This window comes from Pongo abelii, chromosome 9, assembly GCF_028885655.2.
Source record: "Pongo abelii isolate AG06213 chromosome 9, NHGRI_mPonAbe1-v2.0_pri, whole genome shotgun sequence".
In the NCBI taxonomy this organism is placed as follows: Eukaryota; Metazoa; Chordata; class Mammalia; order Primates; family Hominidae; genus Pongo; species Pongo abelii.
Window position 1 is genome coordinate 64108361 of NC_071994.2, and position 72089 is coordinate 64180449.

Here is a 72089-nt window from a genome sequence, read left to right on the forward strand (position 1 = left end):
TGCAGGAACAGAAAACCAAATACTGCATTTTCTCACTTATAAGTGGGAGCTAAATGATGAGAACACATGGACACATAGAGGTGAACACCACACACTGGAGCCTATTGGAGGTTGGAGATTGGAAGGAGGGAGAGGATCAGGAAAAATAACTAATAGGTACTAGGCTTAATACCTGGGTGATGAAATAATCTGTACTACAAATCTCCATGACACAAGTTTATATATATAACAAACCTGCACGTGTACCCCTGAACTTAAAATGAAAGTGAAAAAAAAGAAAGATTAAGTAACTTTCCCAAGTTCATATATAGTTACTGACAGGGACACGACTAGAACCTGGATCTCCTGACTCCCAAGTCAAAGTGTTTTGTACCACCCAATAGCCCCAAATCTATTATTCCATTATTATATGTAGGTTGTTTTCCTTGAAAATGCATTAGCTGTGTTATTATGGCCCTATCACACAAAACTAGAGAATCACCATGTAAATTGTACCCATTGAATTGCAGCACATAGGCTAAAAATTGACCTTAGTTTCATTTAATGACTTAGAGATTCAACATTCATGCTGCTTTCTAAGTCTTGTAGGACATATCTAAGAAACATCAGTTCCAGCCGGGATCCGCACAGGACTCTGACAATTATGCCAATTACTCACAGGATGTAACCTCACCCTGTTCAAGTGTAAGTCTCCTAAAAGCCCCGTGACTTAGGCTCACCATTTGTAAAATAGGAAGGAAAATAACCTCTTCCTTGCTCCCCTCATAGGGTTATTGTAAGAATTCAATGAAGCAATATAGGCAAATTTCTTTGCAAACCTCTAAGTGCCTTGCTCATAGAATATGCTATTGCTATTGCTGCATTTTTTCAATCCAGTGTCTGCTTATTTCTATTCTTGTGTTTTTATCTCCTATTTTTACAAACAGGATGTTGGACTTTATCGAAAGCCATTTAGGCATTCATTGAGATGATTATCTAACTCTTCTTATATAACAGGTATTTTTCAGGTAGAATCAGCTCTAGGGTAAGAATTTTAAAAAATTAAAAAGAGGGGAAAAGCAATTTCTTACACTATGCAAAGCTCTCACCTAAGTGTTTAGCTTACACACTTTTCATAACAAGTCTGTAAGGGTAAAATTTATATCTCCGTGTTAGATGTAGGAGATAAGAAAAACAAACCTGAGGTCATTCCTTTACAATAGGATTTGACTTTAAGCTTCCTCAGTATAGTAAAATTACTCAGCACAGTACATGGCTCAGAAAATGTTCAATGAATGAAGACTTTCAAATACTGCCCTGATGCATCTATTGGTGATTATCAGGACCACCCTACGACCGTATTGGATGGGCCTTTGGAATCAGATATTTGGAAAGCAGCCATAGGAGGGAGGCTTACAAATCCTTACTTCTCAGCATGGAGCATAGTGGAAAGATGTTCTCTCATAGAGAGTCAGATTTCTATTAAGTCTGTTGTTGCTGACTTTTTCCTGTATTATGGATGATATTGGGAGCAGAATTTCCTGATGACCATTTGACATTTTATTAGAACGTCCAGAAAATGCAATGGTCACTAGGAGGCAGCATGGGTTAACTAAGAACCAAATTGCTTGGGGGCAGGATTATCAGATGTGTAGATTAAGAAAATGTCAAAACGGCATTATAAATAATGTATTTTTTAAAATTAATGACGTTTTAAAGAACATACTTTAATTTTAATTAATTTATTTATTTTTGATGCCCCAACAGCTTTACTGAGTGCTTTTTTTCTTTTTGAGAAGAGTCTCACTCTGTCACTCAGGCTGAAGTGCAGTGGCACGATTTCAGCTAACTGCAACCTCTGCCTCCTAGGTTCAAGCAATTCTCAAGCCTCAGCCTCACAAGTAGCTGGGATTACAGGCATGTACCACCATGCCCAGCTAATTTTTTTTCCTTTTTTTTTTTTTAAGTAGAGATGGGGTTTCACCATGTTGACGAGGCTGGTCTCAAACTCTTGACCTCAAGTGAGTCACCTGCTTCGGCCTTCCAAAGTGCTAGGATTAGAGGCATGAGCCCCTGCACCCGGCCTATTAAGTCCTTCTTTCTGTGGATGACAGGACCTCATAGCTGAAGAGCTGGAAGAGAAGCCAAGAAGCTGTGCTCTCAGTACAGCTAAAGGGGTACAGAGGTGCCCTGAATTTCTTAGGACCCTCATTCCATCCATCCTAAGCATGGGCATGATATATTGCCAATTTTTGTTCATGGTATCTAGCTGCTTTATCTCGTCTGGGCTAAAGGTGAAGTCATAAAATATTTTGAGCCAGATGGAGAAAATGGGTCTCGACATAGTTAGGAAATTTTGAACAACTGGTTGAAAATTATACCCTCCCAAATATTGATCAAGTGGCATGATCCTTGACCCTGTCCTACGTGGTGGTTTTATTCATGCTTTTGTCAAAAGTTAATGATGTGCTTATCAAATTTAGAGATGTTGTAAAGCTAGAAGGAATAGAGACCATGGTTTGTGATAGGATAAACCAGCACTTTTTGTATTTCTCAGCACATAATAGATGCTCAATAAATGGCTGATGAGTTTTGATAATTGACTAATTGCTTAGAACCAAATTGTTGAAGTTACAGAGACATGTATTTGAGCCCCAATAAGGGCTAATATTAGCCTTGCTAAACACTCATAAAACAATAAGTTCTCCTTTTTGCAAAGGTGTGAAAGCAGGATATATTTAATATGTGATCCTCCAGCAGGAAATCTTGGAGTAGAGGGCATTGCCAAGGCTCTGCCCAGATCTCCCTGCATCCTCTTTACCATCTCAAATGTTGCTTCCAGCTTCTGTGTTCTTGTGCCAATGATGCAGTTGGGGGGACCCCAGTTCCCTTACCTTGAGTTTGGATAAACTCTAAGATGTAATTTATCTCCCCTGAGGCTCCCCTGTGGCATCAAACTGACTGTGACTTGGTCTCAAGTCTCTCCCTGATCGAGCCTCTTTTCCTTCCCTTTTCTGCTTCTCTGGTTCTCTTACCAGTTTCTCCTGGGAGTGCTTCTTTAATACATCCCTTGCACACAAAAGCTTGGCTCAGGGTCTGTTTCTAAAGCAGCTGACCTGCTGGGCATGGTGGCTCACACCTATCCCAGCACTTTGGGAGGCTGAGGTGGGAGAATCACTTGAGCCCAGGTGTTCAAGACCAGCCTGGGCAATATAGGAAGACCCCATCTCTACAAAAAAATGTAAAAATTAGCCCGGTATGGTGGCATGTGCCTATAGTCTCAGCTACTCAGGAGGCTGAGCTGGGAGGATCACTTGATCCTGGGAGGTTGAGGCTGCAGTGAGCTGTGATCACGCCATTGCAGTCCAGCCTTGGGCACAGAGTGAGATCCTGTCTCATTGAAAAAGAGAGAGAGAGAAAAAAAGAAGCTGATCCAAGGCAATTGATAAGGAAGGATCTGATTTGATCAATATTGACAGATGATCTTTTCAGTCCAAATAGTATAAAAATACACTGATTTAGCAATCCCACAATAACTGTCTTTCAAAAACCTAGATGATGCGCTATCATATCGGTCTAAACTCAAGAGTTCACTGTTAAAACTTGGAGGAATCGAGTCACTAGGCATTGCTGGGGCTTCGGAGGCTGGTCAGTCTGTGGACAAGAAAAAGAAGCTGGAACAAAATAGACTAAGAAAACGGTAATGTAGGAACTGACTTCCAAGTGGAGAAAATCAACAGTCTACATAATGGGATCCCAAACAGGAGACAAACACAGGCTCCTACATTTATCTCAAAGAGAAATAGTCAAAGTCCATTGGAAATCACAACAAGGTTCACTGAGTTTAGATCAGGATCCATCTAGTGGCTGGTTGACATGATCCAAGGCAAAAACCTATCCATGCTGGCTAGGTATAAACGTGTGGCATAGGGAATTTTGTGACTCAAGGGACATGGGAGTCCATAGTTCTCAACAAAGGTACTCCATACTGGACTTGTTAGTAAAACAAGCTTCAAATTTTTCATGTTAATGGAGCACAGATTTCTAATGGACTCTATTCTCTGGTTAGGGTTGGGTACAGGAGAAGAGAACAGACAGAGAAATGCTTGTTAGGACTCCTATGTGCCAGGCACACTACCCGGTACTTTTCATACATTATCTTTAGTCTTCACAACAACTCTGTGAAGTATTATTAAACTCAGTTTTTAAACTTGGAGAATGAGGCTGAGAGGTTAAATTAAGTGCCTTAGGTCACTGGTTAGGGTGGAATTCACACACACCAAACAATAGCTAATTGAACGATGCCATCTGTGGTCTGTGCCAGGGGAGTGGTGCACATGGTAATTGCTTCAGGGGTGTAAACAGACAAGGTAGAGGTTCCAAACCACCTTTGTAATAAATGAAAAAAATATCAGTCATCTTCATGTGTTGTCCCTAATGTCAGTTTACTGGGAAACAGAGCATTACTTCTCTCAAAGTACTTTTCTGGACATATACATCCAGAAGCTTTCCTTGATTGCTCGTATAAACTTCCTGACTGGGCCGGGCGTGGTGGCTCATGCCTGTAATCCCAGCAGTTTGGGAGGCCGAGATGGGTGGATCACCTGAGGTCAGGAGTTCAAGACCAGCCTGGCCAACACAGTGAAACCCTGTCTCTACTAAAAATACAAAAATTAGCTGGGCATCGTGACAGACACCTGAATCCCAGCTACTCAGGAGGTTGAGGTAGGAGAATCATTTGGACTCAGGAGGTGGAGGTTGCAGTGAGCCGAGATCACACCATTGCACTACAGCCTGGGCAACAAGAGTGAAATTCCGTCTTTAAATAAATAAACTCCCTGACTGGCATGGGGCAGAATAAAAGAAAGCACACTTTTTAATCCTTTTATTGATGTTACCCTATTTAACCTTCTCAGTACCCATGAGGAAAGTATTAATTTCTATCTAAGAGATGGGAATACTGAGGGTCAGAGAATTTGAACTTTTCCAAATTCTAACAACCTATAAATAGTTCTGGCTGGTGGCTGATGCCTATAATCCCAGCATTTAGGGAGAGTGAGGCAAAAGATTGCTTGAGCTGAGGAGTGCGACAGCAGTCTGGACAACACAGCAAAAATAAAAAATAAAATAAGCCAATCGTGGTCGTGTGTCTGTAGTCCCATCTGCTCAGGAGGCTGAGACATGAGGATCACTTGAGCCTGACAGAAGGAGACTGCAGTGAGCTATGATCATGCTACTGTACTCCAGCCTGGACAAAAGAATGAGACCCTGTCTCAAAATAAATAAATTAAATAAGTCTGTTTTCTCTGATGCTAAGTATGTCCATCATTCTCTACCCATGCCTCCCTCTCTGCGATGTTTTTGAAATTATTATGAAATTTATGTATTTTTCATTGGCTGAATTTATTTATTTGGCCTCTTTAAATGCTTGTCTGCTTGTTGGGGGATTTATTCCTTATTCTGGACTTTGTGAATGACTGATCCTTGCTGTAAGTTTGCTAGGCAGGCTAGAGCACAGTGGATCTTTGGTAATCATCTGAGTCCTTGGTCAGTGTAGACAATCAAACAAGGAAACTTAAACTGAAGAGTTTGCTTTAGAAATGAGGATATCCAGATAAGTGGTTTATACTTAGGAAATGCAGATCTTTTCAAAGCCCCCTGTTGTAAATGTATTTTCCAGTTCATCCAGCCTCCCTTTCTTTTCCAGGAATAGCCCCTTTGTTACCAAACACGGTTTCGGCTGCTTGCCACTTGGCAAAATCAAATAACAAGCATGAGGTGGTATAAAGAAAGTGACTTTATTCCATAGCTTAGCAATAGGAAAGAGCCATATTCATATCTAAGCCACTTTAGCTTTCTAGGCAGAAAGCAGGGTTTTAAGAAGAGAAATTTTGGTGTGTGGCGTATGTAGAAGGGCATGGATGTGTAGGGTCTACATGACTTGCTCCACAACTTATCTCTAGTAATGGGTCATCCGGTGGTCTGGCCAGCGCCATTATGGGCAGATTATGGATTAACTGCCACCTTGAGACAATCTCCTGGTGGGAGAGAATTCCAGAAGGTGCCTGGTTTGGTTCGAAGAATTCGTCCCTTGAACTTCTAAGCAAACATGCTAGCAGGTGGTCTGGCCAGCAGAGAGAAAGAAGGGTAAAGGTTACATTTGCATTCATAAGAAGCTAAGTAAGAGGTGAACACACAGGGAAAAAGAGAAAAGGTAAAGATAATTTTTAGGAAAATGGGGTAATGGTTACCGCTTTGACCCCCTCACTCCAGTGTAGTTTTAGGGTGCATTGATATCCTCCCCCTTGGCCATAGTGGCTGGTCCAGGGACTGGGCACATGACCCAAAGCAGACCAATCAGAATAATTGCTGGGATTTTTTGAACTGGAGCTGAGAAGAGTTTTTCTCAGATGGTGATGCAAGGAAGATATGAGCTTTCAACTTTTGGGAACATTGGCCCATCCTTGGAAAGAAGGTTAGTAATATAGTTTGGATATCCCCTCCAAATCTCATGTTAAAATATAATCCTCAGTGATGAAGGTGGGTCCTATTGGGCGGTAACTGGATCACGGGGTGGTGGATTTCTCATGAACGATTTAGCACCATCCCTTGGTGCTGTCCTTGTGAAATATGATTATTTAAAATATGTGGCACCTTCCTCCTTCTCTCTCTTGCTCCTGCTCTGGCCATATGATGTGCCTGCTCCTGCTTCACCTTCTGCCATGAGTAAAAGCTCCTTGAGGCCTCCCCAGAAGCTGAGCAGATGGTGGCACCATGCTGGTACAGCCTAAAAAACTGTGAGGCAATTAAACCTCTTTTCTTTATAAATTATCCAATCTCAGGTATTCCTTGATAGTAATGCAAGAATGGCCTAATACAGTCTGTTTGAGAGGATAAGGTTCACATGTTGATAGATGCAGAGACAAGAAACAGAGAACATTTTGTAGGTTGCCTGTTCACTCTGATGGTAGTTTCTTTTGCTGTGCAGAAGCTCTTGAGTTTAATTAGATCCCATTTGTCAATTTTGGCTTTTGTTGCCATTGCTTTTGGTGTTTTAGACATGAAGTCCTTGCCCATGCCTATGTCCTGAATGGTAATGCCTAGGTTTTCTTCTAGGGTTTTTATGGTTTTAGGTCTAACATTTAAGTCTTTAATCCATTTTCGCAACCTACTCATCTGACAAAGGGCTAATATCCAGAATCTACAATGAACTCCAACAAATTTCCAAGAAAAAAACAAACAACCCCATCAAAAAGTGGGCGAAGGACATGAACAGACACTTCTCAAAAGAAGACATTTATGCAGCCAAAAAACACATGAAAAAATGCTCACCGTCACTGGCCATCAGAGAAATGCAAATCAAAACCACAATGAGATACCATCTCACACCAGTTAGAATGGCAATCATTAAAAAGTCAGGAAACAACAGGTGCTGGAGAGGATGTGGAGAAATAGGAACACTTTTACACTGTTGGTGGGACTGTAAACTAGTTCAACCCTTGTGGAAGTCAGTGTGGCAATTCCTCAGGGATCTAGAAGTAGAAATTCCATTCGACCCAGCCATTCCATTACTGGGTATATACCCAAAGGACTATAAATCATGCTGCTATAAAGACACATGCACACGTATGTTTATTGCCGCATTATTCACAATAGCAAAGACTTGGAACCAACCCAAATGTCCAACAATGATAGACTGGATTAAGAAAATGTGGCACATATACACCATGGAATACTATGCAGCCATAAAAAATGATGAGTTCACGTCCTTTGTAGGGACATGGATGAAATTGGAAATCATCATTCTCAGTAAACTATCGCAAGAACAAAAAACCAAACACCGCATATTCTCACTCATAGGTGGGAATTGAACAATGAGAACACATGGACACAGGAAGGGGAACATCACACTCTGGGGACTGTTGTGGGGTGGGGGGAGGGGGGAGGGATAGCATTGGGAGATATACCTAATGCTAGATGACGGGTTGGTGGGTGCAGCGCACCAGCATGGCACATGTATACATATGTAACTTACCTGCACATTGCGCACATGTACCATAAAACCTAAAGTATAATAATAATAATAATAATAATAATAATAAAAGAAAAAAAAAAAGAAAAAAAAAAAAAAAAGAAACAGAGAACAGCATATGAGTGATAGAGCACTGATGAAGTTCATGTGCTCTGTTCTCTAATTCCAGAGCCCAGGTCACCCCATGGTTATGTGATCCAAAAAGGTCCCCTTGTTGCTCAAGCTAGTCTGGGTTGGGTCTCTGTCACTTGTAACCAAGTCTAGTGTAGTACATGTCATTTTCTTTCTATTGATTATTTTCAGCCTAAGGCCAAGATAGTACATGACCCTGAAATAAGCAATTTTAAGTTAGGCCTATGGGGCCGGCCGTGGTGGCTCATGCCTATAATCCTAGCACTTTGGGAGGCCAAGGTGGGCGGTTTGCCTGAGCTTAGGAGGAGTTTGAGACCAGTCTGGGCAACATGGTGAAGCCCTGCCTATACTAAAATACAAAAAAATTAGCTGGGTGTGGTGGCATGGGCCTGTAATTTCAGCTACTCGGGAGGCTGAGGCACAAGAATTGCTTGAACCCAAGAGGCAGAGGTCACAGTGAGCCGAGATCATGCCACTTCACTCCAGTCTGGGTGACAAAGCATGACTCTTTCTCAAAAAAATAAAAAAAAGACCTATGGGATTACTGCAAAACTGACAGACTTGATAGCTGCATTCTTTAAGGCTAGAGTGACTCCATATCCTGGTTTTTTCAGGACAGCTCTGGTTTACACCTGTCACTCTAGTGTAATTATTGGCAGTCCCCGGATCGGTCTCAGAAGGACTGACTTGAATGATAAACCAGATAGTTACCTTAGTTAAGGCTCATCTCAACCATTCCCTTTTCAATGGCTTTTCTGATCCCCCAACATCCTTCTGTAAGTGACAGACCCTGAGAGACAGAGATGAGACACGGCTTGCCCATCTGTGTAGCCCAGCGGACTTTTATGCAGCACCTTGCACACTGTAAGAATTCAGCCAGTGTTGGCTGAATTGAGAATTGAATATTTGTGCTTCAAAATAACTATTATAGCTGGGGGCCGTGGCTCACACCTGTAATCCCAGCACTTTGGGAGGTCAAGGCAGGCAAATCGCTTGAGCCCAGCTGGGCAACATGGCAAAACCCCATCTCTACAAAAAATACAAAAATTAGCTGGGCATGGTGGCTTGTGCCTATAGTCCCAGCTACTCAAGAGGCTGAGGTGGGAGGATCACCTGAGCCCAGGAGGTTGAGGCTGCTATGAGTTGTAATCGTGCCACTGCACTTTTGTAATCGTGCCACTGCACTTTTGTAATCGTGCCACTGCACTTTAGCCTGGGCAACAGAGTGAGGCTCTGTCTCAAAACAAAACAAAAACAAAAACAAATATTAAACAAACTTCCCTAAAAGAAATCAATTTGACTGATTCACATTAGTCATGACCTGGATTTCTAGTTCAAGTTTAAAAGGAAACTGACATTTATGGGACTCAGTAGTAGTAGTAGTAGTAGTATGAAAACTTTGAATATGTACTTCATTTAATTCTACAAGGTAAGTTTTATCTCCATTTTAAGGAGTAAGGAATTGATGCTCAAAGAGGTAAAGCATGTGCTTCTGAACCTGTGCTCTCCTGCTACACCACGAGTGCCTGCTGCACTGTGTCATAGTTGTAAATTGTCTCTCTCCTGAGTGCCGTTCTGCACTGCATAGGTTGATCACTAAACACTACACTTCCCAGACTCCTTCTAGCTTGAGTTCTGGGTTTGATTTAGGTACCCTCAATCTGACGCTCATGATACTGGTTGGGAACTGAATCCCTCTGGGAGACAGGCGGCGTTTCATTTGTTTCACAAAGCATTTTATTTTGCTGATGCAGGCCACAGCAGAAGCGTGATAGTTCTGGAGCCAGCAGGTGCAGACGCAGAAATGGCCTCCTGATTGTGACAGGAGCAGCAGGCCCCTTGAGATCTTGATCTGCAGTGTGGCTTTGGGTGTCATTCCTGGAAGCTCAACCAGGAGTCTGTTTCTTCAGTCCTGCCATTGTTTCTGTAAATTTGATACCCTTGCACCCAGATAGATGGAGAGCTCCTCTTTCTGCAATTGAACACTGACAGTTGTATTATGTCTTCACATACAAAGGGGCAGCATAGTTAAGATTCAGGGGAGCAAGGTGGGTTGAGTTTACTTCTCTACCTATGCCTGTGCTTTAATTTTCTTGTTCTATTTGGTAGTGGAGACAGTCTGAGGACCCTCATCTAGACTTCTGGCCGCATATTTAATAATATGGAATTCAATACCTGCTTACTTCCTACTGCTGTTTGCCTGGGAAGATCATAGTCACCCATATCTAATCAGACAGAGTCACTTAAATGAAGAGCCAGCAGCATCATGACCCCACTGCTTTAGTAATGTAACCACAACAAACTCATCTGGAGCTTTCCTTACCTTGATATAGATGTTAGGATAGCACTTTTTTTCTCCTTTAGGTGGGGATGAAAAGAGCGCATCTGCCTTTTATTTATTTCCTTGAAATGATTCTTACATGATAATTTTCTTTAGCATAATCACACCCTTGTTCAACATTCTCACAACTGAGCATTTTTCTTTTCTTTTTTGGGGAGTCAACTTGGAATCACAGAGAAATGTTAATCATTTGCTATGGCTTTCTTGATTAAAGGAATTGTAAATGACTGAAAAACTAAAAAAAGGCTTATTCTTGGATTAATGTCAGATAAAACTTGTGCCTATAAAGCATCTTAGTGCAATATACCATTCTTTCAAAGTTCAAACACAGACAGCAAAATAAGGAAAATGAGAATAATCATGTCATTAAGCCTCAATTGGCAAAATGTTTCAGGAGATGAGGCTGTCCAACCATTAGGGTAAGAAAGACTTTTGTTACTAATCTCCATATAGTGTAATTTTGCTGGCCCAAAAATTTCCCCAAAATTCCATTCCCCTGGATTACAAATTAATTGAATATCTTTAGGGGGGTGTAATGGTTAATTTTATGTGCCAGTTTGACTAGGCCACAGGATTCCCAGATATTTGATCAAACATTATTTTGTAAGGGTGTTTTGGATAACATTAACATTTAGATTAGTAGACTGAGGAAAGCAGCTTGCCCTCCCTAATGTGAGTGGGTCTCATTCAGTAAGTTAAAGGCTTGAACAGAACAAGCAGGCTGACCCTCTTCCCAGTGAGGCGGAATTTCTCCTGCCTGATGGCCTTCCAACTGGGACATTGTTGTTTGTTTGTTTGTTTGTTTCCCCTGCCTTTGAATTGTAGCATCAGTTCTTTCCAGATTTTGAGTCTGCCAGCCTTTAGACTGAAACTACACCATTGGCTCCCTTAGGTCTCCAGTTTGATGACTTACCCTGCAGATCTTGAGACCTGTCAGCCTCCATAATTCTATAAGCCAATTCCTTATAATAAATCTCTCTTTCTCTCTCTCTCTCTCTACACACACACACACACACACACACACACACACACACACACCCCTCCTTTCTATTGGTTCTGTTTCTTTGGAGAACCCTGACTAATACACAGGGGACAAAAAACACTCATTTATGCCAGAGGCAAGGCACAACTTTTGCATATCTGCACATTAAGGAGTGAATGACTGATCTCCCTGCCTCTCAACCACACATTTCTGAGAAAAGGATGGAGGAAGAATCAACTGCATGACCCAAAAAGTTGAAGAAAATACCTGTGAAGGAGGTACTTAGCATAACAAGAAGTTTCATTTGGTCATAAACTATATTTAGGGTTTTTCAGCAGAAACTTAGCCTCTAGTAGAGCAGTAAAGAGAATACTTCCATTCAGGGGATGTGGATTAGGAAGACTGGTTAAGAGATGGTCACAGCTCCCCAGTGCCAGCTCAGCTTGAAGGGTTTCACCCCGTTACTAATGGAGTAAGATTTTCAACAGCATCCATGACCTCCTGGACAAGAAGGAAGTGTACGTTTTGTGAGTTGGAAGTGCAGATAAGCAGGCTTGGCTGCAAAGCAGGTTTCTCTGGCTTGCCTGGTCCCTGTCCCTTGGCAGGATTGCAGCCCACTCTGGGTGGGAGAAATGTGGCTAATCCACTTCCTCTCTACTCCAATGTCTGCATCTTCATTTCAGATTTCAGTTTTAGCCTCCAGCCTGCCAGGGCAAGAAGGGACCAACACTGTAAACCCAGCATCACAAGAATCACAAGAATGGCAAGTAAACTGTGAAGCAAGGAGACAAGTCCAGGTTGTCTGAGGCAAAGAGGAGTGAGCGGGCACCACAGTCAGGGGTGCCTTGGCAATCAGAGCTGGTTCCTTCAGAGTCTTCTGGTCCCGTACTCCCATTTTCCAGGTGGGGACTCCGACGTCCAGGAATGAGAATGCCCTTGCCCATGTCACAGAAGAAGTTCCAAGAACAGGACCCTGGACTCTGCCACCAAGACCCCTTCATCATTCTGCTTCATCACAACACTTCTTAAAAGGAAACTTAACCCTGGCCTTCTACCCAATAGACCCAGCAGACCTGCAACGGTGGCCCTGAGAGTCAGGGCCCAGGCCACAATGGGGAAAAGCAGCTCTAGGGAAAGGGGTTGTGAACACAAGGCCTAGCTTGGGGGCTGTGTGGACTCTGCCCCTCCTACACCTCTCACTCCCATCCACACATTGGAGCTGGAAGGGCCTGCCCAGAACAGTGGAAGGGAAAGGGCACCAGGCCACTAAACACCATGTTCTAGATCTGTCCCTGTTGCCCCTCATAAACCACTTTCCCACATTGTGCCTCAGTTTCCCTATCTGGAAAACGCATTGGTCTCACTTTACACTCTATAGTTTCACTGATATTTGGATATTCTATAGGTTACAAAATTAAGTGGCCCTGTTCAAGGGAGAGATAGAAATATTAGATTTATGTTCCAGAGGCAGAACCATTCAGTGGCGCAGTCACCGAGGTGTAAAAGTATAGATTTCTGTTAACTTGAAAGGGGAGTTGAAAGAAGGCAAGAGAAATGTCCCCTCAGGCTAATTTGTCTTCACTTAGAAAATGTTTTCAAAGGAAATTCTGAGGAGGTTTGTCTCCTCCCCCAGCCAGGAGCCTCTTCTGTCTTCCCAGAACCGGAATTTGGGTGGTGTGGCCAACAAAAGAGCCATTCTTCCTCTAAAGGGGTCACTTCCCTCGGATCCCAGGGCAGCGGGCTGCGGCAGGTGCTCATGGGTGATCGCGCGGAGGCAGACATGCTGCGGGACTTGCAGCATCAAGGTCATCTGTAAAGGAGCTGGCCATGACCCGCCACTGCCCACCAAGGTCTGGAGCAGACGTTATTCTCAACAACACTTCAAAGGGAACTAGTTCAAAGGGAACTAGGTAGTATCGTATGTTTTTGTTTTGTTTTGTAAGAAAAAAAATGTTAGATATCCTGAGGTTGTTATCTTGCTATTCACAAATGCAAAAGCAGCCGCCCAAGGTGGGGGAGGAGGCCATTTGAACGAGGGACCACAGTGCTCTGCTGAGCAGGCATTTGCTCCTGCGCTGCCCTTCCTCTTCTACCGTCTTCCCAACCCAACCCTTCAGTGCTCTCAATCTATCCTGGGTAACTCCCGCCTGGCTCCAGGGCGCGGTGTGACCGCCTCAGGAAGTCTATCTTCACCAGGAAGCTTGCATTGGCTGCTGCTGTCAGGGATTCGGACGCTCCATCCAAATCCCCTCACATCCCTTTACTGTTAGTCTCTATGCCTCTTTGGCTCCCCGGCTTCCTTCCATTTCCCCCGCCCTGTGGGACTGCTTTTGCTTCCTGCAGCTGGGAATTTTCTTCAGAGGAACTGCCCAATGCTAGCGCTCATCACAATGAGCTGTAATTCCTTGTTTGCTAGTCGGCCCTCTCCACTGGCCTGGGACCTTGGAAGGCTAGGGATTGTACTTTGCTCGCCATTGTATCTCAGGACCTGCCAATGGACTCAATGGGAACTTGTGAATGATGAATGAGCCACTAACTGCTGCTTTCAGAATCAATCCCAATAGAAGGGTGAACTCGGGAGAATATCTGGGCGCCTCTAAGGAAGCACAGGTCCTAAATGGAAATTGAACGCTATGCTTTCCTGAAAATGAAGTGAGAGTGTTAGGGAACCCCGGTAGCTGTGCCTAGGACCTGAATCACCACTTCTTTCTTGTGCCCTTCTTGTTAGCCTCCATTCACCAGCACAATCTTAGCCTTTGGCTGTCAATCTCATTTCCCAGCTGGCCTCACTCTGAAAAATGTGCATCTATGTTCCATCAGTCGTCCTCTGCAGAATCGGCATGTTAGACTCTACCACAGGGTCTACATTCATCTCTTAGCTTCTAGCTCATTCCTGAAAACTGAAATGTCCTGAAATTCCACCCTCAGTCCTGCATTCCCCATCTCAGACCTACTAACTGTTGTCCCCAGGTGTCCCTAGTTTCCAAGTAATCCCCAGGGGCTGCCCTTTCCAGATGGCACGATCTGGGGCATTGGACTCTAATCACAACAACCCCAGCTCACTCCTCTGTCCCCACCCAGTGCCAGTGTAGTGTAGAATGTGGATGGGACAGAGAAGTCCTGTCTGTTACCACAGCACAGTCCCCAGCACGACCAGGCAGGCCCAGGCAGGTCGCCAGGGGTTTTGTTGACATGAAGGATAGCCCATAGCTTTCCCAGAAGAAACCACAAGGATGGCTTAGAATTGACAGTTGTGCTAGAGGGAGACGTGGGAGGCTTGGAGGGCCTAAAACTCTTAGTCATTTGTGGTTTGGGGGCATGGTTGGCCATGGCTGAGTTATCCTAAGGGAGGATCCCAAAACCCACTTGTTCAATTTCTTTGGGGGTAAGGGTGAGACACAGAAAGAACAAGTCACATAAAAAAATGAAAAAGCTGAAGAGAAACAGGCGCTTGTGGAAGAGGAGCCTGCCGACTCACAGAGAGGGCCCTCAAAGCAGGCCTGGGGAGAGAGCCATTGAAAGGGGCTATTTAGTAGCAGAGAAAAGGTACTTGAACCTCTTGGACTGAAAAAAAGAGTGCTTGAAAATGAACTATGTGAACTTAGGTTCCTTTCCCTTGCTCACGTGACAAATGCCATCCTTCATCAAACATTCACAGGCAAGTTATTAGCACCTGGGGAGTCAGGCTGGGCAGGAAATGATGGTGACCTTGGCTAAGCAGTTAAACAGAGGACAGGAGAGGTGTTAATAATTTACAGACAGGAGGCCTGGGGGATCCTTAGACGCTGACTCATGGCAGATCACGGGCACAGGGGCCCACAGAAAGAACCACAAACATGAAAAGGCCCTGTGCAGGATGGTCCCAGGGGATGGCCTAGGCTTTTGCATGTTTAGTTCCAGGTTTCCACTTTCTCTGTACCACACTGCCTGCCCTTTCCAGATCCTCATCCTCCTCTACCATACCATTGTCAGAGACTCCAGACAAATCTCCTTGCCTCCTTTTCCTTCAACACATATGTATTTAGTGTCTTCCTTGCACCAGGCACTAGGGAAACAGCAGTGAGTAAAACAGATAAAAAGTTTCTGCCCTCACAGAGCTTGTGTTCTAGAGGGAGGACACAGACACACTGTAGAGCATGCAGAGAGTTGTTAACTTCATGGGGACAAATTAAGCAAGAAGGAAAAGGTGAATATTGGTGATAATGGGTGCAGAAGGAGCTGCAGTTTTAAAGACAAAGGTCAGGAAAGCCCTTGCATTTGAAATTTTTATTAAGCTCCTTCTCTTAAGGCTTCCAGACAATGTGCTCCCCTCAACTGAGTATACACTGGGTATAAATTACATATCAGGATGTGATTCCTGCCCTTGCAAGGCACACAGGCTAGCTCCCTTTTGCACACCTTGAATTTCCTCGGCATGGCTACTGATATGGTTTGACTCTGTGTCCCCACCCAAATCTCATGTTGACTTGTAATTCTCACATGTCATGGGAGGCACCTGGTCTAAGGTGATTGGACCATGGGGGCGGGTTCCCCCATGCTGTTCTCTTGACAGTGAGGGAGTTCTCCTGAGATCCAATGGTTTAAAAGTGGCAGTTTCCCCTGCGCTCTCTCTCTGTCCTGATGCCTTGTGAAGAAGGTGCTTGCTTATCCTTCACCTTCCGCCATGATTGTAAGTTTCCTGAGGCCTCCCAGCCATGTGGAACTGTGAGTCAATTAAACCTCTTTTCTTTGTATACCCAGTCTCAATGTAAATTAGTTCAACTGTTATGGAAGACAGTGTGATGATTCCTCAAAGACCTAGAACTAGAAATACCATTTCACCCAGCAATCCCATTGCTGGGTCTATACCCAAAGGAATATAAATCATTCAACATGCACACAATATGTTTATTGCATCACTATTCACAATAGCGAAGACATGGAATCAACCCAAATGCCCATCAATAATAGACTGGATAAAGAAAATGTGGTACATACACATCATGGAATACTACAAAGCCATAAAAGGAATAAGATCATGTCCTCTGCAGGAACATGGATGGAACTAGAAGCCATCATCCTCAGCAAACTAACACAGGAACAGAAAACCAAACACCACATTCTAACTTATAAGTGGGAGCTGAACAATTAGAACATGTGAACACAGGGAAGGGAACAACACACACTGGGACCTGTTGGGGTAGGGGGCAGAGGGAGAGCATCAGGATAAATAGCTTATGCATGTGGGGCTTACTACCTAGGTAATGGGTTGATAGGTGCAGTAAACCACCATGGCACATGTTTACCTATGTAGCAAACTTGCATGTCCTGCCCATGTATCCCAGAACTTAAAGTAAAATTAAATTTTAAAATAATAAATAAATTAATAAATAACCCAGTCTTAGGTGGTATCTTTTTTTTTTTTTTTCTTTTTTTGAGACAGATTTTCACTCTTACCACCCAGGCTGGTGTGCAATGGCACAGTCTCAGCTCACTGCAACCTCTGCCTCCCAGATTCAAGCAATTCACCTGCCTCAGCCTCCCAAGTAGCTGGGATTACAGGCGTGCGCCACCACACCCAGCTAATTTTTGTATTATTAGTAGAGACGGGGTTTCACCATGTTAGCCAGGCTGGTCTTGAACTCCTGACCTCAGGTGACCCACCCGCCTCAGCCTCCCAAAGTGCTGGAGTTACAGGCATGAGCCACCACACCTGGCCTCAGGTAGTATCTTCATAACAGTGTGAAAATGGACTAATACAGCTATCCTGGCGATGCTTCTCCAACACAGGAGCAATCAGGTCACTACCCTGCTAAAACCCCTCCATGACACTGCAATGCCTTGAGGATCCTATTCTGATTCTTTAGCATGTTTAAGCCCTTCAAATCCCCGTTCCACCCGTGTCCCAGTCTGATGTCCAGCTTTGAACTTCCTCCCCTCTAACTAGGAAGCCCCAAAGTCTAATTTGCCTGGGATAGTCTTGGTTCATGCCTGTCATCTTTAATAGCATGCTGCTTTGCTCTCAAAATCATCCACTTTGGACGATAAATTATACAGTCATGCTGTTTGTTAACATACACCCAATGCTTTAGCAATGCAAAATACTCATTGTTCAAAAATGCTTTCTACTTTCCAGCTTCTGCACTTTGCTCTTGCTGGTCCCTTAGTCTGGGTTAATCTCTCCTGCCTTACTTATCTGGTGAAATTATCTTTTCCTTAAACTCCACTCAGATGTTACCTTCTCTTCATTCTCTGGGCTGTCTCCTCACCCTCACTCTCTACTAGATCTCATTATCTTCTCCCTCCTCCATGTTCCTATAGCAGTCATCCCTTTCTCTAGCATAGTGTACAACACACCTTGGTCTTGGGTCCTGTCCACCTCTGCAGTGGGGGTAGAGCTTGTATTCTGTTTAACCCTGTGTCCCCAGGGCCTTGTACAGTGTCTGAACCACAGGAGGTATTGAGTAAGTATTGATTGGGTTGAATTCAATGCAGTCGTGCTCCAGCTACAGATATAATGACTTGAAGACTTAAATGCTTTCAAGGAAACTGCTGGAACTAGAAGACTGGGTCCACTGTACCTTTGTTTTTTTTGTTTTTGCTTTTTCAATCTGTCACATAATATCCTAAACATAGCATGAAGATGGTGCTCCAGCCTCAGATCTCTTACTGATCCGCATCTTAATTTTCCAGCTCACAGGTGTCTGCTCACCTGTAGTACATAATGGCTTACCCTTCCAGCTCCCCTGCCTCTTGGGAGAGAGCTGCTGTGACATGTGCCTTAGCTCTGATGCCTGATCAGAAGAAGAAGGGACATTCTCAGCCCAGGAGGGTTGGGAGAGAAGGAAAATGGGTGTGGGGTAAGAGTAGGGGCGAAAGAAAAAGTATTTCTTTATTCGAAGTTGACATAAGTTCCCAACAAGAGAAATATCCAAGGCAAACGTTTTGGTATCAGCAGCCTTTTTTTAGGCAGTTGAAAGGGATAAAAGTGACTCTATGTGTTTATTAGCATTAACTAAGGAAGGAGATTAATCAAGGGAGGAATTTTGTTTGTTTGTTTCTGAGATGGAGTCTTGCTCTGTCACCCAGGCTGGAGTGCAGTGGCACTATCTCAGCTCACTGCAATCTCTGCCTCCCGGGTTCAAGCAATTCTCCTGCCTCAGCCTCCTGAGTAGCTGGGATTACAGGCACCTGCCACCGTGCCTGGCTAATTTTTGTATTTTTTTAGTAGAGATGGGGTTTCACCATGTTGGCCAGGCTGGTCTTGATCTCCTGACCTCGTGATCCACCTGCCTCGGCCTCCCAAAGTGCTGGGATTACAGGCATGAGCCACTGTGCCTGGCAGAGGGAGGAATTTTAACCAATGGCTTTAAAGAGAGAAGGCCAGTGTTTAGGAGATGAGTGTGTGGCAATGAGATGAGCACAGACCATATTTAAATCCCAGCTTGTCATTCATTCAAGCATTCATTTATTAATTCATATGCAATCATAAGGCACTGTGCTAAATGCTCAAAATACAATTGATGAGAAAGACAAAAGGCCCAGTCTAGTAGGAAAGTCAGAAGATAATCAAACATTCATTAAAAATTGTGAAAAGTGCTGCAAAGGAAGCATAGCCAGGACTCCAAGGTATGACAAGGAAGTGACATGGCAACTGTGAGCTTAAGGATGCACAGGGTTGAGGAAGGCTGGGATGGGGTAGAGAAGTGGGCCTGTGTGTGGTTCCCGCACAGACAGGAGCATGGCACAGCAACGTGGGTTTGGAGCTCAGCGAGTTGAGAAAAAGCAGGACCACATGAAGCTGAAGACACAGAAGGGATCAAATCACACAGGGCTGCTCTGGCTACTGTAGGGGATCTGGTCTTTGAGCTAAAAGCATTGGATAACATGAGAGGCTTTTTAGCAGTGGGGGTGGGAGTGAAGGGTATGTATGTGTCGCCTGACCAGACATGTACTTTGAAAACTTCATCTTAGCTGTCTTGTGAAAAGATTTTGGAGTGGGAAGATCACTTGGAAAGCCATTGCGAAAATCCAGGCAAGAAGTGGGTGGAAGCTTGGGCTAGGGAAGGGGCTCTGCAGCTTCAGATAATGTATCTCAGTAGTGCACCCTATAGAAGAGATCATAAGACTCAAAATTTAAGGTAAGTAACATGCAAAGTGTCTGGCTCACCATAAATGCTCAATATATGTGGGGTATATAACCTTTCCTCCTGATGGGAGGCAGGCAGCTGGCACTCGGACCGAGGTTCCTGTGCCTGTTAGACTTTGCTTTCTGAGGTGGTTTTTGTTTTATTCACAGAAGCAACCCTGTGTTTATGCAGGGAAATGGGAACAGGAAGCAGCCCCAGGCACATTGTAGAGAAGTTCCTTTCCAAAATATTTTTGAAGTATAAAAAGAGGATAAATTATATAGATCCTGGGAGTATCACATACACATACACATGCCACCCCACACACACCACCCATACACTAGTGTGAGCTTTTTTAGGTAAAAAATGACATTGGTCTCTGCTCACAATAGGGAGGGCCAGTGCCCCTAACTAAGAGGTCTTTGAATTCCTGGGAGAGCTGTCATATCTGTGGCTTCCTTGGGAAACTCTTCCCTTCTCTTGCAGCCAATCAGGTAATGAAAATTGCACAGGACTGTGATCCAGTAACCAAGATAAAGGCCTCTTGTGTTCATCCCAGTGTGTGCAATATCGGGTGACATGCTCTTCCAATGGAAATAGAGAGTGGCCGCCCTCCAACTCAGCAGAGAGGGAGAGAAAGCCTCCTCCTATTTCATGTGGTCAGCTGGAACAAAGCCTTCACCCTCGGTTAGTTTACAAAGGGCACAACTAAGACAGACCCACACATTTGCATTCATCAGATGGTGTTATTGTAAGCACAGTCAGAAATACTTCTGGCTAGGAGGAAAATGTAATTTTGTTATTTTTCCCTCTCAAACAAAGAAGGGCTTACCTTGATGCACTAAAATCAAACCACTCATTCCTAAAGATGAATTTGGGCAAGAACATTTTGCAAAACTTACTGTAGCATAAATGATTTCTGCCCTAAAAGCCTATAACCGCTAAAGAAGGTCACACTTCCTTTCAGTACCCAAATAAGGATGGCTTTAACCACAGCTCCTTGATTATGGATAAATAGCTCCCTTCAAAGTGTCCCTTGGGGATTTCAGAGAGCTCCCAAAGGGGCACCCCAATCCAGTCTCTCAGCTGCGGACCCCAGGCAGCACAGCCCTCTTCCTCCTCTTCCTCTGGTTGGCTAAGGTTACTTTTTTATTACAGAAAGAAAAATATTTTTATAAATTTGTGTGGCCTAAGTGTACAGTGTTTAATAAAGTCTGCAGTAGTGTACAGTAATGTCCTAGGACTTCACATTCACTCACCACTCACTCACCGACTCACCCAGAACAACTTCCAGTCCTGCAAGCTGCATTCATAGTAAGTGCCCTATGCAGGTGTACCATTTTTAAACTTTTTATACTGTATCTTTAATGCACCTTTTCTATGTTTGGATAAATGTATATACATCGCCTAATGATGCATTTCTCAGAACGTATCCTTGTTAAGCAAAGTATGACTACATTGGAGGGTTTGTAGCAGAAAAGCAACACTCTCTGCCTCACCTTTTAACAGGGTCACATTGTTGCTACGTGGAAAACACTGCAGGGGTGAGTGTGACAGCAGACAGACCCGTTAGAGCCACTGATGTGCAGGTGAGAGAAAATGGGGTTTGCACTTGGGTGGTGGCAGTGGAGGTGGTGACGTGTGGTAGATTTCTGGATTCTGTAGAACCAGTGGGATTACCTGAGTGAAACGTAAGAAAATAAGAGTAGTCAAGGATGACTCCAAGTCCTCGGGCTGAGAACTAACATAGATGGAGTCGCCACCAACTGACATCACATTCCTTTAGTAGCAAATTAGCTCTGTCCATTTTGTTTGCCTGACTGTGACTGAGCCCCACAATTATCACTTGCTAGAGATGAAGCCCTATCCTGGGAACAATGAAAGCCATTTTCCCACCTGATTCACTGAAGGTCATGCTTATAGCAAACGGATTACAGTCACTTGTCAGGTTAATAAGATAGCTTAAAAAGATTTTTTAAAGTAGCAGTTTTATAGCCAACATTTTTTATTATCATCTAATAACATTAAAAATAAATTACTTAAAGGTGAGGAGAAAACTATTTCAGAAATATGCACTAGATAATCTTTGGCTCAAGGAAGAAATCAAAAGGGAGGTGTGTATTTGTTAACAGGCAATAAAAAGGAGAAACATAAAAGTGAAAACTAATGACCCAGCAATGGCTGGACTCAAAGGAAAATTTATGACCTATAATGTCCTTGCTATAGGAGAAGAAAATTAAAAGTCACAGAACTAAGTACTTGTCTTAAGGAATTAGTGAAATAACAATAAAATAAGCCAGGTGAAGCTAGGAAAAGGAAGTCTGTAAAAATAAAAGCTAGAATTAATTAAATGAGTTAACTATAATTTAATTTATTTATTTATTAAAATTGCATTAAATAAATATAACATTTATTTAAAAACTGGTTCCTTGAAATAGCTAACTCCTTCAAAAATCTGAATATGTTAAAGAAAGAGAGAAAACGAAAAGGAGACCCAATCCTGTGGCAACAAATTCAAGAATTTAGAGGAAAAAGATGACAGCCTGGTACAGTATGTATTATTAATTACTGACCCAAGAGGACTAGGAAAACTTGAATGGACCAATTAGCATGATTTTGAAAGGCAATTGAAGATGTACAATTGAAAAAGTTCCTAGGATCAGACAGGTTCACAGGTTAGTAACAGAGGTTTCCATTTCCCTCTCTCACAACCTGATCACACCGTTTGCTCCTACAGCAAAGAGTTACCTAGGTATAATATCTGGATTCTATTTATCGGCTTTCTATTTTAAAAATCAGTGCATAGGCCAAGCAAATTTAACTGTACGTACTCTACAGTAAACAAATGTTATGAATTTCTTGACATGTTAGCATATGATTAGCTAACTAAAATAAGGAGGATGTAAGGAGAGAAGTAGATGACAGTGGAGGTACATTTAACAGAGAGTGAATATATAAATTTGTATATATTTAATGGAGGAAGATAAAGAGGTTTAAGTATGTTATTTAATGATAACCATCAGAACTCAGATTAAGACTATCATTTACAAAGATCCAGAAAGAGGAGAGGGAATAGAAAAAAGAAGTGGAAAATGAAGCAAGTATGCTAATTTCACCATGTTTCATATTAAGGAGTCAATAGATACCGTCTAAGATGGATAAAGCAGGAAGTAAAAGTTATGATGGTTACCACCAGAAGAACTCAGAATAGAAACCATTCAAAGCAGTCATTTCTAGGGAGCAGCACTGGGTGTAAAGGAAAAGGGTACTTTTATTTTGTACCCTTATGATCTGTTTGCACTTTTAAAATCAGTTACTATAAATAGCAATACACACAAACACATACACACAAACACAGGGCTCTTCCAAAAGTTCATGGAAAATGCATATTATGAAAAAACTATGCATAGAGTTCTTTTTTTTCCCACCAAAATAAACTCTTACTAACTTCTTATAACATGTCTGAATAGGATCTAGCATGAAACACTAAGAAAGCTACGACATCATTTGAAAAGAGCCTCTTTCAGAGCAACATTAATTTTGCTAAAATTGAAGCAAGAACGAACATCACATTTATAGTGAAGTTTGGGTGGAAGAATGGTGAAATCACTGATGCTTAATGAAAAGTTTATGGGGATGATGCCACAAAAATCAGCAGTTTACAGATGAATAACTTATTTTAAGAGAGGATGAGACAATGATAAAGATAAAGTCTGCAGTAGCAGACCATCCACATAAATTTGTAAGGAAAAAATTCATCTTGTTTGGGCTGTAATTGGAGAGGACAAACAATTGACATCAGAAACAATAGCCAATGTTACAGACATTTCACTTGGTTCGGCTTACACAATTCTGACTGAAAAATTAAAGTTGAGCAAACTTTCCACTTGGTGGATGCCAAAACCATTGCACCCAGATTAGCTACATATAACAGCAGATTTATCAATGGAAATTTTAAATTAGCAAGGTCAAGATTCTGAAGAATTTCTTTAAAGAATTGTAACAGGAGATAAAATGTGGCTTTTGTACTCATAAGTACAATCCTGGAAACAAAGCACGTCAAAACAATGGCTACCAAGAGGTGGAAGTGGTCCAGCCAAAGTCAAAGCAGAAAAGTCAAGAGCAAGAGTCACAGCAATAGTTTCTGGGGATGATCAAGGTATTTTGCTTGTTGACTTTCTGGGGGGCCAAAGAATGATAGCATCTGCTTATTATGAGAGTGTTTTGAGAAAGCCAAAGCTTTTTAAAAAAATTTTTTTTATTATACTCTAAGTTCTGGAATACATGTGTAGAACATGCAGGTTTGTTACATAAGTATACATGTGCCATGGTGGTTTGCTGCACCCATCAACCCATCATCTACATTAGGTATTTCTCCTAATGCTATCCCTCCCCTAGACTACCAACCGTCTACAGGCCCTAGTGTGTGATGTTTCCATCCTTGTGTCCATGTGTTCTCATTGTTCAACTCCTACTTATGTGAGAACATGTGGTGTTTGGTTTTCTTTTCCTGTGTTAGTTTGCTGAGAATGATGGTTTCCTGCTTCATCTATGTCCCTGCAAAGGACATCAACTCATCCTTTTTTATGATTGCATAGAATTCCATGGTGTATGTGTGCCACATTTTCTTTATCCAATCTATCATTGATGGGCATTTCGGTTGCTTCCAAGTCTTTGCTATTGTGAACAGTGCTGCAATAAACATACGTGTGCATGTGTCTTTAGAGTAGAATGATTTATAATCCTCTGGGTATATACCCAGTAATGGGAATGGTGGGTCAAATGGTATTTCTGGTTCTAGATCCTTGAGGAATCACCACACTGTCTTCCACAATGGTTGAACTAATTTACACTCCCACCAACAGTGTAAAAACGTACCTAATTCTCCACATCCTCTCCAGCATCTTTTGTTTCCTTTTTAGTGATCTCCATTCTAACTGACATGAGATGGTATCTCACTGTAGTTTTGATTTGCATTTCTCTAATGACCAGTGATGATGAGCTTTTTTTCATATGTTTGTTGGCTGCACAAATGTCTTCTTTTGAGAAGTGTCTGTTCATATCCTTCTCCTACTTTTTGATGGGGTTGCTTGTTTTTTTCTTGTAAATTTGTTTAGGTTCTTTTTAGATTCTGGATATTAGCCCTTTGTCAGATGGATAGATTGCAAAAATTTTCTCCCATTCTGTAGGTTGCCTGTTCACTCTGATGGTAGTTTCTTTTGCTGTGCAGAAGCTCTTTAGTTTAATTAGATCCCATTTGTCAATTTTGGCTTTTGTTGCCATTGCTTTTGATGTTTTAGTCATGAAGTCTTTGCCCATGCCTATGTCCTCAATGGTATTGCCTAGGTTTTCTTCTAGGGTTTTATGGTTTTAGGTCTTACATTTAAGTCTTTAATCCATCTTGAGTTAATTTTTGTATAAGGTGTAAGGAAGAGGTCCAGTTTCAGTTTTCTGCATATGGCTAGCCAGTTTTCCCAACACCATTTATTAAATAGGGAATCATTCCCCCATTGCTTGTTTTCATCAGGGTTGTCAAAGATCAGATGGTTGTAGATGTGTGGCACTTTTTCTGGGCCTCTGTTCCATTCCATTGATCTATATATCTGTTTTGGTACCAGTACCATGCTGTTTTGGTTACTGTAGCCTTGTAGTATAGTTTAAGTCAGGTAGCATGATGCCTCTGGCTTTGTTCTTTTTGCTTAGGATTGTCTTGGCTATACAGGCTCTTTTTTGGTTCCATATGAAATTTAAAGTAGTTTTTTTCTAAATTCTGTGAAGAAAATCAAATGGTAGTTTGATGGGGATAGCATTGAATCTATACATTACTTTGGGCATTATGGCCATTTTCATGATATTGATTCTTCCTATCCCTGAGCATAAGATGTTTTTCCATTTGTTTGTGTCCTCTCTCATTTCCTTGAGCAGTGGTTTGTAGTTATTCTTGAAGAGGTCCTTCACATCCCTTGTAAGTTGGATTCCTAGGTATTTTATTCTCTTTGTAGCAATTATGAATGGGAGTGCCCTCGATTTGGCTCTCTGTCTGTTATTGGTGTATAGGAATGCTTGTGATTTTTGCACATTGATTTTGTATCCTGAGACTTTGCTGAAGTTGCTTATCAGCTTAAGGAGATTTTGGACTGGAACGATGGGGTTTTCTAAATATACAATCATGTCATCTGCAAGTAGAGACAATTTGACTTCCTCTCTTCCTTTTTGAATACCATTTATTTCTTTCTCTTGCCTGATTGCCTTGACCAGAACTTCCAATACTATGTTGAATAGGAGTGGTGAGAGAGGGCATGCTTGTCTTGTGCTGGTTTTCAAAGAGAATGCTTCCAGTTTTTCCCCATTCAGTATGATATTGACTATGGGTTTGTCATAAATAGCTCTTATTATTTTGAGATATGTTCCATCAATACCTAGTCTATTGAGAGTTTTTAGCATAAAGGGGTGTAGAATTTTATCGAAGGCCTCTTCTGGATCTATTGAGATAATCATGTGGTTTTTGCCATTGGTTCTGTTTATGTGATGAATTACATTTATTGATTTGTGTATGTTGAACGAGCCTTGCATCTCAGGGATGAAGCCAACTTGATCATGGTGGATAAGCTTTTTGATGTGCTGCTGGATTTGGTTTGCCATTATTTTATTGAGGATTTTCGCACTGATGTTCAGCAGAAAAGTGCCTGAGAAAGACTCACCAGAGAATCCTTCACCACCATCACAATGCTGTTGCTCATTTCTCTCATCAAACAAGGGGAATTTTATGAGAGTCTTGATAGGCAATCATTAGGCATCCACCTTACAGTTCTGATTTGGGTTTTTCTGGTTTCTTTTTGTTTCCTAATCTTAAAAAAATATTTAAAGGGCGCCCATTTTTCCTCAATTAATAGTGTCAAAAAGGCTGCACTGACATGGCTAAATTTGCAGGACCCTCAGTTCTTTAGGGATGGACTAAAGGGTTATCATTGTTTACAAAAGTGTCTTGAACTTGATGGAGCTTATATTGAGAACTGTTAGGTGAGCATGGAACAGAAAACTGCTGGAAGAGTCAGAGAGGTCACTGTGGAGAAGGTGACATCTGAGTTGCATGTTGAAGATTAAGGGAGTGCTTGCCAAGAGAGGGGAGAGAAAAGGCCTTCCTAGCAGAGGAAGAGGTAAAGGGCTAGAGAGAATAAGACTTGCTCCTGGGGTGGTGGGAGGTGAGTGTAGCTGGACCAGAGGCTGTATGAGATGGGGAGATCCACAGGAAGTAAAACTAGAATAAGGTTGAGGCAGATCTCGAAGATGCTTATATACAAGCAAAGAGCTTGGGCATTAGTTCATGGGTGATGAAGCACCTACAAAGGCTTAGAGTGGGAAAATTCACAATCAACTTTGCATTTTAGAAAGATCACTCTGGCTGGAGGCTGCTCAGTTAAGATTGTGACCACTAGATAAGAAATGATGAGAGAACCAAGTCTGTGACTAGGGAGTTGTGAATCTCAGTACAGTCATGGGTCGCTTAAAGATGGGGATACATTCTGAGAAATGCATCGCTAGGCGATTTTGTCTTTGTGTGAACATCACGGAGTGTACTTACATAAACCTAGATGATACAGACTACTACATACTTGGGCTGTGTGATGTAGCCTGGTGCTCCTAGGCTACAAACCTGAAGCATGTGACTGTACTGAATACTGTAGGCAATTGTAACACAATGGTAAGTATTTGTGTATCTGAACATATCTAAACATAAAAAGGGTTCACTGAAAATATGGTACTCAGAATGAAAAATGGAACACCTGCATAGGGCACTTACCATGAATGTGGCTTGCAGGTCTGGAAGTTGCTCTGGGTGAGTCTGTAAGTGAGTGGTGAGTGAATGTAAAAGCCTAAGATGTTACTGTATACTACTGTAGGCTGTATAAACACTGTACACCTAGGCTACACTAAAATTATGTAAAATATATTTTCTTTCTTTAATAATAAATTAACCTTAGCTTACTGTGACTTTTGTAATTCATAAAGTTTTTAATTTTTTAAACTTTTTGACTCTTCTGTAATAACTTAGCCTAAAATACAAACACATTGTACAGCTGTAAAAAAAAAAAAATCTTTTTAAAAATTCTTATTCTATAAACTTTTTTCTATTTTTACATTTTTTCTTACTTTTTTAACCCTTTTGTTAAAAACAAAAAAGTGACAAACACACACAGTAGCCTAGGTCTACACAGGGTGAGAATCATCAATATCACCGCCTTCCCTCCACATCTTGTCCCACTGCAAGGTCTTCAGGGGCAGTAACACACATGGAGTTCTCATCCCCTATGATATTATTCCTTTTTCTGAGTACCTCCCGAAGGGCCTGCCTGAGGCTGTTTTATAGTTAACTATTTTTTTATAAGTACAAGTAGTATACTCTAAAATAATGATATAAATATACTATAGCAAATACATAAACCAGTAACATAGCGGTTTATTATTATTTTCAAGTATGTACTGTACATAACTGTATGTGTTATACTTTTAAATAACTGGAAGCATAGTAGGTTTGTTTAAATCAGCATCCTCACAAACACATGAGTAATGCCTTGCCCTATGACTATGTTACAATGGCTACAATGTCACTAGGGGATAGGAAGTTTTCAGCTCCATTATAATTTTATAGGACCACTGTCATATACGTGGTCAGTAGTTCACTGAAATGTCATTAGGCTGGGCATGACTGTAGTTCCCTGGCCACTCCAAGGGAAAGCCCTGTAGGTAGAGTAAAGGGCATTATCATGACAGGCAGGAAGCTCAGGGAAGCTTCGGGAAGAGTGGGCAGCCAACCAGGCGAGGAAGAGGGGCCCTGCTGCACAATGTCTTTGGCTGAGAGACTGGATTGGGGCTTCCCTTTGGGAGCTCTCTTAAATCACCAGAGACATTTTTCTTTTCTTTTTTTTTTTTTTTTTTTTTTTTGAGACAGGGTCTTACTCTTTTGCCCAGGCTGGAGTACAGTGGCTCAATCATAGCTCACTGCAGCCTTAAACTCCTGGGCACGAGAGATCCTCCCACCTCAGCCTCCTGACCAAAGGGATACTCACAATCAAGCTTTTGGGGTTAATGCCATCATTATTTGGGTACTGAAAAGAAGTGTTATAGGCTTTAGGGTTATGGGCTTTTAGGGCAGGAATCATTTGTGTTACAGTAAGTTTTGCAAAATGTTGTTGCCCAAATTCATCTTTAGGAATGAGTGGTTTGCTTTTAGTGCATCAAGGTGAGGTCTCTTTCATTTGTGGGTTGTTTCTTTGACAGTGGGAAGTAATAAAATTACATTTTCCTCCTAGCCTGAAGCATTTCTGACTGTGCTTACAATAACACCATGTGACGAATACAAATATGCGTGTCTGTCTTAGTTGTGCCCTTTGTAAACTAACCAGTGGTGAAGGCTTTGTTCCGGCTGACCACATGAAATAGGGGGAGGCTTTCTCTCCCTCTCTGCTGAGTTGGACGGTAGCCACTCTCTATTTCCATTGGAAGTGCCTGTCATTTGATACTGCACAAACGTTGTTATGCGGTGCATGACTGTACTTGTCAGCAAAGCATAAATGGTTACTCAGAGAAACACAGGGAGGTGGGGCTTGACATTGAGGTTTGTTAATGCAGTGCCACCCGGAGTGAACTGGCCAATGGTAAAGCACTTAAAAGTTCCTCTTTAGTTTTAAAACAAAGCATTGTTATATAATAAACACATAATATTTTATTTTAATTTAAATGTTTCTTTTGTTTCAATGATTTTTCTCTCATTCCTAGTTGGATAGCACTAGGTTACTTGTCATGGATTGAGGTAATTTACGATAACATAGTTACAGAAGTTCTTACCCAACCCCTTCCTGTCTCTGGGTTTGGAATAAACTTCTTTTGAACCCTTTTTTCATGATTTGCTACCTGTATGACAGAAAAAATGTTACTTGACTGCCTAAGTTTCATTTTCCTAATCTAGAAGACAGCAGTATTGTCATCTAACTCTCAGGGTTGCTATGAGGATCAACCAAGGTTATTGTTGAAAGTCCCAGGAACATAATAACTACTCAATAAATGCTGGTTGCTCTGCCTTCCCAGTAATATGGTATAGGAGGGCTTCAAAAAGTTTGTGGAAAAGCAAAATTAAAAGATGAAAATAAAAATTATAAATTTTATTTCTCAACATAAGCTCCATCAAGTTCAAGACACTTTTGTAATCAATGATAGCCATTTAGTCCATCCCTAAAGAACTGGTCCTGGGAATTTCACCATGTCAATGGAGTCTTTTTGAAACTATTAACTGAGGAAAAATGGATGTCCTTTAAAGATCTTTTTAATATTAGGAAACAAAAAGAAATCAGAAAAAACAAAATCGGCACTGTAAGATGGATGCCTAATGATTTCCCATCTCTCACAAAATTGCCCTGTTTGATGAGAGAAATAAGCAGGAGCATTGTGGTAAATGAAGGACTCTTTGGTGAAGCTTTCCAAGGCACTTTTCTGCTAAAGTTTTGGCTAAATTTCTCAAAACACTCTCATAATAAGCAGATGCTATCATTCTTTGGCCCCCAGGAAGCCAATGAGGAAAATGCTTTCAGCATTCCCCAAAACTATGGCCATGATGTTCACTCTTGACTTGTCTGCTTTGGCTGGACCAGTTGTACCCATTGGTAGCCATTGCTTTGATTGTGCTTTGTCTTCAGGATCATACAGGTAAAGGCATGTTTCATCTTCTGTTACAATTTTTTGATGAAATGTTTCTGGATCTTGATCTCACTTGTTTAAAATTCTCATTGAAAGCTCTGCTCTTTGTCTGTAGCTGATCTGGATGCAACAGTTTTGAGTTTCATCAAGTGGAAAGTTTGTTCAACTTTAATTTTTCAGTCAGAATTGTGTAAGCTGAATTGAGATGTCTATGATGACAGCTATTGTTTCTAATGTTAATTGTTTGTCCTCTTCAATTAGGGCATAAATGAGATGAGTTTTTTTCCTCATAAATTCATGTGGATGGTCGGCCGCTACAGACTTCATCTTTGTCATTGTCTCATCCTCTCTTAAAATGAGTTATTCTTTCATAAACTGCTGATTTCTTTATGACTTAATACCCATAAACTTTTCATAGAGCATCAGTGATTTCACCACTCTTCCACCCAAACTTCACTATAAATGTGATGTTTGTTCTTGCTTCAATTTTAGCAGAATCAATGTTGCCCTCATAGAGGCTCTTTTCAAACTTAGGTCTTATCCTCCTTAGTGTCTTAAACTAGATTCTGTTTAGGCATGTTATAACAAGTTAGTATAAGTTATTTTGGTAGAAAAAAATGAACTCTATGCCTAGTTTTTCACAATACGCATTTTTCATGAACTTATTGAAGAACCTCATATTAGATGAAAGGTCATGGTCAATTGGATCTAACCAGTAAGATAACATCCCTCATTCCTGTCCTGTGGAAAACTAGGAAAAGTTAGGAAAATGTCACTGGGGAGTAAATCATGCTGCACGTGTTAAAAGGTTACCATTTGATAAGCCTTAACATATGTACATACCTGTAAAGCCATCACCACAATCAAGACAGCAAATACATTATCATCCCCAAAGCTTTCTTGTGCTCCTTTGTAATTGCTCCTTTCTGCTTTTCTCTGCCACCCTCAACTTCCTGTTCCCAGATGATCATTTGTATGCTTTCTGTAACTGTCAAGGTTATTTTTTTCTTACTGAGTTTTGAGAGGTCTTTATGTATTCTAGAAGCAAGTCCTTTATCAGCTATATAGTTTGCAAATGTTTTCTTCCAGTGTACAGTTTCAGTTAGATTTTGTCAGATTTTTTAAATGATCAAACTAAGATTATGGGAATCATGGAGGAATATCACAGAGATGAGGTACCCTTCTCTTACCATCATATCACAGAATACACGACATTGACATGACTTATCACGGTGATGTCAACATTTGTCTTAGATTGTTCAGGCTGCTATAGAAAAATACCACAGACTGGGTGGATTATATGCAACAGAAATATATTTCTTACAGTTCTGGAGGCTGAGAAGTCTAAGATCAAGGTGCTGGCATGTTCAGTGTTTGGTGAGGGCTCATTTCTAGTTCATAGATGGTATCTTCTGGGTGTGTCCTCATGGTAGAAAGGACTAGCCGGCTCTTTGGAGTCTCTATTACAAGGGCATGAATGCCAAGCATAAGGGCTCACCTTCATGACCTAACCACCTCTCAAAATTTCCACCTGCCAATTTCAACACCTTAGAGGTTAGGATTTCAACTTCTGGATTTGAAGGGAACACAAATATTTAGATCACAGCAATCTTGACCACTTGGTTATGGGGGTATCTTCCAGGTCTCTCCCCTATAAAGTCTTTTAAACCCTTTCTAAACTCTGTTACTTGGAAGTTCTATGAGTAGTCCATGCTCAGGGGGAGAAGAATTAAATTCTACCCCCTGGAAGGAGAAATATCACCATATATTATTTAAATTCTTCTGTAAGAAAGTTTTTCCTTCTCCCCCATTATTTATTTATTCATTCGCTTATTTATATCAGTTTGGACTCATGAATATTTGTCTAATTTGTTAGGTTATAATATAATACTATTGTTGTTTATTTTTTTGCTCAAATTGTTCCAGTTTTGGCCATGTGGAGTTTTTTCAGGTTAGATCTTCTATTCTTTTGATATGCTCCCATCTTTTTTTTCTTTTCTTTTTTTTTTTTTTTTTTTGCACTTCCTTACTTTCTGGCATTACAAGATGCTCCAAGCTCATCTTGCATTTTCTATGTTCCAGCCCTAAAGTCAGCTATTTATTCCCTTGTATTGGAGAACGGTACTTAGAAGCCAGGTTCTGGATAATAAGTGTGCTCCTTGCTAGTGGGTGTCACTGCTTCAAGACATGAGACGTATTTTTACTTCCCTAGGAAGGTGCTATGTATACCAGAGGGAAATCAAGCAACTTACAATTAGCCAATCATGTAAGAGAGTGCTACCAAAAGTATGATCCATGAACCATCAACATTGGCATCACCTGTAAGTTTATTAGAAATGCAAATATTGTGTTCCATTCAGACCTCCTTAATTGGAAACTGGGGGTTGGACCCAACAATCAGTATTTTAATAGGTATTACAGGTGATTTTTTTTTTTGCACACTACAATCTGAGAACAACTGAGGTAAGAAGCAGTCTGTAGAAATCTAAGTTAACTGCTATTGTATTTTGTATTTACTCCAGTACCTCTTATATGCTGTGCTCCTGGCAACTACCAACCTGCCTGGCTCCTCAACCCAGCTATGATCTCAGTCTTTGGATTCTTACTGTTCTAAAGAAGACATATCACACAAAAAACACATAGGCCAGGCAGCAGAAGCAAAAACAAGAACAAAAGAGCCAGTCCTCAACAAAATACTAGCAAACCAAATCTAGCAACATACAAAAATAACTATACAACATGACCAAATGAAATTTATCCCAGGAAGGCAAAATTTAACATCCGAAAGCCAATTAATGTAGTATGATATCAATAGAATAAAGAACAAAACACACATGATCATCTAAATAGATGCAGAAAAAGCATTTGACAAATTCATCCTGTCATCATAATAAGAATGAATTAGGAATAGAAAGAAACTTTCTCACCTGATAAAGGGCACCCATGAAAACCTCACAACCAACACTATACTTTGTGGTGAAAGACTGAATGCTTTCCCCTGAGATCAGGAACAAGACCAAGAACAGTGTTTTCATCACTTCTGTATAACAACAGTGCTTTCAGCCTGAGATAGCAAGAAAATGAAATAAAAGGCATTCATGTGGGGAAAAAAGTAGTAAAACTATCTCTATTTGCAGATGGCATGATCTTGTAGAAAATCCAAAGAAATTCGCTAAGACTCTATCAGAACTAATAAACAAGTTCAGCAAGGTTTCAGGATACCAGATCAATGTACAACAATCAATTGTATTTTTGCACACTTACAATAGGCAATCTGAAAACAAAATAAAGAAAATAATTCTACTTATAATAACATTAAAAACAATAACATATTTTGGGAAAAGTTTTGAAAAATAAGTGTAAAACATATATTCTGGGCTGGGCGCGGTGGCTTATGCCTATAATCCCAGCACTTTGGGAGGCCAAGGCGGGTGGATCACCTGAGGTCAGGAGTTCAAGACCATCCTGGCCAAAGTGGTGAAACCCTGTCTCTACTAAAAATACCAAAAAATTTTGCTGGGTGCAGAGGTGTGTGCCTGTGATCCCAGATACTCGGGAGGCTGAGGCAGGAGAATTGCTTGAGCCCTGGCGGCAGAGATGGCAGTGAGCCGAGATCGCGTCACTGCACTCCAGCCTGGGCAAGAAGAGTGAAACTCCATCTCAAAATAACAATAATAATAAATAAAACATATGCTCTGGAAACTTTAAAGACTATTGAAAGAAATTAAAGAGGACTGAAATAAACGAGAAGACATCTCATGTTCATGGATTGGAAGACTTAAAGTTGGAATGGCATTACTCCCCAAATTAATTTACAGATTGGACACAATCTCTATCAAAATTCTAGCTGGCTTATTTACAGAAATTCGTAAGCTAATCCTAAAATCCCTATGGAAATTTGAAGTTTCCAGAATAAACAAAGCAATCTTGAAAAAGAAGAACAAAGTTGGAAGACTCATACTTCCCAATTTTAAACTTACTACAAAGCTACAGTAATTGAGTTAGTGTGATTTTGGCATAAGGATAGACATGCAGACCAATGGAATAGAATTAAGAGTCCAGAAATACAGTAAGTCTTCACATTTATGGCCAATTGATTTTTGGGAAGAATACCAAGATAATGCAGTGGAGGGAAGAATAGTGTTTTCAACAAATAGTGCTTGAGTGAATGGATATCCACGTGCAAAAGAATGAAATTAAATCCCTGTCTCATATAGTATATAAAAGGTCCTATGGTGGGGGAAGCCTGGCAGGTTTGGGAAATAAAAATGCCAGGAGGGAGGAGCCAAGATGGCCAAATAGGAACAGCTCCGGTCTTAAGCTCCCAGCGTGAGCGACGCAGAAGACGGGTGATTTCTGCATTTCCATCTGAGGTACCGTGTTCATCTCACTAGGGAGTGCCAGACAGTGGGCGCAGGTCAGTGGGTGAGTGCACCGTGCACCAGCCGAAGCAGGGGCGACGCATTGCCTCACTCGGGAAGCGCAAGGGGTCAGAGAGTTCCCTTTCCAGGGGTGAAAGACGGCACCTGGAAAATCGGGCCACTCCCACCCGAATACTGTGCTTTTCCGATGGGCTTAGGAAACGGTGCCCCAGGAGAGTATAGCCCGCACCTGGCTCAGAGGGTCCTACGCCCACGGAGTCTCGCTGATTGCTAGCACAGCAGTCTGAGATCAAACAGCAAGTCGGCAGCGAGGCTGGGGGAGGGGCGCCCGCCATTGCCCAGGCTCGCTTCGGTAAACAAAGCAGCGGGAAGCTTGAACTGGGTGGAGCCCACCACGGCTCAAGGAGGCCTGCCTGCCTCTGTAGGCTCCACCTCTGGGGGCACGGCAGAGACAAACAAAAAGACAGCAGTAACCTCTGCAGACTTAAATATCCCTGTCTGACAGCTTTGAGGAGAGCAGTGGTTCTCCCAGCATGCAGCTGGAGATCTGAGAACGGGCTGACTGCCTCCTCAAGTGGGTCCCTGACCCCTGACCCCCGAGCAGCCTAACTGGGAGGCACCCCCCAGCAGGGGCAGACTGACACCTCACACGGCCGGCCAGGTACTCCAACAGACCTGCAGCTGAGGGTCCTGTCTGTTAGAAGGAAAACTAACAGAAAGGACATTCACACCAAAAACCCATCTGTACATCACCATCATCAAAGACCAAAAGTAGATAAAACCACAAAGATGGGGAAAAAACAGAGCAGAAAAACTGGAAACTCTAAAAAGCAGAGTACCTCTCCTCCTCCAAAGGAACGCAGTTCCTCACCAGCAACGGAACAAAGCTGGGCGGAGAATGACTTTGACGAGCTGAGAGAAGAAGTCTTCAGACGATCAAACTACTCCGAGCTACGGGAGGATATTCAAACCAAAGGCAAAGAAGTTGAAAACTTTGAAAAAAATTTAGAAGAATGTATAACTAGAATAACCAATACAGAGAAGTGCTTAAAGGAGCTGATGGAGCTGAAAACCAAGGCTCGAGAACTACGTGAAGAATGCAGAAGCCTCAGGAGCCGATGCGATCAAATGGAAGAAAGGGTATCAGCCCTGGAAGATGAAATGAATGAAATGAAGCGAGAAGGGAAGTTTAGAGAAAAAAGAATAAAAAGAAATGAGCAAAAATGCCAATACAGCTAGAATGCAGAGATTAGGGCAGAGGATGGTTCAAGACAGAGCTAAAAATTAGGCAGAGTTCAGAATATGTGATACAATGAATGCAAAGACTAGGAAAATGTGGAATAGTGTTAAAGGCCCTACAAAACATGTTTTACTGTGGGGGTTCAAATCCTGGTTCCGCCACTCATTAGCTATGTGTCCTAAGCAATCACTTAACCTCTTTGTGACTCAGAGTCTTCATCGAAAAAATAGGAATAACAATGGAATTAGCTTACAGGCTTAATGTAAAGATTGAATGAGTAATAATGGTGTAATGCACCGCCAAAAGAACTAGGCACATGCTGAGTAAGTTATAATTACAGAAATATTTAGTGTAGCTTCTTGATGTAGTTTCAACTTAGTATAGTTTCTGATACTTATTGAGAGCATGATTAATGTTAGCTGTTACTATTAATATTATTTCCAGGGAGTCTTATTATCTTTGAGTGAGGGAGTTGACACACAGACGTTTCTACATGTAAAGAGAAGCCTGGAGGAACATGGCAGGGACTATCCACCTTTAAAACTGTTTGGAATTTTGATATAAAAGTAGAGCTGATTACTGGCCAAAGTACTGCTACGGGGGAGTACTTTATGGCTAGTTTGTCCTGAGGTCTGCCTGTAGGCACTACTAAACTGGGTGGGCACAGTCACAGCAGGAATCCTATAACCCTACAACTCAGAGAAGCTGACTTCATAGAGTAAGGCATTTGCTTCCCCCAAAACCAGCTATAGGGTCTGATATCCACCCCAGCCTGACACCAGCTTTGGGCTTTAAATCTCATTTTCCCAACACAGCTGGTAGCAGCTGCCTTCGTATTTACTGCATCTCCTCTCCAATGACACTCTCCTCCCAAAAACCACTTTCAGCTGAGAGTCACCATCCGTGAGATAGGCCTGTTCAGTACGCTTTTTAACAGATCAGAGGCCAGGTTTTGCTTTGCTTTGTTAATTGCATATCAAGCTGTCACCTAGAGCTTAATGAAGGGTATGAACATACCCATAAATTATCCAGTTTTCAAAAGCAATTTTGATATTCCTCTAGGGAGCCTCTTTATGCTCAAATGAGCATGCAGTATTTTGCAAAATAAGCATTCCAAGGGAGCTGCTAATTATTTGAACCCAGAGATTTTGAGTAACTGCAAACAGCAATTGATAGATCCCAGGAGTGGCTCAGCATGCGTCATGAATTTACTATTGCTGGTTGGAGGACCCACTTGGGAACCATTTTATTTATTTATTTATTTTTAATTTTATTTGTTTATTTATTTAGACGGAGTCTCACTCTTTTGCCCAGATTGGAGTGCAGTGGCGTGATCTTGGCTCACTGCAACCTCTGCCTTCCAGTTCAAGCAATTCTCCTGCCTCAGCCTCCCAAGTAGCTGGGATTACAAGTGCCTACCACCACGCCTGGCTAGGGAACCATTTTAAAAAGCAAGACTGACCCATTGGATTGTTCCACAGTTCATCAGTGACTTGCTGTGACAGCGATGGGGTGCAATGGGAAACATAGGAGCTTTTGTGTCCTGATGGGAGGCAGAGTTGTCCCTGAGCAATGCTGTTGTTATTGAGAAAATAGGGTGGTGGCAGGAGGGCAACACTGAGTCACAACCACTGAGGGAGTGAAACCTGTGATCGGATGTTTCTGGGGTGTGGGAGAAGGGGACATTTATTCTCAGATCTGCCTCCTCTTTCTACTTTCTCTACCTTTTGCAGGTTGTTCTGCTGATGGTTCTAACTGCAGGGTCAATCAAGCCTGTCCCAAATTCTGAGCCAATCTCAATAGGCAAAGTCAGGGCTTTTTAGGCATTTATCTTTTTATCCTTTCATTTATCAGCATGCATATGAAGACAGGCATTGTTAAGACATGAAGGGATAAGAGAAGACATAAGGCATGATCTCTCCCTTTATAGCTCACAGCGTGGGGCAGGAAATAGACACACATATAACCCTAATCTTCAATTTATTCTTCCAAGTCCAGCCCTGCCCCAGAGGTGGTCTCTCCCTGATTCTGGTCTGCTCAACAGATTCTGCCCCATATGCTGTCCATCCCAGCCCTTTGCTGCCAGGAAGTGATATTGCCTTGTACCTAGGTTCCAAGTTATGGTCCACCTATGGAAGAACTCCCCACCCCTCCACCCCTCCACCCCTCCACCCCTCCACCCCTCCACCCCTCCACCCCTGGTCACCACAAACACACATTAGAGTCACTTTCTCAAAATGTTCTAAGTGCCTCTCTGGTGCTTGGAACAGACAGAGCTGGCAGTGCTACCTAAGTGGGGAGCTGTGATCCCAGATGGCACCTGTGTGGGCCCTGTCCTTACTTCGTCCCTCAGGGTCACTCTCTGACTCACTACCCCATGCATGGAGTCAGCCAGATGCCCCCTTTCCAGGAAAGTGACCTGGCAATCTGATTGTTCCTACTGGCTTGCACAACATTTCTTTTGTGTGAGATTGAGCTGCAAGAACAGTACCAACATGCTGATTCTGAGTGAATCTCACTCCTATACCACAAAGGGTGACTTTGTGGCTCTGGGCTGCTGCTGGCCCTCAGGCTTAAGTTGCATGTGTGCCTGTGCTTAGGCTCCTGCCCACCCATGTTCTGACCACAAAACCACCTCCAGACTACAGACGCAAGGGTAGTGCGTGGTGCAGGCTTTTCTTAGCAGTGCATCCTCCTTAGGCTTCACACCACATGAGTCGGCAGTCCTCCAGGAGCGGCTATGCCTATCTCCTCTGAGGGCTTTTGAGACTAACTGTTGCTCTGCAAGATGGATGAGCTGTCTGATCAATGATGTTCTCTCCTGCCTCCAACCAACGTGGTGACTTCTGTGCCCCTGGATTGGTCTCGTGGTTTGCTGGACCTTGGCAGACATTTCTATGGGATAGATCACTCTTCCTGCTCTGCCCACAGGTCCTCCTTACCAATCTTAGGAAAGACTCACTTGCTTTTATGTTTCCTCTTCAGTTCTGGTTCATGCAATTGGACCACAGTGTTCAGGGTGAGGGAGAGAGAGAGAGACAGAGAGAGACAGAAAGAGAGAGAGAGACAGAGAGATTAAAATGATCTCAGGGAATTAAGTTTTCAGAGTGAGGGAATGGATTTGGTAAGAACACAGTTAAGGAATCAAATTTGTTTTCTTCAGAAAGAGAAAGCAAGTGGGTGGTTTAATTCTTGCCTTCAAGGATAAGCAATAATTCTACGCAGGGGATATAGACAAATTATTCTTATGTCTTAAAAGACTAACAACCACAGAACAACGCTTCTAGTCAGTGTGTGTCTTCACTCTCCTGATTATAAAAAGGAATCACTAACTTGCTTTATGCTGTTTCATGTTGAGGGAAAGTAATTGAGGTTTTTATGAAAAAAAAAAAATCCTTGGAGGATTCACATTTCAATCCCAGGCTACATTAGCTCAATTTCTGCAGACCATACTCTAGGCACACAAAATATTCACACCATTTCCCAAACATACCTGTTTCTTTATCCACAGCATCTTTTTTGAGTAAAATGGCCTTCTCCACCCTGCTCCCTTTCTATTCTGGCCAATTCCTATTCACCTGAAACTGTCCTCGCAGGATGAACAAGAACTGGACAGAATATAGTTACAATTAAGCATTAATCATGATGCACTTTCACACACTTCCTTGTAGCTGAAAGCCAGATAACACTAGATACTCACCATTTGCATTCCTATTGTTCCTAAAAATAGGGTTTCTCAAATTAGAATCTTAAGGCTTTTGTTTGAGAATTGCTTAAGATGTTTTTCACATCCCGAATTCCAGCGAAACAGCTGACATCATCCAGTTTAAAGACCCCCACAGAAGAATAAAAACAGCCTGAGAATATGGTTTCTTTATCTCCTTGTTGCATGATTTCAGCCTGCAATCTTTCACCAATCAACAATCACCACACTTTGGCCCACTCCAAAACTCTTAAAAACCCTAGCCCCAAACTCCTCAAGGAGGCAGATGTGAGGTTTCTTCCCATCATCTTGTCCAGAAGCCTCACAAGTAAACCTCTTTTTCTGCTGCAACCCAGGGTCTCAGTGTATTGACTTGCCATGCACATCGGGCAATGAACCTATTACGGTTACACATTTTTAAGGCCCAACTTGAAGGCTCATCAACTATGTGAAATGTTCTCAAACTGAATCTGAGTCCTATTTCTGTGCTGTTGAACTGCTTTGCCACACTATTGTCTACTCTCTGGGCTGAACCCATTGGGGGCAGGAGTCATATTTCAATCAGTCAGTCAATCAGTCAGTTCATCAACAAATACAGGCACTGTGCTGGGTACTATTCTATTCTATCCCAGGCACTGTGCTGGGTACTGCAAATACACCCATGAGCAAGATAGACAGGACTTCTCTCCCCTAGGAGCTGGGATCTGGGGTGGGATGCCAACAGATCAAGAGGCAATTGCAATGCAATGTGAGAAGTAGGAGTTCTGAAGATGAAGAGTGCAGGGAAATATGCACCAGGCAGAAGGAACAGCATATGGGAATGCTGGTGGCAAGAGAAAACATTCCTCACGTATCACTACATTTAGGAGAGAGAGATGCTCAGTATTACCAGAGAATAATACTGTCAAGAGTCTGGCAAGATGTGAGGGCAGAGAGGAGACCAGGGACTGCATTATTCTGCATCTTTTGAGCCCTTTGAGAAGACTACATTCCCTCCTAGGAGCAATGAGGAGCCTCTGAAAGGTTTTAAGCAGGGAAATGGCATCTCAGAGTTGCACATTGAAAGATAATTCTGGCTGCAACTCAAAGAACAGACAAGCAGGAGATATTATTGGAGGCAGAGACAGCAGTTAGGAAAGACTGATGAGAAGGGATGGTGGTCTGCTCCACAGGGGTACAGCGGGAATGAAGATAAATGGGTACTGGCAGCGGTATCCTGCAGGTGAAATGGATGGGTTTGGTGGCTTATTGGTTATGGCTGCAGGCAAAGGATAGAGGTGGCAATGGAGGGGAACACTGGGTGGAGGCTCTCAGGCTCGTTTCTTGAACAAGGTTTAGTGGGAGTGTGTTAGTTTCCAAGGGTCATTTATTGTCTCACAGTTCTGGAAGCCAGAAGTTTAAAATCAAGGTGTCCGCAGAGTCATGCACCTTCTGAAGGCACTAAGGAAGTATCTGTTTCAGGTCTCTCTCCTAGCTTTCAATTCAACCCACAAAATGGAGAAAGGTACTGTTATTCCCTAAGACCCCCACAGAGGAAAGCTCATGCAGTGGAACAGGTTTGCCGATAGAGAGCTGAATCCTTGAGCTTGGGGCATGTTGAGCTTGGGGAGCCTGTGGAAACCCATGAGAAGATATATAGAAAAGTATTTGATATATTGGGTTGGTGTTTTGGAAAAGGGGGGTATGGAATTGGCTGGGAATAAACTTGAGGGTCTTTGGCTTATAGGGTGGATAAGACAGTGAACCTTTGGGAATGGCCAGACCCCCTGAGGGGAAAGGGAGCAATTCATCTCTGTAACCCCAGAACCTAGCCCAGGCCCTGCCGTTGCTGTAAAGGTTCAGTGAAAAACTGCCTGATGGAATGAAAGGATTTCTTCAACTTTTCATTAGTTTGAGATAAGAAGGCTTTGCATGGGCGATTGCTTACCCTCCTCTGGCTCTGTGACCTGAAGGGAGTGTACTTTGTGGCAATGAGAAACAAGCATCCTTAGGTTTCACTTTACAGTCTCCTTCAGTGTAATTTAGAAAATTTGCCCAGAGTTTCTCACTCAGCATCTAGGGAAAGCCACCAGGTTGTGCCCATCTCTTGACTTATAAGAACATGAACAGAAGAAAGACATATGTGTCTTGCTTTAGTTTGCAGCAACACATCCTTTTTACTTACAAATCTTCACCTTTGCTGTCTGCCCAGGCTTTCCAATAAACTGTAATAAAGTTTCCAAATAAAGCCTTTTCTGTACCACCTGCTTTCCCCCCACAGCCCAAGACTGATGGTCATTTGATCTTGGGAGTATCTGGAGCGGATGGTTCTCCCACCTGGCTGTGCTGGAGCAGAAGCTGCTGGGGGACAGTGGGTGGAGCTGTGGAGCAGTGTCATCATCTGCTGGGCAGTTGATCCAGGTTCCTTTGTGACTGTTGCCTGGTGACACCCAGAGGCCCCTCTCTCAGAGCCACACTCTGGCTTGCTATTGGTCCGGTGGTGGCATTTGTTGACAATAGACACTTCACTGGCTCCAGATTCTGAAAGAGGCCTGGGAGCTTGGGTTTCAAGCTACAGTGCTCATCTAAATGCATTTCTTTAACTCTTTGTGTCCCCTTCCAGGAAAGTTCAGCGAGAGTGTGCACCCTGACCCTCTGGCAAGGTTCTCCCCTTCACCCTAGAGTGCAGCTGGACTCGGATGGTTTCTTCTCTACTATGCTGCTGTGGCAGGACAGTTTTCTTCTCACTTCTTCCTGGGGTTTTTTGTGGCTGCTTAAACAAACAGGCTTTGTCAGCAAGACAAGTCATCCAAGTTGAGCTAGGAAGCAGTTGGTATTAGCAAGAGAAAGGTTTGTTTTTAGGATGTCATATTCTGAAGACTGTGAAAGACCAGAGCCTCTTCTTAGAGGTCCCAGGAACTGTAGATACAATCTATACCTTCCTGAAATGGAGCTGGGGCCAGGCACAATAGAGGGGGAGAAGAAGACTGAGGTGACTCTGGGGGAGGTGATGAGGGTGGGAAAGAAAACAGAGAAGGGCTTCTGAATGTCCCCAAGGTGGACTCTGTTTGATCAGTGAGTGGATTTATGGCCCAAAGGGGTGGCATCATTTAAGGAGCTCAGTCCCCCACTTGGTGAGTACCTGGCATCTGGGATCCTCAGGCAGCTCCCCAGACACTCCCCATCTGCTGCTTCCTCCCTTCCTTCTGGGTACCGTTTAGAGAATGCGTCAGCTGAGGGTTAGAGTATGGATAAGTTGGGTCAAGGCAGCTGCACTGTGGACCATAAGCTGCCCAATTCTGGCTGGCTCCTCGAAGAACCCACTCAGATCTTTTAAACCTGGTACCGCTTGTAGGAATATACAGGCCCAGACTCCCGGCAAACTGCCCTCCCTATACTCCATACCTCGTAACCTCTCTCTCCTCTCACCTAGAACAAAACCACTTTTAGGCAGGGAAGGCAGAGGCTCTTGCAAAGACCAAGCAAGGGATGAGGGAAACCTGATGAACGCTTTCCTTCCTTTCTGTTGAGCCTTGCAGCCAACTGCCCAAGCTCTAGCCTACACTCCGAGAGGAGGTCCCAAGGGGACCTCAAAACAGGAGAAGACATTCTGAGGCTTCTGAGCTGTGTCATCAAGATTAACTGACCTATGTCTATAGTAGCCAGTACTCCAGAGCAAGTAGGGTTTGAAGCTGGGGCAGAAGTTCCAGGACCCTGTGACTGGGAGACATGTGTACCAGGTCCCAGTGACTCATGGGTCACAGAGATTTCTGCTAAGCCTCCCTGGAGCCCAGTGTCCCAGTTGTCTCTGTCTGAAGTGTGCTGTTGTGTTAGATTCATCAGGAGGGTCCCTCCCTCCAACAGGGCTGTGGGTCCTATTTACACAGCTTCTTTCATTGTCTTTTTTTTTTTTTGAGACAGAGTTTCGCTCTCATTGCCGAGGCTGGAGTACAATGGCACGATCTCAGCTCACTGCAACCTCTGCCTCCCAGGTTCAAGCAGTTCTCCTGCCTCAGCCTCCTGAGTAGCTGGGATTACAGGAATGTGCCACCACACCCAGCTAATTTTTGTATTTTTAGCAGAAATGGGGTTTCACCACGTTGGCCAGGCAGGTCTCAAACTCCAGACTTCAAGTGATCTATCCACCTCGGCCTCCCAAAGTGCTGGGATTACAGATGTGAGCCACCACATCCGATCTAGCTTCTTTCATTTTCTCAGGTCCTCTTTCTGCCAGCAACAGTTGTTCTGCAGTGTTTCTAGTGTGGCTCCCCCTTGTTCATGCACCCAAGTTCTGAGAAAAAGAAGCCATTTATCCCCAATTCAGGTGCAATGTGTCTGCTGAAAACATGGTAGTATTTTGCCATCATCAATTTACTCATCCATTTGAACTAAGAGCCAGTCAGAAAGGTTGGGTGCAGCCAGGCTTTAGTTCTGTTTTGTTTTTGCTTTTGTTTTTCAGAAAGAGGAAATTGGCACTAATTTGAGCACAATTGCTTGAAAACATTTTACTGATTTTTTGTTGTTTTGATCTTGCTTATAGGAATTACTGAGAAAGGAAAAATCTTGGGATAATAAATGTGGTAAGATCCATATAATTAAAAGTGAAAAGGAGGTGGATTTCACAGAGAGTAGACCAGTGGTCTTGCAATCAATTCTGAGAAAGATTCTGAAACAAAAATTTTAAGATATTCTATTAAGTCCCTAACAAAGTACCAAGCTGGGTGGTTTCAACAACAGAAGTTTATTGTCTCACAGTTCTGGAGTCAAGAAGTCTGAGATCAAGGTGTCAGCAGGGTTGCCCCTCTCCTAGCTTCTGGTGGTTTTCTGGCAGTCTTTGACATTCTTTGGCTTGTAGAAGCGTCACCCTGAACTCAGCCTTCATTTTCACATAACACTGTCCGTTTGTGTGTGTGTGTGTTTGTGTCCAAATTCCCTCTTTTTATAAAGATAGTAGTCATATTGGATTGGGGTCCACCCTACTCCAGTACGACTTCATCTTGAGTGCTTACATCTGCACTGACCCTATTTCCAAATAAGGTTGCATTGTAAGGCACTGGGGCTTAGGGCTTCAACTATGAATTTTGGGGGAACACAACCATAACTGAGAGCTTTTGAACATTTGGTAAAACAACGAGTCATTTCTAGAAACCAATCTGAGCACACTAAGAACAAACTGTCAATCTAAGCAGATTGCCTACTGTCGGGGCTCAGAACATGATACCCCAAGGTATGGTGCCTTTGAGTCTTCATTTCTGAATCCTCTTGTATCACACAAAACTTCGATTAAGCAAATCTGTCACACTTTTCTCTTGTTAACCTGTTTTTTTGTCATAGGAGCATCGGCCATGGCCCTTACGATGGGAAGGAAAGGTATCACACTTTTTCTGCCCCCACACCACTGTCCCAGGGTTAAAGATGACTAACTAGATTTATGTGACAGAAGGAAAGGGGCCAAAGACCAAGACCACACCAAAGGGTGATGTATGTTTGTCTACTTAACTGTGAGGTCTAATTTCTCATGTGTTTCAGGATCTCTAAAATCCAGAAGTGAAATATCTTGGCAAGAAAATTAAGCCCCAAGAGGCTTCAACATTTGGCCTGGTGGTCAAGGAACTGTCATAGTTACTGGGATAACAACCATTATACATCCAGGGAGGCTGTTCTCAGAATCTTTCATAATTAAATCTCTAAAGCTGGGAAAACAATCTATCACTTTCTTTGTCATCATACCACTTCCTTTTAATTTCCAAGCCTCATTTGCACCTCTTCCCACAGTGTCTCTCTGAGCGACAGCAAATCTCTGCGTTGGCCAGGAATAACAGTGCAAAGCAGTGTGGGTGGCAGGGCCCTAACACCCAAGCCTGAGCCTCCATTTCCCGCCATTGTTCCCTCAGTCAGGCTGGGGCTGTCCTGGGGAGAGTTTTTCCAGATAAAACTGTCCTGGTTGGCTGCCAGTGATTCAGACAGGTTCACAGCCTCAAATCTCCTGATGGGTAAGCAGTGATTCAGACTCCAATCCTGCTTCATCTCTCAGGCTTATCGCTTATCTCCAGCTGCCAGGAGACAGACAATGGGGGCAGAGAGGCATTTTGGCTGAGCCAGGCCTCAGGTAGCCCCAAGGGATTTGAGAGGCCTCCAGACAAGCAGACTCAGGCACTCTCACCAGGTCACTCTCTATTTAAAAAACACAAATTCTATGAGTTCCTTTGAGAATATACCATTTCCTGCGGCCTATAACAGCAAAAATGGACATTTCTGTATCTGTTGATTCATTCCTTCTTCAGAGCTGCTGTTTCAAGTAACCCAGGACTTTGGGTGAAAGTATTCAGGGGAGTCGGGACTCCAAAGGACCTTGCAAAAGGTGAATTCTTGTCCCGTCCCTTCCCAACTTCATTTGACTTTAAAAGTAACCCTAATACTCTCATAGTAAATCTGGCAAAATCTAAATAAACTCTGGATTGTACCAATGTCAATTCCCTAGTTTTGATGTTGTGCTGTAGTTATGCAATATATTACCACTGGGGATATTGAATGAAGGCTACTTTTTTTTTTTTTTGCAACTTTCTGTGAATTTATAATTACTTTAAAGTAAAGCTTTTTTTTTTTTTAAGTGATCTTAATGGCTCCCCCAAACCCAGTCACTATGTCTTGTCTTTGAAAAAGTCACATAGCAGAATTGCTGAAAGTATAGGCTTTAGGCCAGACAGACCTCAATGCAAAAGCAGCCTTCACCTCTTGGGCAAATTACTTCATCTCTTTGAGCTTCAGTTTTCTTATCTAGAAGATAATCTGATTGCTTCCCTGATGAGTGAATATGAGGTGGGTATGAGGACTAATGAAGTAACTCATGGAAAGCACCTGACAGAGTGGATGATAAGCACTCCCTTTAAAACTGTAATCTATTTATTTATTTTGTGTTTTGAGATATGGACTCTAACTCTGTTGCCCAGACTGGAGTGCAATAGCATGATCTCAGCTCACTTCAACCTCTGCCTCCCAGGTTCAAGCGATTCTCCTGTCTCAGCCTCCTGAGTAGCTGGGATTACAGGTGTGTGCCACCACACCCAGCCAATTTTTGTATTTTTAGTAGAGATGGGGTTGCACTACGTTGGCCAGGCTGGTCTCGAACTCCTGACCTCAAGTGATCTGCCTGCCTCGGCCTCCCAAAGTGCTAGGATTATAGGTGTGAGCCACCATGTCAGGCTAAAACTGTAATCTATTGAATAGAGGAGCCTGTATGTGTTTCCAACAGAGGATCACAGGCTCAGAAAGTCATGTGTGTAGCTGAAAGAATTTTTTTAGTGGCCTCAGTGAATCAAAAGGGTCCACACCTGGACATGATTCAGGTATGAGTCAAATGCCTATGGAGGAATTATTTGAACTCTGTCCTAATTTCTTTTTCCCTATAAATTGTCCACATTCCCAAGTTTTCTAATGTGGAACTAGACTAAACCATTGACATGACAGAAGCAGAAGCACTCCATTTCCAATTCTAGTAGGAATGGCTCAAGCCTTCCAGCCAGGTGCCTGGGGCAGGGGTGGGACAGGAGGCAGAAGAGGTTGAAAAGTATTGGGTATATTGTCCCCTAACTCATGGGTGGGAGCTTATTAAAGGAAACATATGCTTGTGAAATATACCAGGTACCTACACTCTAGGAAGAGAAGAGTCACTTTGTTCAGGGAAGCCTCTTGGCCACCTATCACTGATGCAGGATTTTTTTTTTTTTCTTGGTGCCCCTTCACCAGACAGAGACCTCTGCAGCCTGCATTGTCCCTGCCTGGGCCCCACTCGGATCTGGGCTCACCACAGGAGGTACCCCATGGCTCCAGCCCTCCTGTTGCTTCCCATTGCTGGGGGTGGCTGCCTAGTGTTGGTGGACGGCTACAGTGTTACAGCAGCTCCTTTGGCACCTGCCATCCAGCAGCTCCCAAGTTCTTGTACCATATCCAAGAAGAGTGAGATTATTTGGACAACCAGAGAGTGAGAAGGGTGGAGAAGAGTTTTATTGAGTGACGGAACAGCTCTTAGCAGAAAGGGGACTCTAGGTGGGTAGTCTCCCCAACCCAAAGGTGAGTAGTCCCCCTGAAGTGTGGCTGAGTCCAGGGCTTTTATGGGCTCAGAATGTGGGTGTGCATGCTGATTGGTTTGTGAGTATGCAAAAAAGGCTAAAACTAAGGCACCACCCAAAGATGGGCACAACAGTGTAAAAAACCAATTAGGGAAGGATAGGTACTTGTAAAATAGGTGATGGGTGGGAATCAATCAGAGGAATGTGTGCCAAATGGGAAGAGAGGTTCTTTTCTGGTCTGTGGATTTATCTGAGACTAGTAGCTTGGCTTTCAAGCTTTAAACTGTCTTTGGTTTGAAGGTCAGGTTTCACTGGGGAAATATCTGCCTAGGGATTTGTCTGCTTCCTCCTGCTATCATCACCTCCTGGAGATTCAAGAATAGGTCCAAAAGCTACTTTTTGTAAGGCCCTTTCTGGCCCTCTTCCCTTCACAAGCCCTGTATTCCAGACACCCCAGTTACTCATCGTTTTTCAGACACCACCCAGCTTTCTCCAGCCAGGTTGTCCAGCTACCTGGAAAGCCCCTCCCTCCACCCACTCCTTCAGCGCCACTCCTCTCTGCCTTTTTCATTCCACCCAATTTTCAAATCTTTCACCAAATGCTTTATTATCCTTGAAGCCTTGCCTGAACCACCATTCAGAGGTGGTTCAACTCCTTTGAATTCTCCCAGCCCCAGTTTGTCTCTTCCTCACAGCCTTGAACATATTAATTCAACAAAGACCTACTGTGTTCTATGGACCAAGCTCTATGCTAGGCTCTGGAGATGCAATGGTAAACAACAGAGTTGGGTGTGTATGTGTGTGCACATGTTGGGGTAAGAATGAAGGCAGAGATGCTGAACAAAATAGTTGCACAAAAAAGTATACATATACAAATTGTGGTAAGTATGATAAAGGAACAAGGGATAAAAAAATTCGAATGTGTACTTTAAAGAAGGATCTAGTTTAGAAAGGGAGACCAGGAAAGGCCTTCCAGAGGAATGAACATTTCAACTGAGACTTAATGGATCAGTGAGTTGTCAGTTACCTAAGAGAAGAGATGGGCCAAGGGCCTTCTCTGAAAACCAGGGGTTGCAAAACCCACAAGGCCAGAAGAGGATGGGGTGTCTGAAGAACTGCAATGAGGCTAGCATAGCTGAAACAGTGAAGAAGCAGAGTGGAGTGAGAGGAGGCAAAAGAGTGGCAGGAAGTCCAATCACAAGGGGCCAGCAGGTCGTGGTAAGCATTTCGAATTTCCTCCCAACTGTAAGATAAACCATTAAAGGCCTTTAAATCAGTACTATGGTCTGAATAATGGTTTTAAATACTTCTATGGCTACTATCTAAAAAGAGAAGCAAGAGTAAAAATGAGGCTACCAAGAGGAGGTCATATGATCTCCACATGAGAGATGGTGGTGGCAGTGGGAGTCGGGAGAAGAGGAGGGAACCTAGATCTAGATCTATTTTGGGAGCCTGAAATTTTATCGGATGTAGACATAAGGGAGAGGTAGATGTTAAAGATTACTCCCAGATGAATGGCTTGGACCATTCATCTGGTGGATGAACCTGCCTCCCAGTGAAAAAAGCCATGCTGGAGGAGTAGCAAGTCTAGGTGGAAATGTCCAAGGTGCAATTTAAGACATTAGATTGCAAGTAGATAATGTCAATCTACTTGCAATGTCAAATAGGCAGCTGGATATATTGATCTAGATCAGAGAGAGGTCACTGTGGGAGACATACATTGGAAAGTCATCAACTATAGATTTAAGTCTTATGAATGAATGAGATAACCACAGTGCGGAAAGGAAAGAGAAGAGATGAGGTGGGCAGAGAACAACATACAGGACAGCGTCTTGAAGAACCTAAAGTTTTTCTTTGATTTAAATTATCTCTGCCCCTTGAGGGCAGGAACAATGTCTTTGTCAAACTTGTTTCCTTTCTGTGCTATCTCAGGGGTAGGCAGTGATTCTAAATTAAGGAATTTTACTGGGCTCAGAAGTAACATTGTAAGTGCTCATATGAACTCATTCAACAAACATTGATTGAGCAGCTACTGTGTGGCAAATACTGTGGCAGAAAATGAGGGTAAAATATGAGTAAGACGTAGTCCCTGCTGCACTCAGGGATCTCCCAGATTAGTGAGGAGAAGAGATAAGAAAAGAGATGCCAACATCAGTGATACCTACATCTATAACAAAGAGTACTCTAGAGGTACTAGGTACATGCCTAGGGATTTCCATTTATTTTTCACATAATACTGAAATTGACTCAGTGAGGGGGTACTCATTTTATAAACAAAGGAGCTGAGACTATGAGAGTTTAAGTTATTTGCCCAAGGTCACATAGCTGGCTGACAGCGGAGCAGAAATGTGAACTTAGCCTAGCCTGGCTCCAGTTTTGTGCTCTGGGCATCACCCTTGTGGCCTGTTCATAGCATGTCTTAATGCTTTTTCCCTGCCCTGCCCTTGCTGCAGAAACTCCTGACCTGCCTGCTACAAACAGAGTTCCCTGGGACACCCCTACCCACAATGTGGAGAGCAGAGGCCTTGCTTGTGACAAGAGCTGATGTCCTTTAGCTTTTCCATGTCCCCTGCCTTTAGTGAGCCTAAAATCTAGGAGAAGAGATCTGACACATGTGCATAAATAGCCATGTTATAGGAAAGACAAGTCCATGACATGGTCCACATTTCTTAGACAATGTCATCTGCCATCTCTCCTGTGCTCTGGTAGCACTTTTTTAATCCATGACAGGTTCCATACATTGCATTGTACTTATGCACACTTTTCGGTTGTGAGGGCCTCCAGAGCTGTGACTGGGGTATGATTTTATACATCCTGTATATTTCTCAAATCGAGTCTCTTCATTTCTCAGGCAGAGATTACCACCTTCATGTCTCTTGCCTTGGGTTATTGCCATAGCCTCCTAACAATTTCCTACCTCAAATCTCTCCCTGGTTTTCTCCACCCTTCACAATGTAGCCAGAGTGATCTTAAACCACAAAGCTTGAATCAATCCCTTGCTTAAAACCCTCAATGGCACAACATGCCTCTCAGAATGAAGCCAAGCTCTAAGCCTGGAACTCCATGTCCTCCAATGATATCTTGCACATTCTATACTTTGGCAACATTCTCTGGTCCAGCAGCAAGTGCTGCTTGTGACCCTATTCCAATGCTCCTCGGCTCTGGGCACCTGCTCTTCCTCTACCTCCTGAAAATGTGCTTCCTCTCCACCTTCACAGAGCCACTTTTTACTCATTCATCACGGAGCCCCACTGCTGGACTTCTGAAGTGTGACCTGTACTCATCATTTTGTAACAAGCGGCTTCTGATGTGCCAATTTTGACCACTAGAGTGAGTTTCTAGGGGACAACCAGGGTGTCTCCTTCATCTGCATCTCTCCAGCATCTACCACAGTGTCTGCAAAATAATAATCACTCAGTAAATACTTGTTAAATGAATGAATAAGTGAATGATTAATTGTAAAGTACTAGGATGTATTAAGCACCAAATGAGCAGTACAGACAATAAGTGTGAGAGAAAGGAGGAAGTAGTCACTTCCAGTTGGGGTAGCCCCAGAAAGCTTCCCAGATAAGAATAAATGTATGCTAGGCCTTGCAGGATGAGATAACATGTGCTGGCCCAGTGCCAACTAACAGTTGGCATTGAATGAGGGTGAAATGAATCTGATCTGGCTGGATGGAAAAAAGTGGGGAGGACATTTTATGGGGACAGGTGGTGGGGACAAAGGCTTTTAGGTGGAAAAACACAAGGCAAGTTCAGGGAATAATCCAGAGACCAGCTGGATAGGAGCAAAGGATTAATAGTGGGGAAGACAAACAGGGAGGAAGAGGAAGTGGGGGACAAATGGTGGACAGCGCAAAGACGTGTGTGCATGGTGTGGGCTTTTGCACAGAGTGGTCAATAACTGAGAGCCACAGAGCTGCCTGCACCTGTCTTTTTCATCAAAGTTTAAATTTGAACTTGATTAAGAGAACCTCTGAACAATGTAAACAAAACTCACAAACAATGCCTTCCAGGGTCGTGGGATAGGGGCAGAGTGGGAGAGGTACAGGATCAGGTCATTATCTAACGTCTCTGTAGTGTGGAACAATAGGCCAAAATAACCCCAACCTGTTCTCATTTTTCTCTGCATCTCTAGTTTTGCCCGAATTAGAGAGCAGCTGAGTTGACCTAGGAAAAAAATCTACTTTGAGCAGGAAATGAAGTAGGGAGGAGAATGGGAAATCCTAAAATCATGCCAGGAGAGGAAATGGCCAGTGCTGGTTGGGCTGAGAAGAATGGGGCCCCTTGCCCCACTTCACTCCTGGTCTGCTCTTGGGAACAGCCTGTATACAAGGTGCCTGACAGCACAGGATAGGGACAGAGGGGTATGTGTCATGTTGGCCACTCCTGGCTGTTTGGAGCCAACACTGATATTACACTGTGTCCGGAGAAGGAAAGCAGGCAATGAGGCTGGGCAACACACAGGAGAGCTCTGTCCCCTCACCAACTCCACCTGCCTCCCATATCCATCTCAAAGGAGGCAGCACGCTGCAGCGAAGAAGAAACTGGGGAGGGAGTTCAGAGTCAGGAGCTTTAGCTTCCATCTTTGCCTTTTACTTGCCTTTTGGTATTGACCAGCCATTGATACTCTCCAAGACACTGGTCTTCTTTCTCTTCTATTGCTCTAATGAAGAAGGTGGGTTAGGGATCCTCCCAAATCTCAAGTTCTAAGACTCTCCCACAAGTTGGCTCTAATTTGGTTATCCTGCCTTAGCTTCCTATACTGGATTTCCGTTCACCCTTTGCTCCAGTCACAGCAGAACATTCCCCGAACCTGCCCTGTATTTCCCTTCCTCTATTCCTTTGTTCACATGGCTTCCATCCAAACATCTCTTAGTTTCTTTCTTTCTCTCTCTCTTTCTTTCTTTCTTCCTTCCTTCCTTTCTTTTTCTTTTTCTTTCTTTTCTTTCTTTCTTTCTTTCTTTCTCTTTCTTCCTTTCTCCCTTCCTTCCTATCCTCCTCCTCCTTCTTTTCTTTTCTTTTCTTTCTTTCTTTCTTTCTTTTTTTCTTTTCTTTCTTTCTTCTTTCTCTTTCTCTTTTTCTTTTCTTTCTTTCTTAGGGTCTCACTCTGTTGCCCAGGCTGGAGTACTCTCTCTCTCTCTCTCTTTCTCTTTTTCTTTCTTTTTTTCAGAGTCCCACTCTGTTGCCCAGGCTGGAGTGCAGTGGTGCTATCTCTGCTCACTACATTTTCCACCTTCCAGGTTCAAGCAATTCTCATGTCTCAGCCTCCTGTGTAGCTGGGACCACACTGCCTACTTTTTATATATTTTGTAGAGATGGGTTTCTCCATGTTGCCCAGGCTGGTCTCAATAACTCCAGGGTTCAAGCAGTCCATCCACCTCAGCATCCCAAAGTGCTGGGATTACGGGCATGAGCCACCACACCTGGTCCTCTCAGTTACATTTATTGAAATCCTGCATTTCTTTCACAAGTAATCCATTCACCTTGTTGGGAAAAAAGCTTTCTTTTAAATCCACATGCATGTGGGAGCATTGATGGCCAAGCAGTGAGGAATAAAGGTTTATATACCAGCTTCACTGGGGAAAGGGGGTGGGGAGAAAGGGCTTCTGTGAGAGGATAAATGAACTTTCAGTGGAGATAAATGGAGGGTATGACAATTGGTGATAATGTGTATTTATGCAATTTCTCTCCCTTGTCTCCTTGGCTGTCAGCTCTCCTGGAGAGGGGATTTATGGCAATTTCATTTTCAAGGAGCTCTGCCTTTAGTCAGATAAGGGAAGCTCAGAAAAGGCTTCTTTCTGCATCTTCCGTATTTCAAATATCTTCATTTTAAAATAGTCTTTATGCCATTCCTGTAGGATGTTAGTCCTGTCAGCTACCCACTCCTGAACACGGTCTCACTGAGTATTCTAGTGAGAAACCTCAGATAATTTCCACCAGCTCTGTGTGCCTCAGTTTACTCTTCTGTAAAATAGGGATAATGTTTCCTATTGTAGTAAAGATTTCATGAACTAATATAAGGCAGTTAGAAGAGTGCCTGCTGTTATTATTTTCTACTCAGTCCCCATTCCCTACTAGGAATGTGTGAAGAATAAGAATAACTATGGCTGGGGATTTAGGAGTTATCTCAGAGGCAAAATACTTTGAAAGCAGACATCTTTCAGTAGACTTTAGTTTTGTTCCTTTTTTTTTTTTGCTTATCACTCGATCGTCTTACACTTCCAATGGCCATAAGAATTACTGTCCAGGGTTGTAAATGCACAACAATGTCTTCTCTATTTGTAGTCTGTAAATGATGTTGAGGAATAATTTTGACCACATGTGATTTTTGTCTCTTGTATGCACTCTATTTAGAATTTAAACAGTGACTCTTCTTTGTGGGTTTGGTTTTAACTAGCAGAGCCTTTCTCCCTGAGTTATTGATGAAGCCCTGCATGGGAAGTAGTGAAGGGTCTGCAGTAGTCAAGTTGAGTTCCTCTGTTTTCTTGCTCTGTTTCTACTTTCAGTGGTAGTCCACAGTGTCAATGCAAAGGGTTTAGAGCTCTCAGAAATGCCCCAAATTCAAACCTTAAAAGGCTGGCTTTCTGGCTGAATTATTCACTGTTTAGAAACTGTATTTGAACAGCCTGTAAGCCATTCACTATTGTGGGGAAATGTAAATGAGGGACTCTGATCTTACACCGGGCAAATGCCTAATCAAGTGGGTGTCACCCAGGCAAGAAGGCCACAGAGATGCAAATGGACACTTTTAGACAAAGGTAAACCTATCACTGTGCCAGGATGGTGCCTTAAAGCTGGGCAGTGAGACCACAATGGAAAGAAACAACCCACAGGACCCTTGATATAGACAGAGTCAGAAAGGAAAAGAAGGAAGCTGAACCCCATCCTTGGAATAAGAGTGAAGGTTAAAAGCCCTACAGAGTCTGTTCACTACATTCTGGAAGATGTCAGGAAGTCTGACCCAGTAGAAAATAAAAACCTTACATAGTTTTACTTGCTGAGACTTACAGAGTCCAGCATCTGTGCTATGTCCCCGTATTTGTAATTCTTTTTCTCTCTGCCTGTATTTCTATTGGAAGCAGCAGTTAGACTCGTGAATCTGTCCTTATGGAGATCCAGGAGAGATTGCTGCCTCCCTCCTCACCAGGCTTACATGGGAAGAAAAGGGCCGTAAGGTATCCAATAAGTGGAAGCAACCGCTGAAAAGGCCAAGTCTGAGTCCCTGGGACCTGCTGTAAGTCAGCAAATAGAGCCTAGAAAGCAAGCCAGGGCCCAAGAAAGTATGAAATCCTGTGTAAGGCCAAACAACCACTGCAATATTAAACTTAAAACACCTACCCCATCCCATGCTATAGTTATTTTTAATACGTGCATGATGTCTCCCTTGAGATTCTAAGCATACTGAGGGCAGGAAGCATTCTTGGTTATGTTGTCACTCCCAGGGTCTGTTTATCACAGAGTTTTGCACACAGAAGGCACACTTTAATTATTTATTACTGTGTAACAAACCACCCTGAAGCTTAGTGGCTTTGAAACTGTTTATTGCTTCTCATGGTTCTACCTTTTGGCTGTGTTTGGCACAGTAGTTTGTCTGTTCTACGTGATATCTGCTGGGTCACTGGTTAGGCTGTGTTGCTGGCCACTTTGGCTGTGCTGGAAGGGTCTCGAAGGCTTCACTCATATGTCTAGCATTTAAGCACTCCTATACTTGGCCTTTCTTTCCATTCAGGAGTCTAGCCAAAGCTTCTTTCCAGCACGAAGATTATCCAAGAGCAAAAGTAGGAGCTACCAGGCCTCTTAAAGGCTGCACTCAAAACCGGCATAACCATTACCTCCATCACATTCTATTGGTCACAGTAGGTTACAAGGCCAGGCCAGATTCAAGAGGAGGGGAAATAGGCTCTGTTTCTTGATGGGAGGAGGAGCATGCTTATATTGGGAGGGGAAGAATTATGGCCACCATCTTTGGAGACTAGCACAATGTACTTGCTCAATATTTATGGAATGTATTTTCCAATATGAGGACTAGCAGTGAATATGGCCTAATCAAGGAAGCTTACACTTTTCTTCTTTTCATGTGTCACCATTTTTGGTTTCATAAAACAACAAACTAGACCAGCACTGTCCAGAAGAAACATAATGTGAGTCACAAATATGACCCACATATGTAATTTTTAATTTTCTTGTAGCTACATTCACTAAGTAAACAGAAACAGGTGAAATTAATTTTAATATTTATTTTGTTCAACCCACTATATCCAACATATATCATTTCAACATGTTACCAACTGAAAATTATTAGAGATATTTTACATTATTTTTTATTTTTGTACTCTATTTCAAAATTTGGTGTGTTACACACTTACAGCACATCTCAATTTGCACTAGCTACATTTTAAGTGCCTAATAGCCACATGTGACAAGTGGCTATCATTTGGACAGGTGCTAGACAGTCCATTAATTTTTCTTACCTCTACAGTAAGGAAAAGTAGATGATAAAGTACAGCAGGCAGGCACTATAATGCATATTTTTAGTGCTATTGTGAGCAAAAATGATAGAGAATACATGAAATGCTCCTCAAGTACCTTGCATACAATAAAGGCTTATTAAATATTGGTTCCATTTCATTGTCGACAGGTATTTCATTGCCCTCTTAAGCTTGCTCAAATAAGGCTACGTGTTCCTTGAGCCAGAGAGCATTTATAACCTGCTTTTACCTGATGCTGTTAACCAGGTTTCTTTCTTTTCTTTCTTTCTTTTATTTATTTATTTTTTTCTGTTTAGACAAGGTCTCGCTCTGTGGCCCAGGCTAGAGTATAATGGTGTGATCTCGACTCACTGCAGCCTCGACTTCCCGAGCTGAAGCAGTCCTCTCACCTCAGCCTCCCAAGTAGCTGGGACCATAGGTGCCTGCCACCATACATGGCTAATTTTATTTTATTTTTTTTTGTAGAGACAAAGTCTCACTATGTTGCCCAGGCTGGTATTGAACTCCTTGGCTCAAGTGATCCTCCTGTGTCGGCCTCCCAAAGTGCTGATATTACAGGAACGAGCCACCATGCCCAGTCCATCTTTCTTATTTCTCAAAATTTCTCGACTTTCTATTTCTCTCTGCGCATCTGCTCCACTTTCTTCTTCTGGCTGACCAGAATCCTCTCTGCATATATACTTCACTATGGCTTCCCCAGCCTCTTTTGTTATGACACGACTTTCCGATAAACTCTGACCTACTGATGACTGGCTTGGATTCTCCACATTTCCTGGTTCCCAACAGTGGTAATCTGATTGGCCTAATTAATGTCTTTTCATGCCACTTCACATCCTATAATTGATAATTGGCTGCCTTGGATTCAACCCACCCTTGGTCTAATCAGTTGTGGTTAGGGAAGCACCTTCTTATGGTACTCAATATGGCCAGCCACCTGGAAATGACAGGCTGCCCGTGCGGTAGTCTCCCTTAGAGGGGTGTGGCCAGACATACTGGTTGATAGGGAAATGCTCTATTTCACTCTCCATCACTGGGATTTCCCAACTGAGCTCATCAGTCTGGCCCCAACAGAAAGAAGGTTTCCTCCCTTTACTTGCTACCATCTTTGACCTCTAGGATAGCTTCACGTAACTACAGGAATGCATATGATTAAAGGCTGTCAGAAGCCTGGTTGCTGAGGAAGTCTGCTTAGGCACAAGGCAGTGCTCAACCAGGGGAAGTTGCTGATAGTCATCCTCCTGTAATTCCTGAGGAACCCATTCTTGGCCCAGATACTTATCATAACAGATTGATTTAAGTGCTTACTTTGCCAACACCTTCATAAATCAGTATTTTTCTAAGTGGAGTTTGTTATGTGACCTTGTTGCATTAGAATCAGTTTGGAATGCTCATAAAAAGGTGGATTACTAGTCCCAACTCCAGGACCTATGAATTAGAATCCCAGGGAATGTGTCTCAGGAATCTGCATGTTTATAGGCTCCGTAGATAAGTCTAACGTACAGGAAACCTGAGAAATATTGCACGAAGCCACCTGTGAACCTCATGTATTTCAGACTGTTCTGCCCCATCCCCTAGACTTTGTGGGAACTCCTCTGACACTTGACTTGTGGAACCTAGAATTTTTCTAGAAGTTTCCAGGCAGTCTGAGGTCCATCCAAGTATCCTCAGAGGCAGATAGTAAGAATGAAAGTTCCCACCACCATCTGTTCTGACCCAAACCCTTGGATTCAAACAGAGCACCCATACTTTGCCCCTGATTTGACATTTCCCATGGGATGGCAAAAGGATTTACCTGGCAGCCGTTGTGCAATCAGCACAAATCCCCAGGCACCACCCTACATAGAGGCTCTTCTGGCTGACTGCCTGAGTCACAGCTCAATGGGATAAGCTCAAGAAGCCCCAGGCGGGTAGAAAGCAGTGCATGTGGGGCTGTGCCCCTGCAGAATCACAATGGAGCCAGTGTTTGCATTAGAGCCAGACAATGACTGTGATTCAAGGGACGGGATGCCAAAGCTGAAGTGTACTCTGGGTAAAGGAGAGGACCTGGGCCCCTTTCTTGGCTCAGTCTCTGCCTGGAAATGATTCCACTTTTGTTTTCAATCCTTTCTGCCTGTTTTTCATATTTCTAGGAGCATGAATAAGTGGTCATACATTGCTTCCAAGGCAATCACATCTTTTTCACATTTGACCCAAGAATTTAGACACTATACTACCCCAGCCCGTCCTTGTTATATATAAGCAAGATTTGTGCATTCTGAAGATTCTGAAGAAAATGAAGTAATGTCCTTAACAATGGGTCAGAACTGACATCTAGCGTCTTGAGAGACTGCAGTCGGCATTGAGCTTTTTCATAATTTCTCACTGCAGTATATGGTGGATTTCTAGCTCTAGTCACTCAAGGTATTTTAATTTCTACTCAAGGACAGAACTCACCATTCAATTTGTGGGCATTTAATGGATTATGTGCTTCATGGAGAGTCTTTCTTCAAAGCATCCATCTTTAACAGAGTCCAAGAATCTTCAAAGTAAGTCAAATGTATGAATATAGATCTTACAAAATGGAGCCTGGTCATTCAATGAATAAAAAAATCTACTGTCCTCTCCCTTTCCAAACTGGAACTGGGTGAATTACATTCATGTCTCCATCCCTGGCCTGAATATAACTCATCTAAAAAGATGCCCAAAGAGAAAAGAATTAACACGGGCCTATGAAAATAAGCTTTAATTCAAGAGAAGGAGAAAAAGGGGAGAATATTCTGGAGTAAAATGTAGATTTTTTTCTCCCTCTGAAGCAGATTTTTTTGTATAAAATAAAAATGTTTTGGGAAACTATTTGCCTAGTGTTTTCAGTAAGCTATTACTGAAATTATCCTACTGACTAGGAACAAGGCTTATTAAAAATGCAACTAGCTAAATTAGTGTATTATTATTAGAAGTGACTTTATAAGACTTAAAATGCAGTGCACGTTGGCAGCCATTTTTGGTGTAGAAAATTAACAAATATAACACTGTAGAAAAAGTATATTAATAATAGAATTTAAAAAAATATTTTTTTAGAGACAGAGTCTTACTCTATTTCCTAGGCTGGAGTGCAGTGGCATGATCATAGCTCACTGTATCCTCAAACTCCTGGGCTTAAGTGATCCTTCTGCCTCAGCCTCCAGAGTAGCTGGAAATATAGGCACATACCACCACACTTGGCTATTTTTATTTATTTATTTATTTTCGTAGAGGCAGGGCCTTGCTATGTTGCCTAGGCTGGTCTCAAACTCCAAGCCTCAAGCAATCTTCCCACCTTGGCCTTCCAAAGTACTGGGATTATAGGCATGAACCACCATGCCCAGTCCTAATGAAATAATAAATTAGAAAAATTATAACAGAAACAGAATAAAAATATAAATAAAAGATTAGAAATAGCTAATATATAAAAGAGAGCCCAGGATCTATCTTATTAATACTAGTGAGGAAGGGAAGCTAAAACAATAATAAATGAAAATAATCTTGACCTTACAAGCAAAATCAACCTAATTGAGTATGTATTCAATGCATTTTATCCAAAATAATCAGCAGCTTCAAAAGTCCTTTTCAATATAAAGAATTATCTAATCTTAAAAAAGTAAAGAAGCAATTGACAAAACAAAAAAAAAGTTGGCATTTTTTAGACCTTCCTTTCACAATAATGAGTATTAAAAGGTAATAAGAAAGGTCCACAGAGATCTATAGACATGAAGTCCTTACCTATAAAATCAGGAAAATTATTAATTTATGTGATATAAAAATGGAAAGATATTCTCGAAAATGCAAGAACTAAGAAAATGTATGTCTCATTTACTCTTCCTGATGCTTACCAGAACATCACGAAATGAGCCCAAGGTAAGATGTTAAGACAAGTAGAAGAAAAGAACTGAAAACTAATACTAACACCAGTTATTCACACAGACAATTATTATCAATGTGTTTATAGGGACTTGATATAAAAATAGACTGAGGCCGGTGTGCCTATAATCCCAGCAGTTTTGAAGGCTGAGGAACGTGGATCACTTGAGCCCAGGAATTCGAGACCAGCTTTGGTAACATGGTGAAACCCCATCTCTACAAAACATACCAAAATTACCCAGGTGTGGTGGCACATGCCTATAGTCTCAGCTGCCCTGGAGGCTGAGACCAGGAGGTTGAGACTGCAGTGAGCCTTAATCGTGCCATTGCACTTTAGCCTGGGAAACGGAGCGAGACCCTGTCTCTAAAAATAAAATAAAAAACAAACTGAAAAGGATAATTATATTTTAATTTGTTCAGTTAAAAAATTACTAGAAATAATGACAGTTGAGGAAGCAAGAACACTTGATTCCTCATTCCATGTAAAGAGGAGAAAAATTCGCATTTATTTTTTAATTAAGTGATAAGTATGCTCTTCTACTTTTCTCTTGTCAACTTGCTAACTTTCTGCATTGCTGAAGAGTAGCCTGGGACAACCTTTCCTAGAACTACCTTCCCTATATGGTGCTGGGGTAGCTTCTGCCCTGGGGAGACACTTTTGAGAAGTCTGGAAGGAGAAGTCGTTTTTCTCCTGAGAACAATGGGGAGTGTGCAGTTTCACACTGGCTTTCCAGTGAGTCCCGAGAACCACATGCTTCAGACCTTCTGGCCCAGATCTTGATGGTGGATTTGCTGACCTTAGCATACCTGATTGTCCAAAGTGTGTGCCAGCCCCTAGTTCCTGTATTAAACCTTTCATTCCTGGAATACCTGGACCATCATTTTCCTGACTGAATCCTGGCTGATGTATTTTAAAAGAATTAGTTTATAATTTAGTCACTACTCATAGAATTTAAAGCAGGAAGTCTAGTTTCCAAATAACTGTAGAAGATAAAAGCAAACAAAATACCATACATATAGCAAGAGACAAAATAGTAAACAAAGAAAACTTAAGTCATAAAATAAGATGACTAAAGCAACACCAGGTGTAACAGTTTTATCAACAAATGTCAACACTTTTAAACTCCCTTTCATACCAGGCAGACTCTCAGTTGGAGTAAAAACAACAAAGTAATCCAATGACTGTGTACTAAGGATAACTTAAAATGATGCTGAAAGGTCGAAAATAAAAGGATGGGACAGTGATATGTCAGGCAAATATTTAGAACAAGAAAGCAAGCAGGATTTAAGGAAATAAAGATTAAATAGCGTAATTACAATTTTAAAAATATTGACACAACTAGTTAATGAATACGTTCTCATTGTAAAAAGTTCAAACGATGTAGAATTAAATAGTACTAAAGGCAAGCACTGCTAACATTTTGGTGTTTATCTTTTTAGTCTCCTATCATTTATATATCAGCAGGTGCAGAATTCATATGCAGACTTCACAGCAAATCCAGAGGGAAGAAAGCACTGTATTTTCCTCTACCTCCTTCTTAGAAACAAGGAAATCTTTTTCCAAAGCTCAAGAAATTTCTCTTGCCTTTGCCCAATTCCTTCCCTGGGAAATGTGATTACCCTGATTGCCTTAGATTAATCCTTTGGGATAAATTGATGTCAGAGGAAGGAAGAAGAATAAAACACAGTGATCAATTGGGTGTAGTGACTCATGCCTTTAATTCCAGCACTTTGGGAGGCTGAGGCAGGAGGATCACTTGAGCCCAGGAATTCAAGACCAGTCTGAACAACATAGTAAGACCTCACCTCTACCAAAAAACAAAAACAAAAAAGTTAGCTGGTGCACACACCTGTAGTACCAGTTACGTGGGAGGCTGCAGGAGAATCACTTGAGCCTGGGAGTTTGAGGCTGCAGTGAGCCATGACTATAATAGAGCAAGACCCTGTCTCAAACAAAACAAAACAAAAAAACAGTGATCACCACAAATACTTTGTTAAATCTTTAATATCTATTTGCCTGAAATTATTTATTTGTGTATGGTGCTAGGTAAGGATCTAACTTTATTTGTTTGATGAATATCTCATTACTTAAATACCATTAAATGCCACCTTCGATATACATACACAGATGCACATATACACATAGGCACACAGGGTCAGGGTCAGGGTCAGGGTCAGAGTTAGGATTAGAGTTAGCCCACCCACATTTGCATTTTTTTTTGTTTTCTTGTCCAAAAAAATTTGTTACTCCAACATAACTTCTCTTGAGAAATTATTGAATCAGCTGGTCAAGGTAAAGGAATACTCCTTTGTAACTTTAAGTAGGATTCTATTAAATATCTATTATTTTAGGAGAGAATCCCCATCTTCACAATACCGAACCTCCCGATCCAGGGTTATTTGGGTCATTTTTATCTCTCTCTGAAAAATTAATTATTTTCTTCTTATTAGGCCATACACATTTTTTATTAGGTATATTGGTCTGCTTTGGCTGCTGTAACAAAATATCACAGACTAGTTGGCTTATACAATAAAAATTTTTTTCTCCCAGTTGTGGAGGCTGGAAAGTCCAAGATCAAGACTCTGGTAGGTTTAGTGTTTGGCAAGGGCTCACTTCCTGGGTCATAGACGGCTGTCTTCTCACTGTTCCTCAAATAGCAGAAGGGGGAAAAAGGCTCTCTGAGTCCTCTTTTAGAAGGGCACTAATCCCATCTATGAGGGTTCCACCTCTCAAAGGCCTCACCTGCAAATGCCATCACACTGAGAATTAGGTTTTGACATACGAATTTTGGGGGAACACATTTCAGCCAACAGCATTGGGTTTGGTATTGGTATTCCATTGTGTTTGAAGCTTCCGTGAGAAGAAAGATGACTGTTCGGTAAAGCAGGTTCAACAGGAGCCACGGGGAAGAATAAAAGATAATCTCCGCTTGTACCTTCTTGAGTCTAGCTTATTCAATAAAGATTTCATTATAGATTTACTCTCCAAGATGGCTATACCAATGTACATTCCCACCAGCAGAGTCCTGTTTCACTACATCCTTGTCATCTCTTTTATTGCTAAAATCTTTGCCATAAAAATGGGTAAAAACTCACAGCTTATTTATATTTGCATTGGCCACTGGTATTTAAGTTTAGGTTCCTTTATAATAGTCTCACTATATTACATCCTTGACTTGTCTTGACTGTGAAAGGTCAGCCAGAGTAACCTGGAAAATGCATGATAGGGATCTTCCTTGATCCTAAATAAGAAAAATAATCTGGCCGGGCGCGATGGCTCACGCCTGTAATCCCAGCACTTTAGGGGGCCAAGGCAGGCGGATCACGAGGTCAGGAGATTGAAACCATTCTGGCTAACACAGTGAAACCCCGTCTCTACTAAAAAAAAATACAAAAAAATTGGCCGGGCGTGGTAGCGGGCACCTGTAGTCCCAGCTACTCGGGAGGCTGAGACAGGAGAATGGCGTGAACCCGGGAGGCGGAGCTTGCAGTGAGCCGAGATCACGGCACTGCACTCCAGCCTGGGCGACAGAGCGAGACTCCGTCTCAAAAAAAAAAAAAAAAAAAAAAAAAAGAAAAGAAAAGAAAAAAGAAAAATGAATCCACACCTGGGACAAAGATGACACGAGAGTCTCATGATAGCCTCTGGTTGAGCTTGACCCAGTGAAGAGGCATGATACAGGAATGGGGCAAGGCACACCAGGCCACCATGGCTCGGGTTCTTTCTGCAGTGACTATCTAACTGCAGTGCCTAGCAGTGGCAGCTCTTTGTCATTTACATTCCAACGTCTAAGGTAGTGTTTGGAGACTGAAGCTAGCTGTAGGCCTATGGCTTTAGGGACTCCACCCTTCTGCCAGAGACCCATTTTCAAATGCAAATCTGATAAAGGATGTTGGTGGGATTCATCTAGTGAAGAAACTGTGATCAGTCAATGGTCAATGCCTGGCGCATCTGTATGAAGATGAATCCTGAGTCAGAGTTTGGGCTCAGTGTCACTCATTTGAGAGAGATGCATGGGCATGAAAGGAAAAAGTGGGGTCAAACTGCCAGGCATTTAATGTAGTTGGCTGTAGGGGAGTCTTAACTTTTCTGTCATTTCCAACTTCTCCAGTTTCCTTCTAATGCAAATTTACCAAAGCCTACTTCGAAGTGAACTCAACCCTAATCCTCCCTGTCATGCTTTTTCTCACTTATCCAGGCTTCCACTTCTGTATTCAATTAGCACCAAATGTTTATTGCAACAACTCCACACTGATGTAATTGTTTGTTTTGCTTTTCCGGTTCACCTACAAAACTGTAAGCTTTAAGAGAAACTGTGTAAACTCTGTGTCCCCAGCACAATTCTTGGCACATGAAAGTCACTGAAAAAGGTTTTGCTTTCTGCCCAAATTCTCTTCTCAGGCAAATGGCAGCTGTGGGCTTCACCTAGTGCGGGGATCAAAGCAAGAAAAACTTCACAGAAAAGCTGCTACTCTAGCTGAGTTTTGAAGAACAAGAGAATTTGTTAGGTAAAATAGAAGAATGAGCTTGCTGGGAGGAGAAAGCAGTATTTGCAAATACAGCAAGGCATGAAACAGCATGATGTGTCCAGGAAACCACAAGGAGCCCCGTCAAGGTGGAGCAAAGACTGAAGAAGCAGGAATAGGCAGGAGAGGCTGGTCTGGGCAGATTATAGAGAGTCACATGAGCTAACCAAAGACTCCAAATTCAGCTTAATGCCAAAGAGAATCATTGCAAATTTGTAAGCAGGAAAGTAGCTTGGTGATATTTGCATTCAAGGAAGGTGACTCTGGTTGCAGAGTAGATGATGGCTTGCTAGAGGACAGGATCTTCTAGCATCCATTGTTGCTGATGGGAAGTCTTATGTTGGCCTGACTTTTATTCATTTGTCTATGGCTGTTTGATTTCTTTAGAAGTTTTTTTTTAATAACGTTTCTAGGTGTGGGTTTTTAGTTTTTGTCTTGTTCAGAGCTTCCAGGGCCTTTGAATTCTAAGTCTCAAGTCTTCCATTTACTATGGAAAATTTCCTGTACTATTTCCTTATTAATTCCCTCTCCCTTGTTTTTTTTTTTCTGTTCTCTTTTGAGGACTCCCACTGGTTGGGCTCTGGATCATTTGTGTCGATTCTTTATATTTCTTCTGTTTTCATTCATATTTGTGATAATTTTAATATCTCTCACATTTTAAAATATTTTCTGGACTTTATCATCTAACCTTAACTTTTTTTTTGTTTTGGCAATTAATTTTGTTTTCATTTCCAAAATCTTTCTTTCTGGTTGTTGTTTTCATAATGTTACTCTTAAAATAATTATTTTATGGCTATAACATTGTCTCAATATTTTTTGAAGATACTAATTAGAATTAGAATTTTCTTTTTATAGCAAGTTTTCTTCTGTTCTAAAGTACGTGTTTCCTTTTAAGTAAGTTTATTGGTCAATCTTGGCCTTTCTTTTTAATGTCAGGTTATTTAATGTCTGTCTGGCTGTGTCATTCATGGTCCTCACAGGAAACTGATGATGAATTTCAACTGAGTATTCAAGGAGGGTTTAATAAAGGGATTATGTACAAAGGTGTGAGGAAAGTGTAGAGAAACCAATGAGGGATAGATAATGTGGAGTCTTGGGGCTAGCAATTGCTAGAAGCCTCCTTATCTTCCTTAGGCCAGAAAGGGCAAGAAGAGGGAGTTCCAGGAAGCCAGAGCAGGTAGCTGCATAGGGAGAGTTATGTGACAGGAGCTGTGGCCTCCTTTAGAGGGACATAGACAACCCACAGCAATTCAGAAAGGGCGGACCCAGGGAAATCAATATTCTGACCTCACTTTTCCTGCTTCCTTCCATCTACCACCAGTACTTTCCAATGACATTACCAAACAGGAAGCTGGGGTGCAAGCAAGACCATTGATGCAGTCCACAATTGCCAGCTTCCTGGGTACAGAGCAGGGAGGAGAAGGGCAGAGAGTAGATCTGGAGGGACAGGAAGAAGGTAGCTGGCACAGCAGTGGTCCTTGGTTATCTGTTACATTGCAAGTTGAAACAGTAGAAGACTGGGAGTTCTGGGGTACATTCAGTGTTGATAGAGGTGACACTCAGTGTTGGTGGAAGTGTGGGAATCTTGTATACTGTTGGTGCAAATGGAAATTGGTAAAATGTTTGTAGAAAGCAATTTGGCAGCATTAAGAGCTTTAAGGCTTATAACTTTGATAACTCTGATAAATCTGTTCCATCCCAAGAAGTGTATACTAATGAAATCATAAAATATGCACAGATGTAAATACAAGAATCTTCATTGCATTATTATTTATAATGGCAAAATTTTGTAAAAATGATAGGTTCTAGCAATGGGGTGGTTGATTAAATAAATTACAGTACAGCTATAGGACTTGAAAAGCATGTTTTAGATTTGTGCTGTCCAGTAAGGTAGGCTGTAGTCACATCTGGCTACTGAGCAATTTCCATGTAGATAGTCTGAACTGAGATGTGGTATTAATATAAAATATACACTGGCTTTTTGAAGACTTAGAACAAAAAAAAATGAAATGTCCTATTAACATTTTTTATATTGATTACATGTTGAAATGATAATATTTTGGTTATATGGGTTAAATATTATTAAAATTGATTTGATCTTCTTTTCCTTATTTGGTAAATGTAGTGATTGGAAAAATTAAAACATGTGACTTATAGCATGTATCTTTAAAAAATTTTTTTTATTATACTTTAAGTTCTAGGGTACATGTGCACAACATGCAGGTTTGTTACATAGGTATACATGTGCCATGTTGGTTTACTGCACCCATCAACTCGTCATTTACATTAGGTATTTCTCCTGATGCTATCCCTCCCCTAGCCCCCAACCCCCTGACAGGCCCTGGTGTGTGATGTTCCCCTCTCTGTGTCCATGTGTTCTCATTGTTCAACTCCCACTTATGAGTGAGAACATGTGGTGTTTGGTTTTCTGTTCCTGTGTTAGTTTGCTGAGAATGATGGTTTCCAGCTTCATTCATGTCCCTGCAAAGGACATGAACTCATCCTTTTTTATGGCTGCATAGTATTCCATGGTGTATATGTGCCACATTTTCTTTATCCAGTCTACCATTGATGGACATTTGGGTTCATTCCAAGTCTTTGCGATTGTGAACAGTGCTGCAATAAACATACTTGTGCATATGTCTTTAGAGTAGAATGATTTATAATCCTTTGGGTATATAACCAGTAACAGGAATGCTGGGTCAAATGTTATTTCTAGTTCTAGGTCCTTGAGGAATCGCCACACTGTCTTCCACAATAGTTGAACTAATTTACACTCCCACCAACAGTGTAAAAGCGTTCCTATTTCTCCACATCCTCTCCAGCAACTGTTATTTCCTGACTTTTTAATGATCACCATTCTAACCGGAGTGAGATGGTATCTCATAGTGGTTTTGATTTGCATTTCTCTAATGACCAGTGATGATGAGCTTTTTTTCATATGTCTGTTGGCCACATAAATGTCTTCTTTTCAGACGTGTCTTCTCCTACTTTTTGAGGGGGTTGCTTTTTTTTTTTTTCTTGTTAATTTGTTTAAGTTCTTTGTAGATTCTGGATATCAGCCCTTTGTCAGATGGATAGATTGCAAAAATTTTCTCCCATTCTGTAGGTTGCCTGTTCACTCTGATGATAGTTTATTTTGCTATGCAGAAGCTCTTTAGTTTAATTAGATCCCAGTTGTCAATTTTGGCTTTTGTTGCCACTACTTTTGGTGTTTTAGTCATGAAGTCCTTGCCCATGTCTATGTCCTGAATGGTATTGCCTAGATTTTCTTCTAGGGTTTTTATGGCTTTAGGTCTAACATTTAAGTCTTTAGTCCATCTTGAATTAATTTTTGTATAAGGTGTAAGGAAGGGATCCAGTTTCAGCTTTCTACATATGACTAGCCAGTTTTCCCAGCACCATTTATTAAATAGGGAATCCTTTCCCCGTTTCTTGTTTTTGTCAGGTTTGTCAAAGATCAGATGGTTGTAGATGTGTGGTGTTATTTCGGAGGCCTCTGTTCTGTTCAAATGGTCTATATATCTGTTTTGGTACCAGTACCTTACTATTTTGGTTACTATAGCCTTATAGTATAGTTTGAGTCAGGTAGCATGATGCCTCCAGCTTTGTTCTTTTTGCTTAGGATTGTCTTGGCAATGCGGGCTCTTTTTTGGTTCCATATGAACTTTAGTTTTTCCAATTCTGTGAAGAAAGTCATTGGTAGCTTGATGGGGATGGCATTGAATCTATAAATCACCTAGGGCAGTATGGCCATTTTCATGATATTGATTCTTCCTATCCGTGAGCATGGAATGCTCTTCCATTTGTTTGTGTCCTCTTTTATTTCATCGAGCAGTGGTTTGTAGTTTTCCTTGAAGAGATCTTTCACATCCCTTGTAAGTTGAATTCCTAGGTATTTTATTCTCTTTGTAGCAATTGTGAATGGGAGCTCACTCATGATTTGGCTCTCTGTCTGTTATTAGTGTATAGGAATGTTTGTGATTTTTGCACATTGATTTTTTATCCTGAAACTTTACTGAAGTTGCTTATCAGCTTAAGGAAATTTTGGGCTGAGACAATGAGGTTTTCTAAATATACAATCATGTCATCTGCAAACAGGGACAATTTGACTTCCTCTTTTCCCAGTTGAGTACCCTTTATTTCTTTCTCTTGCCTGATTGCCCTGGCCAGAACTTCCAACACTATGTTGAATAGGAGTGGTGAGAGAGGGCGTCCTTGTCTTGTGCCAGTTTTCAAAGGGAATACTTCCAGTTTTTGCTCATTCAGTATGATATTGGCTGTGGGTTTGTCATAAATAGCTCTTACTATTTTGAGATATGTTCCATCAATACCTAGTTTATTGAGACTTTTTAGCATGAAGGGCTGTTGAATTTTGTCAAAGGCCTTTTCTGCATCTATTGAAATAATCATGTGGTTTTTGTCAGTGGTTCTGTTCATGTGATGGATTGCATTTATTGATTTGTGTATGTTGAATGAGCTTTGCATCCCAGGGATGAAGCTGACTTGATCATGGTGGATAAGCTTTTTGATGTGTTGCTGGATTTGGTTTGCCAGTATTTTATTGAGGATTTTCGCATGGGTGTTCATCAGGGATATTGGTCTAAAATTTTCTCTTTTTTTTTTTTTTTTTGGTTGTGTCTCTGCCAGGCTTTGGTATCAGGATGATGCTGGCCACATAAAATGAGTTAGGGAGGATTCCCTCTTTTTCTATTGATTGGAATAGTTTCAGAAGGAATGGTACCAGCTCCTCTTTTTACCTCTGGTAGAATTCAGCTGTGAATCCATCTGGTCTTGGACTTTTTTTGGTTGGTAGGCTATTAATTATTGCTTCAATATCAGAGCCTGTTATTGGTCTATTCAGAGATTCAATTTCTTCCTGGTTTAGTCTTGGGAGGGTGTATGTGTACAGGAATTTATCCATTTCTTCTAGATTTTCTAGTTTATTTGTGTAGAGGTGTTTATAGTATTCTCTGATGATAGTCTGTATTTCTGTGGGATCGGTGGTGATATCCCCTTTATCATTTTTTATGGCATCTGTTTGATTCTTCTCTCTTTTCTTCTTTATTAGTCTTGCTAGCAGTCTATCAATTTTGTTGATCTTTTCAAAAAACAAGCTCCTGGATTCACTGATTTTTTGAAGGGTTTTTTATGTCTCTATCTCCTTCAGTTCTGCTCTGATCTTAGTTATTTTTTGCCTTCTGCTAGCTTTTGAATTTTTTTGCTCTTGCTTCTGTAGTTCTTTTAATTGTGATGTTAGGGTGTCGATTTTAGATCTGTCCTGCTTTCTCTTGTGGGCATTTCATGCTATAAATTTCCCTCTACACACTGCTTTAAATGTGTCCCAGAGATTCTGGTACGTTTTGTCTTTGTTCTCACCGGTTTCAGAGAACATCTTTATTTCTGCCTTCATTTCGTCATTTACCCAGTAGTCATTCAGGAGCAGGTTGTTCAGTTTCCATGTAGTTGAGTGGTTTTGAGTGAGTTTCTTAATCCTGAGTTCTAATTTGATTGCACTGTGGTCTGAGAGACAGTTTGTGGTGATTTCTGTTCTTTTACATTTGCTGAGGAGTGTTTTACTTCCAATTATTTGGTCAATTTTAGAATAAGTGCGATGTGGTGTTGGGAAGAATGTATATTCTGTTGATTTGGGGTGGAGAGTTCTGTAGATGTCTATTAGGTCTGCTTGGTGCAGAGCTGAGTTCAAATCCTGGATATCCTTGTTGACCTTCTGTCTCGTTGATCTTTCTAACATTGACAGTGAGTCGTTAAGGTCTCCCATTATTATTGTGTGGGAGTCAAAGTCTCTTTTTAGGTCTCTAAGGACTTGCTTTATGAATCTGGGTGCTCTCGTATTGGGTGGAAAAATATATGGCTTATAGTATATATCTTAAAAAAATTTTTTACAGCGCTTTTTAATGCATGAGGCTGGCAGTATATATCTATTGGACAACACTGTTCTTGATAAAAGTTACAAAATGGGGAAAAACATGTTTTCAAGCAATATTACATAACAGAAGTTTTTATGGTTTAATATCATATGCAAATCAGCACATAGATTGATAATGGGGCAAACTGACATCATTCAGGAAACATTCTTACCTCAAATATATGACCTGAATCTGACCAGTAGGAAACATCAGACAAACACAAATTGAAGAACATTTTACAAAAAACTAGCCTGAACTCTCTAAATATATCAACATTGTAAAAGACAAGGAAAGATGAGAAATAGTTGTGGATTAAAGGAGTTTACAGAGACATAACAACCAAATGCCATGTTTTTTTAAATGCTGTAAAGGATATTATTGTGATACTTGGCAAAATCTCATTATGAACTGTATAATAGATAATCACATCTTCTTAATGTCAGACTTTCTGATTTTAATTATTGTGTGGAGATAAAGGGTCACAATGCCTGCAACTTACTCAAATGGCTCAGTGAAATTTACTGTAGGTTCAGATGAACAGAAGGATAAAATAAAATATAATCAAAACCACAGAAAATGAAAAACAAACAAAAAAAGTTACTGTAGGTATATACATGTATATGTATCCAGGTGGAATATCCACCATGTGGAATATCCATCATCTGAAATGCTTAGGACAGGAGTGTTTCAGGTGTTTTTTTCTGATTTTGAAATATTTGCATTACACTTATTGGTAGAGCACCTGTTATCTGAACATTTGAAATCTGAAATATTGCGGTTTGCATTTCCCTTGAGCATCATATCAGTGCTCAAAAAGTTTCTGATTTTGGAGCAATTTAGGATTTTGGATTTTTTTAGATTTGGAGTACTCAACCTGTATATGTAAAGAGAGAAGACAAGTGGGAATTCATTGAGCTCTTTTTGCATCTTTTCTATAAATTTGAAAATTTTGGGGAAGTAAAATGTTTAAAAAAATTAAGTATAAAGTATTTAAAAGCACATGAGATGCAGTACTGTGGAAAATGCTAGATAGGTCTTATATGTAAACAGTAGCACTCTTAGATCCAGGCAAAAGGGGTCCCCTGCCCTAAGCCTTGCAATTTAGAGGGTCCCATTCTACCCTTCCCCAGCTGTTCCTGCCCGTCTCCCCCACCTTCCCAGCCCCTCACACAGTGAGAGGAATCTACGGGACCAAAGGGATGTACCCACTCAGAACTCACCAACCCTGTCCTAGTGCATACCCCAAATCCCCAGAACTTTGGAATCCTCTGCCACATGACTCGGAGTCCACTTTTAGACTTGTTGTGTCCATTGCCTGGGTCCATCCTCCTGAGAGCAGAACACACGGATGATGTGCACACTCCCAGGCCTGAGGGACAGATATTTGGAGAGGGGATATTGCATGAAGCTTGGACATGCAGGCCAGAGTGTCCACAAGCATTCACAGGACACCCCTTGAAATGCAGGATGGAGCTGGGAGTGGGACAAGAAGGGAGCAGGCTGCAGGCTGGGAGCTAGAGGCCAGCTCTCCCATACCACCTGTTCTGGTGTGGAACTCCAAGGAGTCTGAGAAGTCTAAATTCAGACTTGACCTTGTAGGTCATTGTGAAGGTGTTTGTCTAAGT

At 41.9% G+C, this 72089-nt stretch overlaps 2 long non-coding RNA genes across 3 annotated transcripts; one reads left to right on the plus strand and one right to left on the minus strand.

The window, feature by feature from the left end:
* Positions 1-9863: 9863 nt before the first annotated feature.
* LOC129048680 (uncharacterized) lies at positions 9864-41999 on the minus strand. The gene is made up of 4 exons (XR_008511218.2): positions 41908-41999; positions 38851-38875; positions 21074-21254; positions 9864-10115 (listed from the first exon to the last, which is right to left on the minus strand). It is a non-coding gene; the product is annotated as an uncharacterized LOC129048680 (long non-coding RNA).
* A 1499-nt stretch (positions 42000-43498) lies between these two features.
* Positions 43499-51074, plus strand: LOC129048681 (uncharacterized). 2 transcript variants are annotated; one of them, XR_008511220.1, is made up of 3 exons: positions 43499-45931; positions 47317-47616; positions 50858-51074. It is a non-coding gene; the product is annotated as an uncharacterized LOC129048681 (long non-coding RNA). The 2 variants fall into 2 exon arrangements; XR_008511221.2 differs by lacking the exon at positions 43499-45931 and adding an exon at positions 45966-46618.
* The last annotated feature ends 21015 nt before the right edge of the window (positions 51075-72089 follow it).